Source organism: Quercus robur, chromosome 6 (genome assembly GCF_932294415.1).
Source record: "Quercus robur chromosome 6, dhQueRobu3.1, whole genome shotgun sequence".
Classification (NCBI taxonomy): Eukaryota; Viridiplantae; Streptophyta; class Magnoliopsida; order Fagales; family Fagaceae; genus Quercus; species Quercus robur.
In genome coordinates, this window is record NC_065539.1 from 27,849,297 (window position 1) to 27,921,385 (window position 72,089).

Sequence of the window (72,089 nt, forward strand, 5' to 3'; positions counted from 1 at the left end):
GTTCTAAGGCTAGGAAATCTTTGAAAAATTTACCTTGATTAAGTCATGGTTGCTAAAATCAGTGTCTTTGTTTTACATTGACATTCGCCTTTCAAGCTCTGTCAATGGGGGGCACTCTGTAGACACTCAATTTTGCACCCATAATTTAATCTTGGAAGACGACTAGAATGATCATTATGAATATCCAAAAATCATAAATTCATTTCATGCATTAAATCATTCATCACACGCCCGATTCCCAAATCAGACCGTCGGATTGAAAGGTATCACAAGATCAAGTTTTCACAGTCTGCATGCATTTTATGGTCTAATTGGTTGTTGTATTTGATCAAAAATAAGCTTGGTTGTATAGGAATAAAATGGATAATCAGATAATAAGGGAATTGTTGATAATTAACCTTTTAAAAAAGTAATTATCTTTCGGATGATTATTTTTTTTTAAGGACCTAATTATCAAATTAAGATGGATCTATTTTGGAATAAAAGTTTAAACGATGTATAAGTGCAATTCCCAACATAGAAAATCCCTAAAAAAGAGTCCAAATCGAACCAAAAGGGAAAACTGGGCCAAGCACCCAAGAGTGCCAATCGGCACTCTAGGAGTGCCGATCGGCATATGGCAAGTGCCAATTGGCACAACCTCGAGGTCGGCCCAAAAAATTTTAGATCAGGCTAAAACACATCAGATTCAATTTTTTGAGGATAAAATTCGACCAAACTCGACTGCTAATTTTCTAAGCAATCCTAGCTTTTTTTTTTTAGCACAACACCTCTATAAATATAGAATTAAAATTAGAATTCAGCACCCCTCTTCTCTTAATGTAAAAGAAATTCTGGAAGTTCAACTTTAGGACTTTCTTTTCTGTTAAGTACAATCTCTTTAGGACTTAGAGAGACCCACTCTCTCTCTAACTCTAAAGTGATTTTCCCATTCCCTTGTAAAATTCATTGATGCATTGATGCAAGTTTCCATATTTTTATTTACATGTCCATGTAACTAATTCAATTCTCCATGCCTTTCCTAACATGTTCTTTCTTTTGTTTGTTTTGATTTTTCTTTCTAGTAATTATATGATGAATGTCTATTTATGTGCATGTATTTTGTTCATGTAGTTATGTAATGCATATGATTAAATCCTAGATCTGTTTCTTTATGTAAAACAAAATTAGATTTGAATTTATTTTTCAAAACTCCATTCTTTTCCTAGAACAAAAATTAGATCTGAATTAATTTTCAAAAAACCTTATTGTTTTCCTAAAAAAAAAATCAAATTTGAATTTATTTTTCAAAACTCCATTCTTTTTCTAGAAAAAAAATTCAGATTTGAATTAATTTTCAAAAACCTTATTGTTTCCCTAAAACAAAAATCAGATCTGAGTTTATTTTTCAAAACAACATTCTTTTCCTAAAACAAAAATCAAATCTTAATTTATTTTTCAAAACTCCATTCTTTTCCTAAAACAAAAATCAAATCCTAATTTATTTTTCAAAACTCCGTTCTTTTCCTAAAACAAAAATCAAATCTAAATTTATTTTTCAAATCTCCATTCTTTTCCTAAACCAAAAATCAGATCTGAATTTATCATTAAAACCTCTTCTTTTTTCTAAACACAAAAATCAGATTTGAAATTTTATTTTAAAAATTCATTCTTCCTTATTTTGAAAAATTAGATCTGCAATTTCTTTTAAAACCCATTTTCTTTCTTAATTAAATAATCAGATTTGAATTTTCCTCTTGGAGGTTCATTCTGTTCTTAATTAAGAAATCATATTTGGGAACTCTTTTTTAAAAATCCATTCCTTGCTATTTTAAAAAATCAGATCTGAATTTTTTATTAAAAAAATTTATTTTGCTTGATTTGAAACTTCTCTTAAAAATCATTTTCCTTTGAATAAAATTCAAATGTAATTTCTCCTTGCATAAATGCAATATATCTAGTATTTTGCATATTAACCAACCATAGATCTAAGATTATTGACACAACAATTTGCATGTCATTTTTTTATGGGTATTTAAAAGTGTTAGGGACATATTTTATGTAATTGGCTAATCTTTTGACAAAATGCACTTTACTTGTAATTGGGTAAATCTAGGATGGATTTAAGACTTCAAGAAACATGTTGTTCAAGTCAAGTGTTAAAGCCATGAATATCCGACCAAGAAACAAGTGAAGAAGAGCTATTCATTAAAACTCGACAGCAATCTTGACAGAAAGACTTCTCTCGAGGTTTATAGTCGAAGCTCGACAAAAGCTTGACACAAGCTATTTCTGTCGAGACTTACAAAATCAGAACTTCTAGATCTAATTTTCGGCCCACGCTGAAATGTTTACATAGGGTTTCTTTTCTCACAACCCAAGACATATATAAGGCTTATTTTAAAGGCCATTATATTGAGAGAACACATGCAGAAAGTGACCTCGTGCCTTGTTCTCTCAAAAAGAAGTGACTGAGTCTTTGCGCCATTAGGTTTTGTAACTAAGGAGCTTCCTAATCTTCATTGTTGCTGAACTGAAGAACTTTGCAGCCAACATCTTCTTCAAATTGCTGGTGTTAGTCATGTTCTTGGATTCGCGCATCATTAGTTAGTCACGTACTGAGATTCGTGCATTGAACTAGAAGATTGACTCTGCAATACAAGTCTAATTGGGTATTGGGGTAAAGGTTCAACTATAGGTTGGTATTTCGGGATAGGCCAAAGGGTTTGGTAAGATTTCTTATACTTGTAACCGCTTGTGATTGATAATAGTAGATTTTTAGGAGTGGTGACCTAAAAATCACCCAGTGAGGTTTTTGCCTTGGAGGTTTTCCCCATTCATAAACAAATCACCGTGTCAATTTAATTTTTACTGCATTTAGTTTAATTGGTGATTTTTTTTGTGCTACCACACCATTACATGTAATTGAACCTAATTAATTAACTTGGGTAATTAATTAATTTGCAAGGGATCAATTCATTTTTGCCCTATCAAAAAGGTCATTCAAAAGTCTAGAAGGCCAGACTCTATCTGGACAAGATGGGTGCCTAACATCTTCCCTTCCTATAATCTAGCCCTCGGATTTGAGAATCTTAGGTTTGTAGAAGAGCGTCTTTTTTTCTTTTGGGTAGATTGTAACTAGGAAACAAGGCCTTGTATTTTTTTACTAGATTGTAACTTGGAAAAAAAGCCATGTATAGTTCTTTCTATCAAGTTGTACTTATTTAAATCAATGAGAGTGTGTATTATTCAAGACATTTTGTAATCTTTTGTATAGTTTTCTTATTTTACTTATAAAATAAGTGGCAACTCCATATGATCCTAAAAAGGAAAGGTGTCGATGCCTAAACTCTTTTCTGAGAACTAGTTTGGTCTTTCACACGTATGGAAGAAGGCAAAGCCTAATTCCTTTTCCTATTTAGAGTGTGATTCCTTCATCAAGGCTCCCTTCATGACTCACACGACCTAAAGAACTAATCAAGGCACAATCAAGCTCAGATTTTCAAGTATCAAGGACCAAGGGAAATAAAGTTGCATACAATTATCCCCATGAGTTGTAAATTAAGTACATGTCCCCAAATAAAAGAAAAAATAAAAGATGATGTTCTTAAATACAACCCAATGTCTCAAATAAAATCCAAAATGTAGAAATAAATGCTAAATAAAAAAGAAAGAGAAATGAGAAGGGAAATATGTGTGTGTGTTTGTATCTGTGTCTAAGCTGTAAGGTCATCACTAGTGGCACCTCTTCCTCGGCTAATAACTAGAAGTAGTCTCTGAGCCGCCAACACCACCATCACCATCACCATCGTCATCTCATCACCACCGCCCCGGTAAGCAAATCCTCCAAGACCATAAATTCACCTGGAATACTCAGTCACCTCCCACTTGAGGTTCCCAGTAAGCCAGAAAAACTCCTCGTTCTCCTGTACAGTGGGAGACTTTGAGAAGAAGACAGTGTTTGGAAAAGTGTTGAGAGATGCAAGAAAAGAAAAGAAAAAAGAAAAAGAGAACTCACAGCTCGTGTACCCTCAAAAAGGGTAGCCCATGATGTTTACGTTACATCCCATTGCACACTCTCGAGCGAAGCAATCCAGACCATAGGCATAGACTAAGTAGGGTAGATGGGGAGGGTCAACAAGACCACTAGCAGCAGGGTTAGCCTGAATTGATATCACGATGTGCAAAAATACAAGAAAAGAAGAATGAAGGGAAATGAAGAGAAAAAGATGCATACCTCCTGAATGAGGGCAGGCATGAGATGAGTCTCACTAAAATCTTCATACTCTATGTCATCCATGAGACACTCAACATAAGGGATACCGGCCCACCATAGCTGATACTCGGCATCTGTCATGCAAAAGCGGGGCAAGCATGAATTGTGGAGGATCCAGTAGGACTTGGGGTACGTCCTCACCCAACAATTGGTAGCATACCCTCTCTGCCAAGTAAATAACCCTCAGACCAGTACCCTTGAAAGGCTGGGTGATCTCGGAAGTGATGATGGTGGCAGCCTCTAATTTTTCATCTGCAACAACAGGAGCACCCACCCACGAACTTCAAATGACCTGTGACCATGCATAGGGTTAAAAGGAAGTCCTAGGAAAATGCAAGAGAAAGTAACAAAGGATAATGAATGTTTAACTCACCTCCTCAGTAGAAAGTCTATCAAAGTGAGTCCTGACTAAGGAGAAGCTCCTCAGATCCACTTCCACTCCACGAGTGCTAAAACCATACTTCACAACCCAATGCTGAAAAGAGAAAACACAGTTTGCAAGATAAATGATGACAATTTGCAAGATGAATGGGTACAGTTTGCAAGGTGTGGATATGAATGCAGTTTACAAGATGACAGTTTGCAAATGACAGTTTGCAAGATGAATGGATACAGTTTGCAATGTATGGATTAATGTAGTTTGCAAGATGGCATTTTGCAAGGTATAGATATAGTTATGTATATAGTTTGCAAAAGTATGGATTACATTTTTTGAGCCTAGATGACATATGGGTGAATGCAATTAGAAGGATAAGAAATGCATGCTTGAAAAGAGTTTCAAAAGAAGAGAAAACTAACCTTAATAAGCTTCCAAGGCCATACCACCTGACGCAGAGTCCCTTAGCTGAGCGTGTCCAAAGATGAGTATAGGTAGGCAAGACTTGCCTAGCCCCAGTTGGGTTCTTGAGCCTCCTCGAAATCCTAAAAGAGGGACAACCACCTCAGAGACACCATCTGCCCCCCCATTAGCAAAGAGATATGCCCCCAGGATATGCTACGAAAAGGCCTTAACCATCCAGGTATAACCATCATAAGTCACCTATGGGAAAGGCCTATAATCTGTCTCAATGTCATAGTAACGGATCGTATCTGTCAAGTACCTCCTCCCAAGCAAATCAATGCCCAAATGCACACCCGAAGCACCACCCAGGTTGATGGGCATCCCATCGCACCTAACGCCTGTCCTCCGGTGAAAGTCATTGGGAGTCACCGTTATCTCCCGGTCAACATTGTGGAAGGTGTGGGTAGTTTCCCACCACCTATCAGCCAAGCATTGCACCAAAATGGTGCTAGTAGAGGTCTCTGGTAGCAAGTGGATGATAGGCTCAAAGCCCGTAGCACGTATGTAGCCCTTGGTCTCCTTGTTCATAATCTAGTACCATGAATCAATACGATTGGTGCTGCCCCTACCTGAGAAAGTGGGCAAGGCCTAAAAAAGGATGAAAATAAAGCATTAAAATGATAATTGTATGAGAAATAAGTGGAAAAGTAGTTTTAAAAAAAAATCAAAATAGAATTTCTGAGTGCCAGCGTGCCCATGCGGTCCTGCATCTATGTACGTAGGGATGCCACACACGTACGTAGGTTGGATCATGCGTCCGTGTAAACTGAAGAACGCAGACACATAGCATGAAGGGAGCATGCATACGCATGAGTAATGTATGCATACGCATGGATACAAGCTGCGTACGCAAGCCGATACCTACATAGCATAAGCATAGACAGAAAGTTTTCTTCAACAGTTTCAACAACATTTTGATCAAAACTCATCCTAAACATGTTCTGCCCCTCCTAAAGTGTCAACTTTTCATCTAGACCCATCCCATAGCAAAACCCAAGAATTTACATGTCCAAAAACATATTAAAATGGAAGATTAAAGCAAAACTCGAAATTGAGGAAAACTTGAAAAACTTACCAATCCGGTTCTTACACTCTCTGATAGTTGATCATGTGGCTTGTGGGTCAAGGAAGGAGGCTCATTCAGCCTCATGGCCCTGTTCCAATGGGGGAGGTTGAACACATCGCCGGAAAGCACGTAGGAGCTTTTCTTAGACTCGGGTGCCATGAAGATGAGAGTGTGGGAGAAAAAGAGAGTTTCAAATTGTGATTGTGAGTGAGATGAAGAAATCAAAGAGAGGCAGAGAGTATTTGTAGAGAAAATATGAAAGTTGGAGAGTTAGAGAGAATGCGAAGAGATGAGAAAGAAGAAGAGAAATAAGAAGAAAAAGAAAAGAAATAGTTGGTAACCATTGTAAAGATTTGAAGAGGCGGGAATGCATTTGGTGGCTAAACTACATGTAGTTTAGGCCTACTTACTAAACTACGTGTAGTTTAGTTTTAAAAAAAAATCAAATATCCCTAGTGGGTTTCTAGAAGGAAGGAAGTGCAAAAGAAAATTGAAGAATACACTAAAAAATGACAAAATACCCTCAGTTGGGTAAAAGACACAAGGAGGCCCAAAACATCCCCCAGAGGATTGGAAGCATCAAGAGCATCCCTCAATGGATCAGAAATCATTAAAGGAACTCCCTCGTGAGTTAAGACCGTCAACCAAATTCTCAGTAAAGTACAGTATCATGGAAGGAATCCCCCGCAAGTCCAAGGCACAAAGGCAACCCCCTCGAGAGCTGTGAAGAAAATTGCCCCATGGAGTTGATAAAACCCCTTCATGAGTGGAATCAACACAAAGTTCCCTAGTAAGTCATGAAAGAAAAGAAGAAAATTTTTCCCAGTGGATTACATCCCATCAAAGACTCCCTTATAGGTCAAAGTCACCAACAAACTCCTCAGTGAATTATTTTATCCCTAGCAGACTATACACCATCAAAGACTTCCTCATAGGTCAAAAACATCAAAAGGGCTCCTCAATGGGTCTCCAACACACTCATTAGCAAAGTTATTTTCCCCAGTAGGTCACACACCAAGGACTTCCTCGTAGGTCAAAATTACCAAGAAGGCTCCCTCGAGGGTCACCAATACACTCCTCAGCAAATCATTCTCCCTAGTGGATCTTCCACCAAGGACTTCTCCGTAAGTTAGAACACCAAGAACTTGTGTACATATCCTCTAGGAATTGAATACCCAGGCACAGATCCCATACAAGACAAAAGAGAAAGTACAGAACTTATGCACATATCCTCCAGAATTGAATATGCAAGCACAGATCCCATACAAGTCAAAAAAGAAAGTACAGAACTTGTGCACATATCCTCTGGGAATTAAATATGCAGGCATAGATCCTATACAAACATGAACTTGTGCACATATCTCGAGGAAATTGAATATGCAGGCACAATAAAAGATGTGGAGATAGAGATAGATACCAAGGTCATCTCGAGGCAAGAGCCTCACCAAAACAAGTAGAGATGGAGATGGAAGGCAAGAGGCAAAAGCCACCTGGAGAAGTTTGAGGCAAAAGCCCCAAATGGACACCATAGATATGTATCCTTTTAAGCTCGTAAAAGCACCTTGGTTGTCTGGTTGATGGTTGCAACTGTTGGCCATGTTTGCTTTTCTTTTTAATGACTATAGGATAGTGAGTTACTCACCTTTTGCTTGCAATTGGCAAAACAGGTTCTGGGATAGTAAACCTGTCATTGCTCGTTTCTCAAGCAACAAAGGTGGGAATTCGGACATACGAATCCCATGCAACTCTGCAAAGTTGCACCCCGCCCCATGTATGTGTTGTGTGCCATGTGCGTGGGTAGGGCCCGAGCCGTACGTCGAAACAAAATGTTTTGTCTTTTTTTTTTTTATTCTATTAGCAAAGCTTACGAATCAAAAAGAGGGGCATCTGTAGACACCGTATTTTGTACCCCTTACAACTCGGGCCCCCATTCCCTAATGATGGTAAAACTCTAAAGCCAAAGGTTGGTTTAGAGCCTAATCAGACTTAATTTGACTTAAGGAAGGTTTTTATGGGAAGTATAACTCTTTTATGAACTAAATAAAACTATTTTTGGAAAAGAAGGCCTTGGAAACCTTAAGGCATGCGTACACAAACACGTGTATGCGTATGCATTCTCTAGATCTATGTACGCAAGCTTCATGCATGTGTACGCGTACATAGGCATGTGTACGCATGCTAGGGTTCCAGAAACTATGAAAGACAAGTTTTACTGCATTAAAATTGAGGTTTGGAACGAATCCCATATCGTCCGGGAGCCATTCCATACCCTCATTTTCTCAATATAAAAAGCCATATATAGTACCTTTTCAAAACACACAAAAAAACCTAAGGCAAAACCTAAGATTCATTAGAAATAGTGAATCAAAGAGGGAGTTTTTAGAAAACATCCTTAAGTCAATTTTCTTTTAATTGGGACTTTTTCTGGTCTTGATCTTCGAGTTTTGAAGTTTACTAATCAATTTTATTTGGTTGTGAATAGATTGACTGAGGAGAACTATCAAAATCAAGCTTGAGAAGCTTTGTGTTTGAGGTTTTAAGTTCTAACCTTTTCTTTTCATTTCTTTGTTTTGATTTCATTTTCTATTTATTTTCTTGCTTTATTTACATTTTAATATGCTTGTTTAGTTTAGGTTTTCATAGTTTTTCTGTTTAAAGCATGTTTAGGTTGTTTGATTTATTGTTTTAAGTCCTGCTCTGTTTTTTGCATTTCTGGTTTCTGGGTTAGGGTTCTTAGGACGTGTATGTGTATGCTTGCTTCCTGCATGCATACATAGACTTGAAGTATGCGTACGCATACAACTAGGCTGCGTATGCAGGCCTATGTATGCACATGCATACTCGTGCCCAAAAACCTTAATCTAAGTTTTTTGCTTCTATTTCTTTATTTCTTTTATATAACATATCCTATTTTAACCCTTTCTTATGCTTTTGAGTATCTATTTTTCTGTTTTTTTTTTTTTTTTCTTTTTTTTTTTTTTTTTGCCTTTAACATGCTAGGTTAGGGTTTCTTTCAATTTCTTGCTTTCATATGCTATGGACATGCATTGACATGATCATGCATTGTGAATGCTCGAAAATGTGTTAAAACACAAGAGCTGTTTAGACCCTCAAATAAAAAAAATTACGGCTCGATAGATTTTACTCTAACTTATACTAAGTGCGGAATAGAGTAAATGCGAGTGGATAAACAAACAAACTACTCTAAGCCATATTCAATATAACATAACAGTTATATGAAAGCTAAAAGAGTAGTGAAGAAGAATGCAAACACAAGATAACACGCCGATGTGTTATCGAAGAGGAAACCGAAGTACTCGACGTAAAACCTCTCTGCCACCCTCCAAGCGGTAATCGATCCACTAGACAATCAATTGGGATACATGGGCTAGCAAGATACCCTCCAAGCCTAATCTACCCGATGCACCTAAGCCCTCTAAGCTCCTACTCCAACAAGGCTTCTTAGTACCGTGTCTTGTCTAGCTCTCCAGATCCCACAATATGCCCGTTTGCATCTGCCAAAGCCTGGCTTCTTCCAATGCTTCCCAACAGCACCAAAACCTCACTGAACACTCTGAAAGGGTGTGGTAAGTGTTTGGGCTATCAACCTCTCAATGGTATGGAAATGGAGAGATAGGAGCTGAGGAAAATCCACAAGCAAATGTGTAGAGAATTATGGGTATAACAATCTCTAACTCTCAAGGTTTGTGGCTAAGGTTTTCTCTCAGAAGCACTCCTCAACATCTGTGGGTAATGTGGGTATAAATAATGTAGGCACAAAAAGTGTATATCAGAAATGATAGTCTAGCAAAACAGAACGTTTCGCAGGTGTCTCGTGGGAAGGCCTTACCTGCTAGATACTCACGAAAACCAGCTATCTCCATTTGGTCTTGACTTTTCGCATTCCAATCATGTGCAGGGCACATGCATCACTTCTCGGGATGCTTACTTGCGAGCTACCCGCAAAAACACTTCAGTCTTCAATGCCTTGAGTCTTCACACTCTTTCTCTCTCTCACACACAACCCTTACAAATAAATCCCACATGAAATACAAGGTACAAAAGATTGAACATAATTACAATCAAATTTGGCACAGAATAAAAGCCAACAAAGCACATTGTTGTAAATTACAATTTTACACATTGACGCATAGGTGTTGTGGTGCAACAAGGTAAGCCATGCATTCACATGAACATGCATCAGGAATACATGTTTGATGATGTGTATGAATATGTTTGCTTGGATGAGTTGTTCTTGATGTTTAGATGCAATCACATATTTATTTTGATCTTGCCATGTCTGGGTTTCTACTATGTTTTGTTTGCTACCTTGGATATGATGTGATAGGAGTATGCTAGGGTTTATGATGATATGATATACCATGATAGATGTATGCTAAGATTTGGGATGAAAATGTCATGTTGGATGCTTAGATGTATGTTAGTGTGTGTGTGAGTTTAGAATGCAATGTTGAACATGCTTTTAATAAGATTAAGACATAGGACACAATGAGTGGAAGCCGACCCACAGATCAAGCGGTCTTAGGTGCCTAATACCTTCCTAAGCCGTACCTAAACTCCGAACCTATACTCTAGTAGTAAGATCAGTCTTTCCACATAAGGGCACTAAACACATGGTTCCTAGGCCATAAAACTAGATGGTGACTCCAATATCTTTTCTTCACCCCGATCCACTTGGTCGAGGCATACTCCCCCTTGCGCCCACACCCGTTTTTCCCTCCTTTTTTGGGGCATCCACAAGTGGTACCCTTTTTTTTACTCACATTTTAAAGGTTCAATTGTTACATTACACAGTACCAACCAAGGATGGAGGGAGACTTGGACATTGGGGGCAACTACCCCCCCCCCCCCCCCTCTCATTTAAAAAAAATATTATTTATACATAGGCACCAATTTTAGCAATTTTGTTCCATAAAATTACGCTTTTGCCCCCCTTAACAATATTATTGACTCTTTTAAGAGTAATTCTATAACCACAAATTTTTCTACAATAATTTTATAAACTTCTAATGTAGTAAATTCTTATTGATTTGCATTTAACCCACTACTTACATCACTTTTTTACTGAGTAATAACCACTCACCACAATAGCAATTCATAAATAAATAAATTAATTAAAAATTAAAAAAAAAAACTTTGTAACTCTAGCATTTTCCTCCTTTTAAAAGCCATACAAAATTTTATAGATTTAAAATCTAAAACAAAATATACCATCCCTGAAAAAATTAGTCCAATAACAGAAATAAACAACCCAGCCCTTTAAAAATAATTTTTTAAAAATAATATTTTCCTTATCAAGAAGGAGACTCACACATAAAAAAACACAAATAAATAATAATAATAAATCCTTTAGCGGTTAAATAGTAAAGCTGGAGGGTGGAACTGCCGCACTCAATTTTATTTATTTATTAAATCAATGAAATCCTTAAACCCTTAAGTTCCCTTTAAGGACACAGTTCTCTCTCTCTCTCTCTCTCTCTCTCTCTCTCTCTCTCTCTCTCTCTCTCTCTCTCTCTCTCTCTCTCTGTTTTTGTATTTTATTATTTCGACCAATACGTCTTTGCATCAAGTCTCACTTCTTATTATTCCATTTCTAATTCTTTTGTTATTCCATTTGTTTTCCAAGAACATATTGGTAAGTCCAAATCAGTTGAATCAAGGTGTTGGGTGCAAGTTGGTGAATAAATCTACCAAATCTGTAAGCTTAAAGGAGAGTTGCAAATTAACCTACTATTATATATGTTGGTGCAAACACAATAATAATGGAAATAACACACAAAGAGAAACTGAATAATACTTTTGAATATTATTGATGTAAAGAAAGGAAATACACAATACTATTTGGACTGAGGCGCGACACTCGCTCTCTTTAAGGAGATTCAAGTCCTTGGTTGGCTAATTCTTGTAACCGGTGCAGACCTTCTCTGACTTGTCTCCCCCAAGATACAACAGCCCAACAAGTGTCGTATGGCTAGAACAACCTCTGCACAAAGTGTTCAAGCCCAAAACTCCACCAGAAAGAAGACCCTTCCTTACCAATAATCTCTCTATTTTTTTTTTAGTGTGTATTGTAAATTGCAGTAATATGGATTGGGTCTGAATGAGTCTATTTATAGGCTCAATGGGCCTTACGAAATTACTACCCAATTTATTCTGATTAATTAGGTCCAATTATTATGATGTAGTGGGTGTTACAAGATTAATTGTTGGATATTAATCTGATGGGCTGGAGTTACGCAATTAATGGTGAGATAAGGAGTTTCTGAAGAATGAATAGGCCCAAACGGATAGTCCATTAAGTGGGTTAATGGCTCTTTATTGTCCATAATAAAAATGGAGTATTAATTCAGGCCATTTACTCACCAACGGATATGGTAATTATTCTGAATGGGCTGTCAAGTAGGAGGATCCAAAGGGCTGATTCATTTCCATTTTTGATACCTCCACTCTTCACCTCCCCCTTGCGCACGTATCTAGCCCAATATCTGAGACAATTCATGTTAGCCCATTAATCACCACAATTAAAAAGAATAAAATAGTCTCTCTCCTTTTCAATGTGGGATTAAACATTTTCACAACTCTTCATCTTCCATATTCACTCCCACATCTTTACATTTATGTTATAACATTTACTCATTTTAATTATTTAATATTAAAATGTTCCAACAATCCCCCACTTATTTTAATATTAAATTTTAGTTAAAGAGAGATTACCAGGTAAAGATGGGTCACTATGCATCATGAAGGTGTGCTCTGCATTGAACCTTCACTTAGTAAAACAGCGATCTCAACTCCAAAGTCGTAGTGGTCTCTGACTTGAACTAGGACTGCTTTAGGGAAATAAAGCATCACTGCTTACACATAACAACCCAGGTGTTGACATGAGCTTTTATAGCTAGCACTTTACGGCCATGTGCTGATCCCAGTTTCATGAGTGTATTTGAGATTAAGTCCAAATCTCATAGAGAGCGGCCCCACCCCCACACTCACATAGGTGAAATTTGTCAAGGATGCTCCTGTAATTCTAACACCCCACTCATACGAGCTACAAATTTCATTAAGAGTTTTTTACTCAACCTTTCCACATTACAGGATAAATGCACTTACATCATAGGGATGAACAATTAAAAAATTATTTACAGAATAAATAATTTAAAATAAATAAATAGTGCATTTCTTACGACCATCATATGATTTGTTTTTCCCATTGAACCCAATTCTCAGGATCTATGGTCCTTGGGTTGGGTATTCTCATACATGGCTCATGATTCTATGGACTTTAGTCCCATCCCCCTCGATGTATTCTAGACTCTATCTTTTGCCAAGGCCTTGGTAAATGGATCTGCAAGATTATCATTAGATTTAATATAATCCACAGTTATGATGCCACTACTTAAATAAGATTGCACGGTATTGTGCTTTCTTCTTATAGGTCTGGATTTACCGTTGTAGTAACGGTTTTTAACTCTACCAATTGCGGCAGTGCTATCACAATGAATTAATATAGGTGGAATTGGCTTTTCCCAAAGTGGAATTTCATATAACAAATCTCTAAGCCAATTTGCCTCTTCACTAGCTGAAGCTAATGCTATTAATTCAGTTTCCATTGTTGAATTAGCAATTATCGTTTGCTTTTTAGATTTCCAACAAATAGCACCACTACCTAAAGTAAAAATATAACCAGTGGTAGAGAGAGAATCACCTGACAAAGTATTCCAATCGGCATCACTAAAAGCTTCAATCACAGCAGGGTACTTTTTATAAAATAAGCCATAGTTTTTGGTACCAATTAAATATCTTATAACTCACTCAATAGCTAGCCAATGATCTTTACTAGGCTTGCTAGTAAATCTGCTAAGCACTCCTACTGCATATGCAATGTCAGGTCTAGTACAATCAGTAGCATAACGCAAACTACCAATGATACTAGCATAATCCATTTGATTAAAAATCTCATTATCATTATTCACAGGAAATAAATGAACACTAGAATCAAAAGGAGTAGCTACACTTTTGTGATCATGAAAATTATATTTTCTCAATATTTTCTCTACGTAATGTGATTGATCAAGATATATTCCATCACATGTTTTTGTAATTTCATGCCCAAAATAAAATTAGCCTTACCAAGATCTTTCATATCAAAATGGCTTTTAAGCATATTTTTTGTTTCATTTATAACATGCATATTTGAGCCAAAAATCAACATATCATCCACATAGAGGCTAATAATAACATGTAAATTATTCCATGATTTAGAATAAATACATTTATCACATTCATTTGATTTATAACCATTCTCAATCATGCAGGAATCAAACTTTTCATGCCACTGCTTAGGTGCTTGTTTTAAGCCATATAGGGATTTAGTTAGCTTACATACCTTGCTTTCTTGTCCAGGCTCTACAAAGCCTTTGGGTTGGTCCATATAAATCTCTTCCTCCAGGTCCCCATTTAGAAAAGCAGTTTTTACATCCATTTGATGAATTTTCAAATCAAAAATTGCAGTAATGGCAATTAACAATCTAATAGGTGTAATTCTTATTACTGGAGAAAATGTATCAAAGAAATCAAGATCAACTTTTTGTTTAAAGCCTTTTGCAACAAGTCTAGCTTTAAACTTATCTATTGACCCATCCGGTTTCAACTTTTTTCTAAGGACCCATTTACAACCTATGGTCTTACAACCCGGTAGAAGATCTACTAATTTCCAAGTTCTATTAGAAATTAGAGATTCCATCTCATCATTTACAGCCTCTTTCCAAAATATAGCATCAGGTGATGTTAAAGCCTCTTTTAAATTTTGGGGATTTTCCTCAATGTTAAAAACATAATAATCAGGACCAAAATCCTTTTCAACTCTAGCACTTTTACTCCTTCTATGTTCCATTTCAAAATTTTCTTGATTTTGTAAATGTGAAGTAGAAGAACTAGGTTGTGACAAAATATTTTCTTCACCCCCACTATTTTTCAATTTAAAAGGAAATTTTTCTTCACGAAAAATTGCATCACTAGATTCAAAAATTATTTTGTTTTCAAGATCAAAAAATCTATAGGCTGCACTATTAATCGCATAACCAAGAAAAGCACAGGTAGTAGCTCTTATACCTAATTTAGGCATTTTAGGGTCAGTAAGCCTTACATAAGCAAGACAACCCCATACTCTCAAATATCCCAAATTTGGCTTATGTCCTTTCCACATCTCAAAAGGTGTGGTGTGTGACTTTTTATGTGGCACCCTATTCAAAACATGACATGCAGTTAAAATAGCTTCACCCCAAAAATGTAAAGGTGCACCAAATTCAATTAACATGGCATTTGTTAACTCAATTAAAGTTCTATTTTTTCTTTCAGCCACACCATTAGAAGCAGGTGAATATGGTGCAATAGTTTCATGGATAATTCCCAAAGACTGAGCAAATGAGTTGAATGCACTTGATTCATACTCACAGCCTCTATCACTTCTTATTCTTTTTATTTTTCTACCGAATTGATTTTCAACTTCTTTTAAGAAATCTTGAAATTTTTCAAAAGCATCACTTTTATTTTTCAACAAATAAATAGTTGTATATTTTGAGAAATCATCAATAAAAGTGATAATATATCTATTTCCTCCATGAGTTAAAATTCCCTCAAATTCACATAAATCGGAATGAATTAACTCAAGCAATTCGGTATTTCTTACAACATTTTTATGAGGCCTTTTTGTAATCTTAGCTTGACTACAAGTTTCACATTTTTCAAAATCTTTTGGCAGTCTTGGAATTAATCCTAAACTACTCATGATTCCCACATATCTACTATTTATATGACACAAACGAGCATGCCAAAAATTAATAGAAGAAAGCATATAAACTGAACTGGTAGATGCTTTATTATTCTCAACATTCAATTTAAACATTCCATCACAAGCATAACCCTTGCCCACAAATAATCCCTTTTTTGTGATTACATAATTATCAGATTTCATAGTTTGCTTGAAGCCAGCCTTGTTAAGCAAAAAACTTGACATCAAATTCTTCCTCATGGATAGAGTGTAAAGTACATCTTTCAATGTTAGCAAACATCTAGAAGTGAATTTCAATTCAACTTCACCACTCCCAAGAACCTTGGTTTTACTAGAGTCACCAAGCATAACAGTTTTTTCTTCTTCAAAAGGAGTATACAATTTGAACCAATTCTTGTCATAGCAGATGTGCCTATTCGCACCGGAATCTGCCCACCACCCTTAACATATTGCACCATATTGATGTCTATAATCATAGCCACTAAAGGCTCTTCGGTTACGTTAGCCTGCGGGATAGATTCATGTTTCCGAAATTTGCAAAATCAAGCAATATGCCCACTCTTGCCACAGACAAAACAGGATCTATTAAATTGATCTTGTGAAGGGGGTCCTTGATTCTTATTGTAATTTTTATTTGGGTTTCCCCTTCCTTGAGGTCTATTATTATTTTTAAAGGCTCTTTTTTTAGGCTTCAATTGAACATTTCTAGGAAAATGATTTTTGGGCATATTATTATTGGATGAAATAAGGTTTACCTTTGTGATGGAATTACCATTGCTCTCTTGTGTCATGAGTGCATCTTGTCCTCTAGCCTCCTCCTCCACACGGATGCGTGTGATCAAAGTCTCCAAGGATGTCTCCTTTTGTTTGTGCCGCAAAGTCTTTTGGAACTCCCTCCAAGATTGTGGTAGTTTATCAATTATGCCAGCTACCACCAAATTGTCTCCAATCTTTATGCCTTTGGATCTCAATTCTGCCACAATCATTTGGAAGTCTTGTGCTTGATCCACCACCGATTTTCCATCCACCATTTGGTAACGGAAAAATCTACTAGCAGCATACTTCTTTGCACCTACCTCCTCGGTATCATACTTGCTTTGTAAAGCTTTCCAAATTTTCTTAGCAGAATTGTAAGTTGTATCATAATAATCGGGAATTCTAGCCTTTTGCCCTTAATTTTTTAAAAATTTAGCAATATGCCCCTATTTCGAAACTATATAGGAATATGCCCCTGTTTCGATACTCGATTACCTTAAAATCGAGTTTCAATGAAATACTCGATTAGTAGAAAATCAAGTTATGACCAATAAAACTAAAAAAAAAAAAAAAAAAAAATGCAAGGAACTCGATTTTAGGGAAGTCGAGTTCAAAAACGCTGCTATAGGGCTTTAAAACGTCACTAGAAGGATTAAAAACGCCACTATAGGGCTCCCTGAACTTGGTATGGTGACACTTACAAAAAAATTTTGCAGGAAAATGCCGCTAAAGGGATTTAAAACGTCACTATATGGCTTAAAAACGCCACTATAGGGCTCCCTTATTATGGGAGCAATGACACTCATAAAAAAATTTGCATGAAAACGCCGCTATAGGGCTTTAAAACGTAACTATAAGGTTTAAAAACGCTGCTATAGAGCTCCCTGAATATGGGGCGATCACACTTATAAAAATTTTTTTGCATGGAACTCGATTTCCTGAAAGTCGAGTTTCATGCAATTTTTTTTTTTTTTTTTTTAAAGTTTGATTGGGCATAACTTGATTTTCTATGAATCGAGTATTTAATTAAACTCGATTTTAGAGTAATCGAGTATCGAAACAGGGGGCACACCCCTATATAGTTTGTAAACAAGGGCATATTGCCAATTTTTTTAAAAAAATAAGGGTAAAGTGCCAGAATCTCCCATAATAATCATAGAAATGATCGGCAAGACAATTCAATAGATAAGAGCGACAATTATATTCATCTTTTGTATACTTATCTATTTTTTCTTGATGGAGAATATATTCTTCATTTCCATTTTTGATACCTCCACTCTTCACCTCCCCTTTGCGCACGTATCTAGCCCAATATCTGAGATAATTCATGTTAGCCCATTAATTACCACAATTAAAAAGAATAAAATAGTCTCTCTCCTTTTCAATGTGGGATTAAACATTTTCACAACTCTTCATCTTCCATATTCACTTCCACATCTTTACATTTATGTTATAACATTTACTCATTTTAATTATTTAATATTAAAATGTTCCAACAATATACATACAATACCACTACAAAAACCTTTTCAACCATTTATTTTGTTTCTACAAGCTTCTCATTCTCAAGCCTTAAGGTTTCCTTGAACATATTGGAAAGTCCATTTATAACATAAATGGCTATTAAAAGGTCAATTTGCATCTCTCTCTACTTTGTTCATTCACATGGGCGGCTGACAGTAGCCCACCCTAATTCCTTAAAGCAAGACCTATTTACTAGGAGTTGAAACTAAGCCATCTAATTCTTGATAGTTTTTCACAATCAACAATTTAGGAATGTTGGTTATTCCTTTGAAAGCATTAGCTCTACTGCTAACTTGTATCGAAAATGTGCCAACATGCGTTCCTACCAAAAAAAAAAGGAGAATCATTAGAAATATTCAAGTACCTGATAATCTCTAATGAACCACACTAAAGGTGTTGCCTTGGTTGTCTATTGCCAGATTGATTCAACCAAATCTTTCTTTGACTTATTAATGGAGCTTTTAAGACATGCATCCAAACTATGTTGTTTCAAAAGATAGATGTTACAAAACTTATAAGCAACATGTTCACAATTGTGATGATTATAGAGATAGAACATTATTTGCTGTCTAGAAACAGAGTATGATAGAACACAAGTTAAAACTCTGAAACTAGTTGATAGCATGTTATAATACTAAGAAATTGTGTGAAAATGAGACAAAATACAAATCCACATTTTTATCAAGCCCAGCAGAACAATGACAAAAGGAAACCAAGAAAGAGCTTAGGCTTATACGAAAAACAGTTTCAAAAAAATTTCTTCCATCAAGCTCTCTTCGATTCCATTCAGTTCACTTTCAATTCTTTGTTGTAGCTTTTTTCATGAAAAGAAACTTATAAAATTCACTATTTGTCTAACTAATGGGTATTTTATATTGCAATCATATCATACTCAAGGGGAATAACATCTAGTGAATACTTATATATGATAACATCTAGTGGTAATGGGATTAGTGCCCAGGTATTAACAACAGTAGTGATGGCTCATAATGGTCGTGGTCCATAACCAACACTAGCAGAATGTATTTGGAAAGCTTTAGGCCTTTCTTCTCCAGATTAATTGATAGGGCATCTCTTTGAAACTTTACAAAGTCTAAACCATCAAACCTCACGATTGAAACAAGCAAACCATCAGCCTCTAAGTCACAAAGGCCAACCTAAAAGCAAAATAAACCCCTGAACAATAACAGGGGAGAGACAATACAAACTCAAAGCATAAACTACTGACAACAAAAACAATAGATCACTAATTCCTCAAGCTAGCTAAGAATCAACTAGCACCATAGAGGGATTGATTCCCCAATTACAGCATATTCGAACATATAAAATAGAGAGAGTAGTGATGTGCAATTAACAATATTCGTTTGAATTAAAAAGTAGTAATTGCATGAAAGTAGATTAATATTGTTCCACATGATCTAGTGCATAAGACGTACTTTATTATTATTATTATTATTTTTTGATAATTCAATCATTATATTGAAGAGCAAATACATCAAGGGTCCGTTTGGGATCTGCTTATTTTGATAAAACTGAAAACTTTTTTTCTGAAAGTACTGTAAATTAATTGATAGGGCATCTCTTTGAAACTTTACAAAGTCTAAACCATCAAACCTCACGATTGAAACAAGCAAACCATCAGCCTCTAAGTCACAAAGGCCAACCTATAAGCAAAATAAACCCCTGAACAATAACAGGGGAGACCCAACACAAACTCAAAGCATAAACTACTCACAACAAAAACAACAGATTACTAACTCCTTAAGCTAGCTAAGAATCAACAAGCACCGCAGAGGGATTGATTCCCCAATTACAGCATATTCGAACATATAAAATAGAGAGAGTAGTGATGTGCAATTAACAATAATCGTTTGAATTAAAAAGTAGTAATTGCATGAAAGTAGATTAATTTTGTTCCACATGATCTAGTGCATAAGATGTACTTTATTTATTTATTTATTTTTATAATTCAATCATCATATTGAAGAGCAAACATATTAAGGGTCCGTTTGAGATCTGCTTATTTTGCTGAAACTGAAACTTTTTGCTGAAATTACTGTAGATTAATTGATAGGGCATCTCTTTGAAACTTTACAAAGTCTAAACCATCAAACCTCATAACTGAAACAAGCAAACCATCAGCCTCCTAAGTCACAAAGGCCAACCTAAAAGCAAAATAAAACCCTAAACAATAACAGGGGAGGCCCAACATAAACTCAAAGCATAACTACTGACAACAAAAACAACAAATTACTATCTCCTCAAGCTAGCTAAGAATCAGAGGGATCGATTCCCCAATTACAGCATATTCAAACATATAACATAGAGAGAGTCGTGATGTGCAATTAACAATAATCGTTTGAATTAAAAAGTAGTAATTGCATGAAAGTAGATTAATATTGTTCCACATGATCTAGTGCAAAAGACGTAGTTTATTATTATTATTCTTATTCTTATTATTATTTTGATAATTCAGTCATTATATAGAAGAGCAAACACATTAAAAACAGAGCAAAAGCTCACAGCCAGCCCAACACAGCAACTTTGATACACACACAGTCCTTCAATGACCACCTAACTAAGATTGATAACTTAAAAATGTACGAGACTAACACAATACAACTCTAAAATATTAGATCCAAACTATAAATAAAGATAGCATAGTTTATAGGTCCTACTTCTTATTCGAATGTTCCAAGATTTAACACTCTTTAATCTTGACATCTCTTCTTATCTAACTGGTCAAGCAAAACAACATCTGGGTACATCTTTCAAAAACTCCTTACAGCTGCACAGCATTCTTTCTCCAATTCTCCAAAATTAAGGAATAGATCTTCGCTATAAAGGCTAAGATTCCTTTTTCCCCACCCACCCGGTACCCAATACTCAAATAAGTTGAAATAAAGAAAAAAGTTGCAATCGAAAAACTAACAAACAATTTGGGGGAAACAAAATAAATTTCACAGTTTGCATGAGTTAGGGTTTTGTCGTTTTGATACTTCCGTTTAGATATCATTTATTTTACTGAAAATTAAAAACTGAAAATAATTTTAAAAAATTACTATTCACGTACGAGTTACCGTATACACTGTTTATGTCCCATGAATAGTAGAGATGCTGGTTCAAAAAAAAAAAAAAAAAAAAAAAACGTAAACGCAGGAGAATAATCTAAATCCAAAGGCTCACTTACCTTCCACCATGTCAAAGAGATTCACCCAGCACACACAACACAAGTGAGAGAAAAAAACGCGAGATAATTAAGCAGATGAAGAACGGAAGAACGAGAGCATTGACGAAAGAACATGAGAGAAGCAGAGACGTCTATTTTTCCTGTATTTTTACTTTTATATATAACCTGTTTCACCGGTAACAAGTTTTCATTCAAATCAAATAAATAAATGAAATCAATGGTTGAAATTTAAGTGGATACAGTAAAATACGACCCTCTTTTAAATATGGCGAAACTACAATGTTGGTCCCTGAAGTTTACCCTATGTGCGCAATTGGTCCCTCAAATTTGAAGCGAGCATAATTAGTCCCTTAAGTTTTAAAACTGAGTTGTGTTGGTCCTTTTACTAACTGTTGTTAACGGTGTTACTTACGTGGTTAAGGGAACAATGACTTGACATTTTTTATTATTGATGTGGCATGTTTTTAATTAAAAAATTAAAAAAAAAATAGTTTCCGATGAAATTGAAAAATCATATTGACGGCAACCCCCACCTCCACCCCAACCACCACAATGGCAACCCACACCTCTACCACCATGAACCCACAAAAAAATCCAATCCAAAATCAGCATCTACCTTGCATTTGATCCAAAAAAAAAAAAAAAAAAAACCCAATCAACAAGTGCAATTTACATGACCAAAGACCAAAAAAAAAAAAACCCAAATGAAATCACAAAGAGAAGACCCAAATGAAAACCCAGATGAAGACAAAGATGAAACCCAGCGATTGCCCCATCGGAACCCACCCTTCACTAGAGAGGGCCATTAGACAGAGAGGGAGGAGGGAGGGAGGCTGATTTTTGTCTTCGCCGGTGTAATACCTGAGATGGGAGGACGAACGCAGCTCAGTGATTGTGCGAAAGGAGGAGGGAGGCTGGTCAGTGGCTGTCGCCGGCGGCTGCTAGGGCAATGGCTGTCGTCGGCGACTGCTAGGGCTTGTGCTGTCGCCGGCGGCAGCTACGGCTTGGGCTATTGCCGGCGGTGGCTAGGGCATGGAATTTCAGGCGGCGGCTGGGGTTTGATTTCTTCCCTCTCTCCCTTTCTCTTTCATTGTGGTTTTTACAACAGGTAGAAAATAAAATTTTTAATTTGGTACCGGTGATTTTTGTTTCTAATGTGTAAATTTAGTTTCTAATTTTTTAATTAAAAACATGTCACGTCATTAAAAAAAAAGTCAAGTCATTGTTCTGTTAACCACATAAGTAACACCGTTAATAATAATTAGTAAAAGGACCAAATCAACTCAGTTTTAAAACTTAAGGGACTAATTGTGCTCGCTTCAAACTTGAGGAACCAATTGCGCACTCAGGATAAACTTCAGGGACCAATAGTGTAGTTTCGCCTTTAAATATTGTCTAACCGTAAAGTTGACTAGTAATTAAAATAGTAATGCAGTTCTATGCGGATTTTGGAAACATGTGGTCATAGGGTAGGGATATTTAATAGTTGTCAAACTCAGTTAAAATGTTTGACTGTACAGCATGGTAACCAAATCTCTCTCTCTCTCTCTCTCTCTCTCTATATATATATATATATATATATATATATGTTGGGTTTAAGTTACACCTGGTGTGACTCTAAACGATATTACACCATTTAATAACTTACTATTATATGCGAATTTTGACAAATCTACCGTTAGATTACATTCTATTCATATTCTCTCCATGCTTGCAAAATTTCATGGTAATCAAAAATTAATAGTCATGTTATCAATTAATTGTTTAAATTCAAGTTTTTGTAGTTTAAACTAATTCATAAAAGATGAGTTTATGGATTACATGGTAAATAACATCATGAAATTTGGCATGCATGTTAAGCACATATAGAACATGTAATTCAACTGTGGGATTCTTAAAATGTGAATTTAATAACAAGTTATTAGGTGGTGTAACATTGTATAGAATTATACCAAGTGTAACTTGAACCTAACTCTCTCTCTCTCTCTCTCTCTCTCTCTCTCTCTCTCTCTATATATATATATATATATATCATATTATATATAATTAAAGTTGGGCTTAGACGCCATGCTTGCGCCACGTGACTCCACCAAATTGCAGAAATTTTCTTAGATTTTTTTTATAAAAGAAATGGATATGATTTTTTTGTTCTTATCTTCTTCTCCTATAATTTCTAAGTTGATAACAATCATAATTTAATTACAATCCAAATTCTTCATCTTTATTATTATAATTTAGAAGTTGATAAAAAATCTTAATTGATAAAAAATTGCTACACGTAATTCTTCTTCTTCTTATCTTTTTTGTTTTTTTTTTTTTAATAAAAATTCTTCTTATCAATTAATACACTTCTTTTTCTAGCCTTAGGTTTCTCTTCACTTCCAAATTCTTTGTTTACATACATTCTATTTATCTTATTATTTTTAATTAATTAAAAATCTTAATCTCAATATAATTTAAAGTTCTACCTTAGTTAAACATCTTTTTAAGTTGATATATTATCCATTTTTTTGGAGAAGAGAAACTCACATGAATATATAAAAATCCCCTAACCCTTGGCTTCTCAAAGTCACGCTTAACCCTATGATTCCTCAGAGTTTTTACTTTCAACATGGTGAGCAAAGCAAAGAGCAAAGCGAGAAGAGCAAGAGCTTTGGTTTGGTACCAGGTTTTAGGTATATGAAAGCTAGGGTTTTTACTTTAGTTAGAGAATGCTATCATATTTCCCTGTAGATTACAGCCATCAATCACGTTTTCTTTTCTTTTCTTTTTTTCTTTTTTTTTTTTTAATAATTTTGATTAGAAATTATAATTTCAATAGGATTTAAACTCTATAATTATATCGTAGGATTTAAACAACAAAGGTTAGTTATTCTAAAAAAAAAAAAAATCGAAGAGAAATTGAAAGCAAATTCTTAGTAATTTGGAAATAATGTTGTTTTCATTATGGAATCGGATTTCTCAAAGGATCTATGAAATACATGTTTCAGTTCCTTTCTTTTATATAGTTTTAGATCTATTATTTATTTTAATTTTAGTTTTTTAAAAGCAATTTGTGATATTAAGATGAATAGGTTCAATTTATCACCATATCACAACTCATTCCAACAATAAACAACAAAGGTTAGTGATTGTTTTTCCTTTTTTCTTTTTCTTTTTTATGAGAAATTGAAAGCCAATTCTTAGTAATTTGGAAATAATTTTTTTTTTCATCATGGAATCAGATCTCTCAATGGATCAATGAAAATACATGTTTCATTTGCTTTTATTTTTATTTTTTATTCTATATAGTTTTAGATTTATTATTTATTTTAGTTTTAGTTGTTTAAATGCAATTTGTGATATTAAGATGGGAAGGTAAGGAAATTTATGTGTATTAAGATGAATAGGTTTGATTTATCACCATATCACAATTTCAGTCCAACAAAAAACAATGAAGGTTAGTGATTCTCTTTTTTTTTTTCTAAGAGAAATTGAAAGCTAATTCTTAGTAATTTGGAAATAATGTTTTTTTTTTTTTTTTTTTTTTCATTATGGAATCAGATCTCTCAAAGGATCGATGGAATACATGTTTCATTTGCTTTCTTTTATATAGTTTTAGATCTATTATTTATTTTAATTTCAGTTTTTTCATAGGAAACTCTTAAATTGACATTAAATTTAAAGGTTGTATAATATACAATTCTATTTTTAATTTAATTTTAATCTTCTTTCTTGATTTATATTTTCAATTTTAGCTATTGGTATATGACCATATGTTCATTCCATTTGTTATATGTAATAATAGTTTTTTTAAATTTTATTTTTGATTTTTTCATAGGCGATTCCAAGCAAGCATCCTATAAAATTGTTAAAAACTCCTAAATTGACATACAATTCAAAGGTTGCAATCTATGTAATTCTATTTTTTAACTAAGATTTAAATTTCTTTCTGATTTGTATTTTCAATTTTTGTTATTGCTATATGTTATTTTCTTTTCTTTTTCAGTGTTGTTGTAGGGGATTCCTGTTGAACTGTTGACATTCAATTCCAAGGTTGTGTAGACTTTCAATGTGAAGGTCATTCAATTCTCTTATCTTTAATTAATATATATATTAAAAAAATGAAAACAAAATTATTTTTTTATGCTTATACATTTGGATAGCTTATAATTTGTGAATTTTATGTTGATACTAATTTAATGCTTAGATATTAATTTACATGGACATATTATTTTGCTAAATGCTGATATTAATTTGTGATGTTTAGTTTTATTAGACAATTGGTACGTTGAAGAGAATTAAGAAGTTATATAATAATATTCTTTTCTATTAAGAAATAATATTTCATTAACTTATTATTTCTCAAATGTATTATATATTGTTTTTAATAAGTTTTTGACCTAAACCGTGCAATGCATGGGCATTTAACTAGTATATAATAAAAGTTGAGCTTAGAAGCCATGGTTGTGCCATGTGGCATCACTAAATTGCAGAAATTTTTTTAGATTTTTAAAAATATATATAATTTTTTTTTCTTATCTTCTTCTCCTATAATTTCTAAATTGATAAAAATTTCAATTTGAATAAAATCCAAATTCTTCATCTAATCCTTTTATTATTAATTTATCTACAATTTCTAAGTGATTTATTTAATTAGTAATAGGAGATCTACTTCATTTATGATTTATGAGTTCTAGCATTCTCGGGGATTAGAATTTTGGTTTCACACTAATTATTCATATCAAAGTTAATTTTTCTTAAAAAAAAAAAAAAAAAAAAAACAATCAAAGTAAACGTCTACAAATATCAACCTTTAATTTTATTTTTTTTAAAACACCTCATGGATAGACACAGAATTATAATTGTTTTTATTGATTTTTCTATACATCTCTATCAATTTTTTAGATAAATACAAAAACTTGGTTGTTGTTATCTTTTGTTTAAAAGTTGCATATGAATAGATATAATTTTTTTTTTTTCTTATCTTCTTCTCCTATAATTTTTAAGTGGATAAAAATCTTAATTTAATTACAATACAAATTCTTTTCTTCATCTATTTCTTCTTAATTTGATTAAAATCCAAAATCTTCATCTTTATCTAATCTTTTTTTTTTTTTACACGTAAAAAAATATAGATATAATTTTTTTTCCTTATCTTCTTCTCCTATAATTTCTAAATTGATAAAATCTTAATTTAACTATATAAAGTTGTAATTTACAACTATATGTTTTGTTGGTTTTAATTCCGTGCCAAATTTTATTGTAATTTTATTTAATCTTTTGTACACTGTATTTATTGTGGGATTTAATTGTAAGGGTTGTGTGATAAAGAGAGAGAGTGTGAAAACTTAAGCAATTGAAGGCAGAAGAGTTTTCACGGGTAGCTCGCAACTAAGCATCCAGCGAAATGATGCATGTGCCCTGCACATGACTGGAATGCAAAGAGCCAGGACAAATGGAGACAGCTGTGTTTCGCGAGTAGCTCGTGGGTAACGCCTTCCTGCGAGACACTCACGAAACATTCTATTTTGCTAGACTGTGTTATCTGATACACACTTTCTGTACCCACACTATATATACCCACATTACCCACAAAAGTTAAGGAGTGCTTCAGAGAGAAAACCCTAACCACAAACCTTGAGAGTTAGAGATTGCTTGTGGATTTCCTCAACTCCTACCTCTCCATTTCCATACCATTGAGAGGTTGATAGCTCAAACACTTACCATACCCTTTCAGAGTGTTCAATGAGATTTTGGTGCTACTGGGAAACATTGGAAGAAGCCAAGGATGGCAGATGCAACATGGAGCTTGTTGCGGGATCCGAAGAGCTAGACAAGACACGGTTCCGAGAAGCCTTGTTGGAGTAGGAGCTTGGAGGGCTTAGGTACATCAAGTAGATTAGGCTTGGAGGGTCTCTTGCTAACCCATGTATCCCAACTAATTGTCTAGTGGATCGATTACTGCTTGGAGGGCAGCGGAGAGGTTTTTTGTCGAGTTCTTCGGTTTCCTCTTCGATAACAAATCGGAATGTTATCTTGTATTTGCATTCTTCTTCCCTACTCTTTTACCTTTCATTTTACTGTTGTGTTACAATGTTTATGGGTTAGAGTAGCTTGTTTATTTATCCGCTCGCATTTACTATATTCCGCACTTAGTATTAAGTTAGAGTAAAATCAATCGAGCCGTAACTTTAATTTGGGGGTCTAAATAGCTCTTGTGTTTTCACACATTTTCGAGCATTCAAATTACAATCCAAATTCTTTTCTTCATCTATTTCTTCTTAATTTGATTACAATCCAAAATCTTCATCTTCATCTATACTTTTTTTTTTTCATTTAAATTATATTACTACTACACTTATTAGCTACAATTTTTTTTTGGATTAAAAAAAAAAACAGCAACGTGATTATAGTTCACACCTCCACAAATTAAGTTTGAATCCAAGAAAAATTAAGTTGAACTAAAACTATTTAAGAATGCTAAAATCAATCAATAAAAAAACCAACTTACGACACGTAAAAAAAAATAAAAATAAAAATTGATATATGATTCAGTTAAAGTGATTATTTTCCACACCTCCACAAATTAAGTTTGATTCCAAGAGAAATTGAGTTGAACTAAACCTCTACTAAGTCTACTCTATTCTACTATTTAAGAATGCTAAAATCAATCAATAAAAAACCAAAAAATTAAGTGAAGAACTTCAGAAGGAAGGATTTGGCTTATTTTGGTGAGAATAGCTATCTTCTTTTTATTTATTTATTTATTTATTTATTTATTATTATTATTATTATTATTATTATTATTATTATTATTCTTATTATTATTATTATTATTATTTTGCGTTTCTCTTATTCTATTAACGTAGTTCAATTATTACTTAAATTCTATGATTTTTGTTAAATATTTTACATAATGCAATTCATCTCAATTATTAATGTATTTTTTGATTTGGTATTCTTTATTGATTGTATAGATTATTTTCTCACTTATGGCAATATGGCTAGACAAGTAATTCATATGTAAACTTTTACATTTACATTGCAATACAATTTTTGTTTATCTTTATGGACTTTTTTATTTATCTATTTTTGAAATTATTTTGATTGTGGTACCCTAGAAGGTTTAGATACTTACATATATATATATGTGTGTGTGTGTGTGTGTGTGTGTGTGTGAGTTTTTAGACCCCTTAAAACACAATTGGATTAACCTAGTTAATTAGCCAAGTGATTACTTAGTCCAAATTTCAGATCTAGGTTAACACACAATCAGATAATCATATCAAAGTAAAGTGCGGAATATAAAGAACACAAAGATATGATGACCTAGGAAACCACACCGGTAAAAACCTGGGGAGGATTTAACCTAGTTATCCTCAAGGTAAACTTGAATCCACTATGAAAGAATCGAACTTTTACAATAGCGACTTAGACCACTAACATCCTATTGCTACCTACTAGTAGAAAAATTATTGACACGACCACGTGACAGCTTCGAGACCACGAACTCCTTCTTTCTTGGATTCTTCAACAAGTACAAGCACTCTTGCTTGTGTATCTTTAAGCTTTTATTGCAAGAACTAAATGATCATCAAGCTCTCAATGAAATCTCTTTCTTGATAATCCTAAGCATGTGTGAAGGCAACCACCTCTCCAATCTCACAAAAGATTCACACACAGAGAAAATAGAGCAACCTAAAATGTGGCTAGGGTTTTCCCTTTTATACTTAGGGAAAAACATAAAACCCTACATGTCATATGGGCTTAGGGCTGAGTTGGAAATTCTGCAGAAAAAACATTCTGCCCGATTTTCGATCGGTTGAGTCTAATTCTCGATCGATCGAGCCAAGCAAAATCATACTATAACTTCTGCAGCAACTCGATTTCAACTTTACATAAAACGCATACACTTTGAGCAAGTCTAAACAAGACTATAAAACCTGTTTTGATCATGGTTTGCCAACAATACAAATTAGAGTTCTAATACATTAGGTCCTAAGTACTTTAGAACCTAACAAAATATATATATATATATATATATATATATATATATATATATATATATATATTGTGGAGGCACGAGGATCCAAAGCAGTAATAAAGTAGGCAAGGGTATTTCCGAGGAGGGGACCTATTTTACTAATATGGAGTTCAGGATGTTGCCGTTGATGAAGATACTGAGGACTCCTTATTAACCTCGGAAGGCCGAGAATCAGGCATATAGGGTGGATGGTGCAATCTCGGGGGGACAAAGGTAACTTGGTGTAAAAGAAGGAAGAGAAGAAAAAGGAAGGACAAGACAACAATCCCCTCCACATTAAATGCACTATAATCACTTAGCTAGCTGCATTAATGGGGAAATGACCATGAACAGTGTTCTTCATAGCTCATATTCTGGTGTAAACACCTTCTAGCAAGGTCTTGATGGGACAAGTGTCAGGAGAGTTTGATCATAACCCTCCAAATGTAAGATCTAGATGCATTCTTGCTGAGTTATATAAAGCCAAGAAGTATCTGGATCAATAGGGTAGAAAGAATAGAGGAAGAGAAACAAAAGAGAGAAAAGAACCATCCCATTGTACCTTCCTCCTCGGATTGAACCCGAGGACAAACACTTAGTCAATTTTTAAGCTATTTCCTATTGAAACATTATTATTTTGCATATAGTTCTTGGGTATGACTGTCATCTTTTGCTACAGAACGGGTATTCAAAGTTGACCTCGCATCCCATCTCTAACAAATTAATTGTGTGAGTGAACAGTAATTCGTATTTTTCCATTTTTACCTTTCGCTTGCCATAATTGGTGTTGTCTGTGGGAAAGTCTCCTAAAGTACCCATATAAATCTCGTAGTAATGGCTAGTCCTAGGTGTAATGGATCACTGGAGTCTGTTGGCTCTTAGCGCAGAGATCATTTCATTAATCTCGAATGTAGGAGGGATCGAGATATGGCTCATACTCACAGCCAATGAGCACCTTCCTTTCATTCTAAACAAACTAGACAACATGAGGCTAGTAATCATTCACATGATGAAGAGGTCCATAACTTGGAGAAGAAGGTGGAGCGGTTACATCGACATCTTCGTCATCGAACTCGAATAAGGGAAAATAGGACCCCTTCTCTAGACCAATATTGAAGTACTGGAAGTGATGGAAGTTACCGGCCTAGGAGCAAGACTCCACCTAGTGAATCGTTCATGTCATCATCTCGTCACTCTTCGAGACAAAACCATTATCGTAAGAAATCTAGAACACCACCAAGGAAGGGCCAGGGGCATGATGCTATGGGAAAAGCTCTCCTTCAAATTTCTCACTCCCCATTTTCTCGATGTATTGAGCAGGCTGAGCTCCCTAGTCACTTTAACCAACCTACGTTCACCATTTATAATGGTAAAACCAACCCAGTCGAACACGTGAGCCATTTTAACCAGAGGATGGCCATTCACTCAAAGAATAAAGCCTAAATGTGCAAGGTCTTCCCTTCGAGGCTTGGGCCGATGGCTATGAGGTGGTTTGATAGCCGTGAAGAAGGATCAATACATTCCTATAAGGAGCAAACTAGGGCCTTCGGGGCAAGATTTGTAACCTGTAGTCGAGTCCCTAATCCCTTAGACTCTTTACTCTTGATGTTTGTGATAAAAGGGGAGACCCTGAAGAATTATTTTGATAGATACTTGGAGACCTACAATGAAATTGATGGAGATTTTGAGGACGTTGCTGTACAAACCTTCAAAATGGGTCTTCCTACACATTCCGACCTGTGGAAGTCGCTTACCATGAAACTGCCTCAGGACATGCATCGAGCAAAGGTAAAGCTAAGGCTTTCGTACCTTACCGAAGGGATAGCTCGATAGGCTAGTTTGCGTCTTCCTAACCAAGGAGGGAGTTTTATAATCAAACACCCCATACTCTTGTCGATCCTCAAGCGGTGAACTTGGTGTTCAAAGAGCCGATATATCAAGTGCTAGAGAAGATTAAGCACGAGCCCTATTTCAAATGGCCAAATAAGATGGGTGGAGACCCAACTAAAAGAAATCAGAAATTGTATTGTTATTACCATCAGGACTGAGGTCATACGACCGAGGAATGTAGAACTTTGCAAACTTTTCTTGATCAGTTGATTAAAGCTGGTAAGTTGAAGCAATTTTTGCAACAATCAGATAGTGAAGGAAATCAACTCGCGACAAGACCACAGAGAAGTGGAGCACCTCGGTCATCTCTAGGAACAATAAATGTCATTTTTGCAACCCCGAGAAGAGAATCTCACCCAGTTAGCAAGGTAATGTTAGTGTCGCCACAAATGGCAAAATCCAAAGAAGAGGCACCATGTAGGAAGGCCAGAAGAGCAACCAATCATAGGATTTTCTGAGGAAGACAAGTTGAGAACAATTCAACCTCACAATGATGCCCTGGTGGTAACCTTTCGGATAGCAGGGTTTGATGTTAAGAGGGTAATGGTTGATCAAGGCAGTGGGACAGAGATAATGTACCCCGACTTGTTTAAAGGTCTAGGACTCAAACTTGAGGATTTGGACCGGTTTGATGCTCCATTGATCGGTTTCGATGGAAACACTACTGTTCTGAAGTGGATGATCCGATTGCCAATACAGATTAGGGATACGGTGGTGAGCGTGAATTTCATAGTGGTAGATGCTTTTTTGCCATAAACCGCCATCCTAGCCAGACCGTGGCATTCCATTGGGGCGGTCTCATCTACGTTGCATGCTAAGGTAAAATATCCTACTAATAAGGGGGTGGCCGAGCCGGTGGGATGCCAATCTATGGCCAGGCAATGTATGGTGGTGGAAGTTGATCATCGTGTTGCTTAAATTGGCTCTTTGGAAGTGGCACCGACATTATAGCAACCACAGCCCGAGCCACCTACCTCCTCGAATAGTCCAGTATCATATAAGGAGTTGGAAAAGGTTGTCATTGGCAAGGATATAGATAAATACTTTCAAGTTGGGATTCAACTCCCAGTAAGGATAAAAAGCAAGTGGTAGACTTTCAGAAGAGTAATTTGGATGTTTTTGGTGGAGTGCATATGAAGCACCCAAGGTTGATCCCGAGTTTATCTGCCACCACTTGAATGTTAACCCTAAAGCTACCCCAAAGAAACAGTTACCTCAGCATTCATCTAAAGAACATGCCGAGGCTGTAAAAGACGAGGCCTGTAAGCTTAAATAGGCTGGGGCAATCAAAGAGGTTTTCTATCTTGAATGGTTGGCTAATATTGTGGTGGTAAAGAAAAAATCGGGGAAATGTGTGTGGATTTTACAGATCTTAATAAAGCTTGTCCAAAGGATCTGTTTCCTATCCCGAGAATAGATCAATTAGTTGATGCAACATATGGACATCCTAGGATGAGTTTCCTAGATGTTTTTCAAGGCTACCATCAAATTGTGTTGGCGCTACCTGATCAAGAGAAAACAGCCTTCCTTACCTCGACAAGAAATTATCACTATAGAGTAATGCCATTTGGACTAAAGAATGTAGGGTCTACATATCAAAGAATGGAAACTAGAATGTTTGAGAGCCAGTTGGGAAAGAACGTGGAGGCATACATTGATGATATGGTAGTTAAGAGTAAAGAAAAGTCCAAGCATCTGTCTGATCTTGGTGAAGTTTTTACAATCTTAAGAAAGCACAAGTTATGCTTAAATACTTCTAAGTGTTCTTTTGGTGTAGGGTCTGGAAAGTTTTTAGACTACATGATCACCCATCAAGGGATTAAAGTTAATCCTAACCAAATTAGGGCTATTCACGAGTTGCACCCTCCTTGGAATCCGAAGGAAGTTCAGCATCTTACTGGAATGACAACAGCTTTGAATCAGTTCATATTAAGGTCTACAAAGCGGTGTAGACCGGTTCTTTCAACTATAAGGATTTTTCTTGGTTCAAGGAATGTAATAAGGCTTTTGGGGAGTTGAAGGCGTATTTAGCTCATCCACCAATCTTGTCTAGGCCAGAGAAAGATGAGGTTTTGTATACATATGTGGTTGTTGCCCAACATGCAGTGAGTTTGGTCTTGATATGGGTGGATGAAGGAATTCAGAAACTGGTGTACTATTTTAGCAAATCCCTCTAGGAGGTCGAGGTCAGGTATCTCCACTTGGAGAAGGCAATTCTTGCTATAATCCATGCCACCAAGAAGCTGCCCCACTACTTCCAAGCCCACACCGTGATCGCCCTGACCCAATTGCCCTTACAAGCATTGCTTTGAAGGTTAGATTATACAGGAAGAGTGGCAAAATGGGGAACTATGCTCAGTGCATTTGACTTTAAGTATCTACCCTAAACGGCTATGAAAGGCCAAATTTTGGTAGATTTGGTAGCAGAATTTACTGAGAAGTTAGGTGATTCTTAGGAGGGGGTAAAGCCCGAGGAAGCACTGAGATTAAGTTCAGTGGAAGTTCAAAAAGTTTGGCAGCTATTTATGGATGGCGCGGCCAACCAGAAAGCATCAAGGATAGGAATTGTGATGATCTCACCAGATGGAATTACTTTAGAAAAGTCTTAGAGGCTTGGCTTTTTAGCAACAAATAACGAGGCAGAATACAAGGCTCTACTGGCAGGGTTAACTGCTATGTAGAAACTTGGAGGTAAGGCTATCAGGGCATATTATGATTCAAGACTCATAGTAGGACAAATTCGGGGTGATTTTGAGGCTAAAGACCCAAGGATGCTTTAGTACTTGAATCAAGTTAAGCGTTTGTCAGGGGGCTTTCATTCTTTTACGCTTGAACAGGTTCCTCGAAGTAAAAATTCTCACGCTGATTTGGTGGCAACTCTGGCTACCGCAAGCAAGGAGAATCGTCCTAGGATTATACTTGTGGAAAATTATGCATTACCTGCTTATGACGTATCGGTTCCCGTTGGAGTTCACTTTACGCAAGTGGGCCCTAGTTTGATGGATCCATTATTTACGTTCCTCAGGAATGGAATATTACTCGGGGACAAGACCAGGGTAGAGAAAATTCATATGAAGACGCCAAGGTTTTGGTTATCCGAGGATCAAAAACTATACAAACGCTCATACTCAGGACCATACCTACTATGTATTCATCCTGAAGCAGTGGAAATATTGCTAGAAGAGTTGCACAAGGGAATTTGTGGTAGTCATACGGGGGGTAGGTCACTTGCTCATAGAGCTTTAACACAAGGTTATTAGTGGCCGAGCAAGTAGAATTCCTCCCAAAAGTATGTTAAGAAATGCAATTAGTGTCAGAGATATGCTCCAAACATCCATCAACCAGGGGGAGTGTTAAACCCATTAAGCAGCCCTTGGCCTTTTGCACAGTGGGGGTTGGATAACGTGGGGTCTTTTCCTAAGGCAACAAGGAATCAAAGATTCCTCCTTATTGCTACTAATTATTTCACCAAGTGGGTCGAGGCTGAACCATTCGCAAACATCCGAGATAAAGATGTCAAAAGATTCTTGTGGTGAAATATTGTGACGAGGTTTGGGGTTTCGAACACTCTTATCTCCAATAATGGGCTTCAATTCGATAGTAAGGCATTTCGGAGGTACTGTTGTGACTTAGGGATAAAGAACAGGTATTCCACCCCATTGTACCCACAAAGTAATGGACAAGCTCCCAAAAACAAAGTCATTGTGGATGGTTTAAAGAAATGATTGGAAGATGCCAAGGGAAAGTGGGTGGACGAACTGCCCCATGTTTTGTGGACATATCACACAACTCCTAGAAAATCTACTGGTGAGACCTCGTTTTCCATGACTTATGGATCTGAAGCAGTTATCCCTACAGAAACAGGTTTCCCAACATTAAGGTCTGGCCAACTCCACGGTGGCAGCAATGAATGACTACTATCCCTTAACCTTGACTTAGCCGAGGAACAAAGGGAAATTGTTGCAATCAGATTAGCGCAGTATCAGCAGAAGCTTAGGCAAGGATTTGATAAAGGGATAAAAGTTAGGGTATTCATTCTAGGAGATCTCATTTTGTGAAAGGTGGTCAGAAGTATGAAGAATCCCTCCTAGGGAAAGCTAGGTCCTAATTGGAAAGGGCCTTATCGAGTGACTTCTATAGCTGGAACAGGGGCTTATCGGCTGGAAGATTTAGATAAGGTTGTAGTTCCCCAACCGTGGAATGTGAATATTTTACGAATGTATTATTTCTAATGTGAAATTGTGTAAATAATTATCTGCTTATATGCAATTGGATGTATTGATCAGCTCTATTGTTGTCGTTTTGATTAAAAGTGTACTTAACTTATTATTTTGGGTTAAACAGAATCTCGGCTAGGTTCGACTCATCGGATCATCTGCCTTGGGTAAATTAACACCTAACTTATCATTATGGGTTAAACAGAACCTCGGCCAAGTTCAACTCCTTGGATCACTTGCCTTGGGTAAATTAACACCTAACTTATTATCATGGGTTATATAGAACCTTAGCCAGGTTCAACTCCTCAGATCACCTGCCTTGAGTAAATTAATGTCTAACTTGTCATCATGGATTAAGCAGAACCTCGGCCAAGATAGACTCCTCAGATCATTTGCCTTGGGTAAATTAATGTTTAACTTGTTATGTAGGACCTCGGTGGATGAAATTCCTAGGTTTCTTCTAAGTCAGTTTCATTGAAATCTAGATTGGACCTAGCACTTTAGTCAACCAATTGTGGAGATACTCATCCTTTGGTAAACATTAAGCATAGGATAACTCGGTGCTGAGGGCTATGGAATGGTAGGCTATCTAGGTAAATTAAATGTGATGAAAATAAAAAAAGTGTATTTAATAAAGGGTCATGTAGTTCGGAATGTGTATTCAGGCAAGGGTAAAAGAATTGTTATTACAGAATAAGGAAAACTATACATGGCAAAAGATAAGTAGAAACCTTTTCATTCATAAGTTCAGAAACTAGAAAAAGTACATAACAAAATAGGGGGTAAAGCTTTAACCAGTTAGCAACAACAACAACAATGGCAAAAGATAAGTAGAAACCCTTTCATTCATTAGTTCAGAAACTAGAAAAAGTACATAACAAAACAGGGGGTAAAGCTTTAACCAGTTAGCAACAACAACAACAACAACAATGGAAAAAGATAAGTAGAAACCTTTTCATTTATAAGTTCAAAAACTAGAAAAAGTACATAACAAAATAGGGGGTAAAGCTTTATCCAGTTAGCAGCAATAGCAGCAGCAGCAACAGCAACAACAACAACAACAACAACAAAAGGGGTGTGGTTTCTATTTCGTCCTCAACCTAACATCTATTTCGTCCCTTGGCCCTCAGGAGCATTCTCTTTTTCTATCCCCTCTGTTGTTTGATCCTCAACAACAGGTTAAGATACAAGGGGAGTAGTTTCAGTTGTTGAAGAGACTCTGCCTTAAGAGTGAGCCTCGTCTACCACCATGGAGGCCATTAGGGCAGACTTGCTAGATTCTGGAGGTTGATCTTGGACTTGGGAAGGCTACGCAAGAGTGGTAGAGCTGGTCAGAGATGGAGCAAATGTTTGTACCCTTATGGCTGGGGGGTAAAAAAACTTCTATGGGTTTCTTAATTCAGAGGAGGGGTCTACACTGACGGCATTCAAAGCCTCAATCCAAGTGCGGAGGCAGAAACTTCGGCATACTGTTGGGATCTGAGACTTGAGATGAGCTTTAGTTTCTTTTTGTCCCAAATCGTACACGGTCTGCTCCACTTTGCCCATTTCTTCAAATTTTTGGGCTAACTCCTTGGTTAGTTCAGTGATTCGAGCCCGAGCAAAGGAGAGCTAACCCTCTACCTCTTTTAGTTGTTGGAGTTGTTCCCGGGCTTGCCTCTCAAAGCTTTCAATTGCAGCTTCAGCACTTTTCCTAGCTTTGTCACACTCGAACAGCTTAAGGAGAGTTTCCTTCAGTTTTTTGTCAGCCAGGGTGTAGGCCTTTAGGGTGGCATAGCACTTCAATTCCTCCTCTTTTTTCTCATAAAGTGCTTGATCAACCCACTCCTCGGCCACATGTGCTGCTTGGGTGGCCTATGCGTTTGTAAGTAAGAAAAATAGTAGAAGTTAAATGCTGTACAGAAGAACAAAACAAAAACAAGAATTGACTACAAGGAGAAAGAAAATGTACTAGAGCCAAATCCCTTTTTAGGGACAAGAACATCTCGTGCTTCCTCAAGTTTTAGAGCTCGGCCATATCTCGGGGAAGTAGAAGTGCTTGCTCAACCAAATTGGCTACATAGCCTGGCTTTTCGTTGTCGAAGTTACGGATTGAAGAATCCATATGAAGGGGGGCTCATGTCCAGCACAAGAGGAGGATTCCAATTAGGAGCACGGGAACGACATTCGAGGATCATGTCCGAAGTCTCACCCCTTTCCTTTGTTGAGTTCAGCTTACTTTGTTCAGAAGGAGTCTCTTTATGGATTTCTCCTTCCTCGGAGGATCCCTTGCCTCCATTTTTATCCCACTTCCATTTTTTGTCGGCCATTTCGGTTTGAGAAGGAGGAGGAAGGGTAGGAGTAGGGGGTCTGGGCACTATGGGAACCTTAGGAGTGGCACCCCTAACGTGTGATTCCAACAAGGACAAAAGGTCTGACATTCTTTTTTCCAAAACCATCGCTTCGAGAATCACAGTGGCCTCTTGGTCTGCACTAACTGAAGCAGCAACTAGTCTCGAGCTGGATGCTATGTCTTCAATCTCATCCTGATGGTAGAAGACTTTGAAATCCTTGTCATGGATGAGGCTCTCAGTACTTTCCTCCTGTGTCTCTTCCTCAATCCCTTCAGACTGTGATTCAAGCTAATCGTTCGAGGATATAACTTCCTCGGTTAAGGGTTGAGGATCTGTAAAGACTAGTGCCAAGCGCGAATCTCTCGCTTTGATTACGTGCTTTGAAACTTGGAAGTGAGTAGAAATGGGTTTGAAACCCAAGATGATATGCACTGCCCGGAGTTAGCCATCTCAGTTCAAAAAGATCTTGGATCTAAGAACCTAGATCAACAAATCGAAGTTCACCAAGCTACGTCTTTTGGCAGTAGCCTTCTAAAAAATAAAAAAAAATAAAAAAACAAAAACAAAAGAAAGAGGTTAGTATAGAAAGGTGGAGATAAAATGTGTGTGTTTTCATTTCCTAATAGTACAAGATCTCAAAAGTATCCCTATGCCACCCCACTTGGAACGCCATCTTTGGTCGGGCAGTGAAGTCCATCACGCCATTCCTCTAAAAAGATGAGAAAATCCTCGTCCATGCCTTTGTTCATCTCAAGGAGGCAAGAAATTAATCTAACTGTTGAGACCCTAGATTTTAGGTAATACCCTGCTTCGTTATTCCTCTAACAACTATAAACCCAATTTATATGATGGGTAAGATTTATACCCATCCTTTCGTTCATGGTGTCTACACTACCCAAAATCCTAAACATATTTGGGGCACATTGGGTGGGGCAGAGTCTATAAAGAATCAAAAAATCCCTAATTACCCGACCCATAGGAATCCTCATCCCACTTTCTATAAACGCTATCATGGGAATTGCTACGGCCTCTGTGGGTCTTTTTTCTTGCCATTCTCCTAGATTGCAATGTTCTGTGGATACATTGCTAGGAATCCAATATCGTTTCTTAAACTCCTCTTTGTGTTCGGGGGTATCGACTAAACTAAAGAATCTACCCATTTGTGAGGGAAAGTAACAAAAAGAAAAGGAAGACTTAAAAACAAAATCTGTCGTAGGAAGAAAGAGTCAAAAGCAAAAAACACTTACAAAAATTTAAGAAGGGAGGATCCTCGGGCAAGTTATCTGGAGTAACGAGCATTGTTATTAATACCGTTTTGTTCCGACCGGAATAGCCGAAATTTTTCGTACCAGTATGCAAACCGGTACCGGAAACCCCCCCGTTCCACCTCGGGTCAGATTTCAGGCAGTTTCGGTCCATTCTGGTCGTTCCGGTAAATTTCGGCCGGTACGCAAATTTCGGCCGGAACAGGATTTAGCCTATTATTAAAAAAAAAAAAAAACTGTAAAGGTCCAAACGACACCGTTGGACTTTACTAAAAGACCTAATCTTAGACCCTTTTTCTTTCATTCTTTCACTTTCACTTTCACTCTCAAATCCCTCACTCACTGTCGTCGTGCTCGTGCTCATTGTCGTTGCTCAGTGTGCTCACTGCTAGTGCTAATCCTTCACCGCTGTGCTCTCTCAATCTCTCGACTCTCTCATACTCATCTGTCTCTGACTCTCTCACAGTCTCACTCTCTCGGATTGAACAGCCAAATCAGGTATTCTTTCTCTACTCTCACTCTCTCGGATTCAAGCTTCAGCCAAATCATAATTTTTTTTTTCTTATGATTTGTTTTGTGGTTAAGATTTAAGAACTTACTAAGATATTAGATATGTGATTTGTTTGTTAAGATATGTGATTGAACAAATCGGGTAAACTTCATAAATTTTACTCTCACTCTCTCGGATTCAAGCTTCAGCCAAACCGTGTTTAGTTTTTTTCTTAACTTGATTTGTTTGTTCATTAACTGTATATGGCTGTTCATGCATTTGATTGAATTTCATTTCATTTCATTGAACAGTAAATTATGGCTCATCATAGTTCAGGGGATCCCGCATGGGCTCATGCCCATGCAGGTACTTCCTCTGCTTCTATGGCCTCTGCCCCTGCAAGATCAGATGATCCCGCATGGGCTCATGCCCGTGCAATGCCTAACGCAAAAAATAACACTATATGTTTGCATTGTAATAAGTTGATTAAAGGGGGTGGTATTACTAGACTTAAGTATCATCTTGCTGGGATTAAGGGTCAAGTTGAACCATGTAAAAAGGTTTCATCTGATATTAGGTTTCAAATGAAACAAATGATTGAAGACTTGAAAAAATCTAAACAAACTAAAAAGAGGATTCAATTAGAAATTAGGAACCCATATGATGTTGATGAGGAGGAGGATGAGGTTAGGGTTGTTGAAAAGAGTCCCCCTCAAACATTAGGTAAACGAAAATCTAGGGGAAAGGATGTTGACACTGATATGGGTCAAATAAGAGGAAAGAAGAAAATTAAGAGTTATTTTGCTCCTAGAACAACCCCCGGTGCTCAACCCTCTATAAGAAGTGCTTTGGCTACAAAAGCAATGATTGATAATGCAAAAATGAATGTGGCAAGATAGTGGTATCATTCTAATGTACCCTTTTATGCATCTCAGTCACCCTATTATCAACCTATGATAGATTCCATTGCTGCTATTTGGCCGGGATTTAAGGGGCCTTCTTTTTATGAGTTGAGGGGACCCCTTTTGAAAAATGTTGTCCATGAAGTTAATGATTTTTTGTTAGATATAAAAAATGATTGGAAAGTATATGGCTGTTCAGTGATGTCTGATGGGTGGACAAATCAAAAGCAACAACCAATAATGAATTTTTTGGTGTATTGTCCAAGGGGAGCCATGCTCTTGAAATCTATTGACACTTCAAGCCTTACAAAGGATGCTGAAACTTTGTTCAATATATTTGATTTTGTTGTTCAAGAACTTGGTGTGGAATATATTGTGCAATTGATTACAAATAATGCTTTTGCCTATAAAAAAGCTGGAAAAAAATTACAACAGAAGTATGGTACTTTATTTTGGTCTCCTTGTGCAGCTCATTGCATAGAATTGATGTTGGAGAATATTGCTAATCCTAGGTGGTTCCCTCTTGTTGATGAAGCAATTAAGAAGGCAAAAAAGATAACAAAGTTCATTTACAACCATGGAGTTGTTTTAGACTTGATAAGGCAAGATTTTACAAATGGAAGAGAGTTATGTCGTCCTGCAATTACAAGGTTTGCCACTAACTTCTTAAGTCTACAGAGCATGCTAAGGTTCAAAAAAGAGCTTAGACAAATGTTCACTTGTGATAAATGTCTTTCATGCCCCCATGCTAAGACTGCCGTTGGGAAGGAGATAAGTAAAATTGTTTTGGAAGATTATTCGTTGTGGTCTCAATGCAAGTACATAGTGAAAGTTAGTGAGCCTTTAGTTAGAGTACTTCGTCTTGTTGATGGGGATTAGAAACCTACTATGGGGTACTTGTATGAAGCAATGGACAAAGCAAAAGAGGAAATAAAAAGAAGGTTGAAGAACAAAGGTTCTTTGTATGGACATTATATTAGAGTCATTGATGCTAGATGGGACAAACAACTTCATAGTCCTCTGCATGCAGCAGGTTGCTTTCTTAACCTTGCAATATACTTTAGGTCTTCATTTAAAAGGCAAAATGATGTTCAAAGAGGGTTGCTAAGCACTCTAATGAGGTTGGTTCCCGATCCTAACATTCAAGACAAAATAAGTTCACAACTTGATGAGTACAAAAAATCAATTGGTGACTTTGGCACATCACTAGCAATCCGCCAACGAGAGAGACTAAATCCAAGTAAACATTAATAATTTAATAGTATTTCCTTTCAATATGTCTATTTATCATTTATAGTTGTTATTGTAAGATTACATGAGCAATGCTTATTTTACATTTTTATTTGTTATTGTAGTTTCATGGTGGGAGCAATTTGGACTTGGAGCTCCAGACTTACAATCATTTGCCATTCGTGTGCTAAGTCAATGTTGTAGTGCAACTGGTTGTGAGAGAAATTGGAGCACATTTGAATATGTTCACTCAAAGAAGAGAAATAGATTGGAACATAAACGAGTAAATGATTTGGTCTTTGTCCATTATAATTTGAGGCTTCGAGAAAGGTAAATTTATAATCGTTACTCATATGTAAATGAAATGTACTTTCAAATAATTATAGTTTATAAAATGTTACTAATATTTAATATTCTCATTGGTAGGAACATTCAAAGGAATAAGTATGCATTGGATCCTATAAGCTTGGATAACATTGACTTGATGGGAGATTGGGTGGCTGAAGAACCTGCACTTCTTAATCCAGATGACATAAATTAGGATTGTCTTAATGAACCAGCATCCCTAGTGAATGTGGAAGAGGATCCTGAACTTGAAACTATTGATGTTGATGACGATGATGATGATGACAACAACAATGAGCATGTCTTGACAAATCTTCCAATGGGTGCTAGTAGTTCTTGTGGGAGTTCTTTTGATGATGAATTTGATCCTTTTCTCATGGATGATGATGAGGAGGAGGAGTAATATTATGTTAAATTAATGTTAAATGTTCTTATTGTGTGACGTTAAATTGATGTTATATTCATGTTTAAGACTTAAGAGTTAAGACTAAGTGATGTTATATTGATGTTTAAGACTTAAGAGTTAAGACTAAATGATTTGTATTATTTGATATTTAGTTATTTATTTATTAGAATTGAAAATTTTATGTTCTACAAGAATATATATAAATTATTTTTTAGGAACCCCGAAACACCCTGAAACGGTATGCCGAAATCGGCCGGTACCGAAATATTCCGTTCCACTGGACAAACTAAAACGGGCTCCGAAACGGTATTAATAACATTGGGAAGGAGTATTAATTGCTCTAAAAGGAGTAAAATGAGGCAAGAGTCCCCAACTTCCCCTTATATAAGACACACACACACACACACAAAAAAAAAAAGAAGCTAAAGTTTTCCCACCTCTTTAATTGAAGAAATGAGGACCGTAGGATGAGAATTTGACCGCAGAACATGGGGGACAGCAAGCCACCCGTAGCATTTATGGCGAAGTTGAGGATTTCGTAGCGTCAAGAGCATGTCTCAATCAGTTGAAGAGACGCTATCACATAGGAACTTGTAGGAAGCGTGTTGTGGTAACCAGTTCTTCTTAAACAAAACCTCCCTCTCCTAGGGCAGGAACAGAAAGCGAGGTTTTAGGGGGCTATTGTGGAGGCACGAGGATCCAAAGCAGTAATAAAGTAGGCAAGGGTATTTCCGAGGAGGGGAATTTCGCGAGAAATCCTCGGAGAGGACCTATTTTACTAAAAAGGAGTTTGGGATGTTGCCATTGATGAAGATACTGAGGACTCCTCATTAACCTCAGAAGGCCAAGAATCAAGTGTGTAGGGAGGACGGTGCAATCCTCGGGGGGACAAAGGTAACTTGGTGTAAAACAAGGAAGAGAAGAAAAAGGAAGGACAAGGCAGCCATCCCCTTCGCATTAAATGCATTGCAACCACTTAGCTGGCCACATTAATGGGGAAATGACCATGAACAGTGTTCTTCACAACTCATATTCTAGTGTAAACACCTTCTAGCAAGGTCTTGATGGGACAAGTATCAAAGGAGTTTAATCATAACCCTCCAAATGTAAGATCCAGATGCATCCTTGCTAAGTTATATAAAACCAAGAAGCATCTGGATCAACGGGTAGAAAGCATAGTGCAAGAGAAACAAAAGAGAGAAAACAACCATCCCATTGTACCTTCCTCCTCAGATTGAACCCGAGGACAAACACTTAGTCAATTTTCAAGCTATTTCCTGTTGAAACGTTACTATTTTGCGTATAGTTCTTGGGAATGACTGTCATCTTTTATTACAGAACGGGTATTTAAAGTTGACCTTACATCCCATCTCTAACAAATTAATTGTGAGTGAACAGTAATTTGTATTTATCCATTTTTACCTTTCGCCCGCCACACACACACACACACATATATATATATATATATATATATATATATATATATATATATTTTTTTTTTTTTTTTAATTTATGGATTTTTTATTTCAGTCAAAATTTTATCACTGAATCTATTTGGGATGGAACTCATCTACCATATGAAATTAGGAGATTTACATCAAAAGAGCTATCTTCATTTTTTTATGAGTATCTATTTTTTCTATTGACATAGTTCAATTATTGCTTAAATTATATGATTTTAAAAAAAAAATAGATAATGCAATTCATCTTGATTATTGATATTATTTTTTGATTTGGTGTTCTTAATTGATTATGCAAATTATTTCCTCACTTATGGCAACATTAAAATGGCTATGATTGGTAATTTATAGGTAAATATTTACATTGCAGTCTAAATACTTACATTTTTGTAATTTATGGAATTTGTTTTTGTTCATATATACAAGAAATTTATATATGATTAGCACTTCTACTACTATACATGTTAACAAGTATAATGGAAAGATTTTTAAGTGCAATACACACACACACACACACACACACATATAATTAAATTACAATTTTACTACTAAGAGCTTTTAGAAATTTAAAACTTGCCATAATTTTAAAAAATATTTTATAATATCTTTTTTTGGAAAAAAAAAGAGGAAGAAAAACTTACATAATATACATTTTCCATGTAATTTAATTTTTAAAAAGATTTTTATTTGTTTGGTAGATTTGATTATATTATCAAAAAATATATTTTTTAAAATTTATATATAATTTTTTTATTAAACCGTGCATCACACAAGCATAACACTAGTATATATATAAAACCGAAATCTTTGACTTTTAATTGACCTTTCCAGAGTTTGCCACATCATTATCATTTTTTTAAAATAAAATTATTTTTGTTTAGTCCAAACTTAACAAGGAATGAAAGTCTACCTCTCTAAGAAATCCAACTTAAACTCAAACCCATCATTATCATTTTTTTTTAAAAAATTATTTTTGTTAAGTCCAAACTTTACAATGAGTAAAACTCTATCTCTCTAACAAGTCCAATTTAAACTCAAACTTAAACGTTGATAATTTATCTTCAAATTTGTGAGGTTAATTATGAACACTATAAAAGTAATGCATACCCTTTTTTTTTTAAAGTCGAGTAGAAGTACAAGCTCTTTTTCTGTTATTTTCTTCTCCTCTACTTTGTTATAAAAAAAATAAATAAATAAATAAAATTTAATTTATGGTTTTTCATGTATTTTTTAAAAAGTAATTTTCGTACATAAACCACTAAACACTCTTTAACTATTTTTTACAAGATAAAAGAGTTTGCAATAATTGAAAATTAAGGTTACTGCTACTGCATATGTTTTTGTTTCACCTCACGATATGAAAGTATGTTAATTTATTGGGCAGAAAACTTATATATGGTATATTAAGAGGAGGTATGGCTTTCATTATTTCAACGTGGGCTCTTACTCAACACTTTTTTAGCGTGGGCCACATGCTAATAAGGTTTCGTTTAAAGTTTAGACCCGTTAAAATTTAAAACTTATTACTTTATGGATTCATGTACTTTTTTCTTTTTCTTATATTTCTCTTTTGAATAGTCATATATTTCTTGAATTGTTTCAATAACGTATTCTTTAATTATATATTTGTGTAGTTACACACACACACACACACACACACACACACATATATATATATATTATCTATTGTTATAGCCATAGATTATTCTTTTAAATGTAACTCATCTTTCTCTCATCTTTCTCTATTGCTTAGTCATATATCTTTCGTTTTATTTCAATATTTCTAAGCAATGATTCATTTGATTCTTTAATTTTTTTTGTCTTTTAAAAGTTTTAATATCTAAATTTTTGAGTTTTTTTTTTTTGCAGTATCTGAAACTGTCTAACAAATTTTTTGTAAGCCATTACATGTTCAAGCAATGAGTTCATCAAGTTGTAAAACAAATTGAAGTCATACAAGAGCAAATCATGCAATGGTTTTCTTAATCAATTTAAGATTTTATAATATTTTTTTATTCTACCTCACAAATAGGTAAGTTCCCGTGCATAACACAAATTAGCAACTAGTTAATTTATAACATGCATGTTCATCTTTACCCGTAAACACGACCCTTTCAATAATTTCCACCTATATCTGATGTAGAAACCTTCATCTAGGGGTGTGCATGGGTCGGGTTGAGGGAATTTTTTGACCCTATCCACCATTAGCCAGGAATAATTACTTGGGGGGGCCAGGTTGTAATAGAGATATACTAAATATAATTCATAATTTCTTTTGATGTTTGTTTCTCAACTAGCTTGTCAATATGTCCTGAATAATTCATTAGATCCTCACAACATTTCACAGCAATTTTATGTGGTGTATTTGGATCTTTCCCCTCATGACCAATTAAAGAAAAATTTATTCCATCCTTCACTTTTTTCCAATTATTAAAACCTTTTTCAGTGAATGCATTTGATCCAAGATGACTTGTTGGTTTCTTACCAAAAAGGTAGCAAGGTAGACAATAGATTACATTCCTTGAAGGTGAGTATTCCAACCAATTTGAATGTGATTCAAACCACAAAGATTGAAAACTATGACGATGATTTTTCGGTCCTTTGTATGGATATTCTATGTTTTTAGGTTGATATGGACTGGCTATGAGATAAGCACGTCAAATTTCATCTTGTTCATTGACAAGGAATTCATATATTTGTTTACATGTTCTTGGATCATGGTCTAACTCCTTAGATTGAATTCTTGAACATTTGGAGGGATGCACATTAGGCATTGAAGTATCAACATTTGTTTCTACAAATGTCCTAAGTTCTGAATGAGAATGACTAATATCTTTGTTCTTAAAGAATGCATCAATTGTTTGACATTTGCTCATTATTTGGTACCTAATTTCAATCCAAAAAAAAAAAAATCATTTTAAAAAATGATAAACTAACTTGGGAGAGAGATATAATAAATTATCATATAAAATTTATTCTTAGATGAATTATAATATAAATACACCTTTAGTTAAGTAATGACCTTTTAGGATAAAAAAATTAAATAAACAAATCACTCAAAAGTATAAAAAAAGTAACAAACAACATAAACAAAATACACAAACTCACTTCCCTCACCCCAATTGCCTTCCATAGATTTTTTTTTTATTATTTATATTTTACTTAATTTACTACCCAACTACACAATGCAAGCCCCACCCTGCCCCCAATGAAGAGACAAACAACACAAAAGCCAAAAGTCATAGAGCCATCCAATGGAGTCAGTGGGTCAAGAATAAAGAATACAATAAAAATAAACACAAAAAGACAAAGTCAAATAAGCATAAATTGCTTTGCTGGCAAAGAGATATCACATATTCACATACACATATTTGATATTTCTATTCTGCTATTCAGACTTCAGTATTCAGTTCAATTGTAGAGAAAAAAAGAGAGAAGTGAGATGAGAATGAGATACCTTGAGGAATTGAGATTGAGACAAGGGCTTGAGGTTGAGGTGATGAACAAGTCAAAAGGCTAGTGGAGTTTACGGCATCAAGGCAAGCAGGCAAGGACTGAGGAGATTGTTTCTAAGGAGAGGCGTGACACTATGGAGGCGTGAATTGAGAACAGAAGGGAAAAAAACAAGACAGCATGACAATCAGATTGTTTTCTCCTTTTTCTAACGATGAGGATTGAATTTTAAGGTGCCTTTGTTTTGTTTGATTAGGCATTTTAGATTTGGGGTTGGGCTGGATTGGAAGTGTGTTTAGTTTAAAGGAGAACTTTTTTGTTTTATTAGGGATTTGGGGCTGGATGTGGGCCAAGTTTTTTCTTTTATTTTAAGTTGTATTGGACTAGAACTCTAGAAGAATGGTTGAAATAATTTGGGGGGGCCGGATATTTATTTTTGGAGGGGCCCATGTCAATTTTTTACATACTCTAATGGAAATTTGAAAATTTTTGGGGGGGCCAAGGAGCCAAGTGGCTCCGCCCCTGTCCACCATGGTGGGTTAAAAAAAATCCAACCCAAGCCATCACATCCAAACCAACCCAACCCAACCCACATGGATCAAGTTAGGTCGGGTTAAACCCATGGATTGAACAATTTTTTTTATTATTACTATTATTATTAAATTGTGCAAAAAAATGTCTCACTTGCCACCTGAGTTGATTAACAAAATATACATGAACTAATATCCCAACTTAGTTACAAAAAAAATAAGAGTGGAGTGAGAGAGTGGGAGTGGGAGGCAATAGAGAGAGAAATAAAATTGTTAGGGTTTGCGAGGTAATTGGGTTTTATATAGAAAGAGCTTAATAGGGGAAAATTATTAATTATATAATATAGTTTTAAATGTATATTAAATATATATATATATATATATATATAATTTAAATTTTAAATATATAGGTGGGTCAGGTTGGGTTAGGCGGGTTGTGATTGTTATGACCCACACCCAACCCAACCCACTATTAGAAAAAATTTCATAACCCAACCCAACCCACTAAACACGACCCTTTCAATAATTTCCACTTGTATCTGATGTAGAAACCTCCATCTAGGGGTGTGCATGGGTTAAGTTGGGTCGGGTTGAGGGGATTTTCCGACCGTATCCACCATGGTGGGTTAAAAAAAAATCCAACCCAACCTATCATGTCCAAACCAACCCAACCCAACCCACATGGATCAGGTTGGGTAAGGTTAAACCCATGGATTGGACAATCTTTTTATTATTACTGTTATTATTAAATTGAGCAAAAAAAAAAAAAATTATATATATATATATATATATATATATCACTTGCTACCTAAGTTGATTAACAAAATATACATGAACTAGTATTCTAACTCAGTTATAAACAAAATATATCCAACTGAGTTGATAAACAAAATATACATGAATTAATATCTTAACTCAATTACAAAAAAATAAGAGTGGAGTGAGAGAGTGAGAGTAAGAGGCGGCAGAGAGAGAAATAAGATTGTTAGGGTTTGCAAGGTAATTGGGTTTTATATAGAAAGAGCTGAATAGAGGAAAAAATTATTAATTATATAATATAGTTTTAAATATATATAATTTAAATTTTAAATATATAGGTGGGTCAGGTTGGGTTAGACAGATTATGATTGTTATGACCCAAACCCAACTCCAACCCAACCCACTATTAAAAAAAATTTCATAACCCAACCCAACATATTAAGTTAGGTCGATTTTAGTAGATTGGTGGGTTGGTTGTACATTCCTACCACCGCCTTTTGTTCTTCTGGGCACTTTTTAATTATAATCTTTTTTTTTTTTCGGGATATTCTTTTTCTTACTTGGATAAAGTTATTATTACTTGCATTTTAATTAACAAACACCAATAATGGAATAACTTTTCCCTTCCTTTGGAGTCATTTTGACTGACTAGTGCAAATAATGAAATAAGTGTTGCAGAGAGAGATCCCTGAGCAAAACAAATTACGATGACCAAACAAAGAACAAAAAGGCCAAGGATTTCCGCACCCAAAAAAATAAATAAATAAAAGGATGATAAACAAATAAAAAGGCATGGAAGGTTGTTGGAATCATCCTCGTTGTTGCTCAATAGTAACAAATTTCTTTTTTTTTTAATATGAATCCAAGGGCTGACTGAGATCTACACCCTTTGTAGCAGACCCCTCGCACCCACAATATTAATTATTACACCACAAGTACACCCTGACCGACCCTCCCCCAAATTCAAACAGATCTACAATTGTTCTTATTTCTCTTTACCTCTTTCATCTCCTATCCTATGGCTGCTGGCCGGGCTATATATATATTACATCCAGAAGAACAACAGCGCATATGCGACAATTAATTTGATACAAAATACATTTGAGAAAAAGAAATGAAAAGGCAGAATAAAATTAAACAAAAACAATATAAATATATATATATATAGAAAAGAAAAGTCACCCACCCACCCACCCCGGCCCATGTGATGTGGAAGCAGAACATCAAGCGGATTCTCCGGGAATGATGCTATTTTCCTTTTTCACCCTTGATTGAATCCCATAATAACTGACATACCACTTGACGAACTTCCTCAACCCAGTGGCTAAGTCCGTGGTGGGTTTGTACCCAAAATCTGTGAATGCCAAGCTGACATTTGCGTGAGTGAAAGGCACGTCCCCATTTCTAGGCATCTTGATCACATGCTTCTTGGCTTTTGTGTTTAACAAACCTTCCAATATTGACACTAACTTCCCAACTGGCACTGGTGAAGTGTTCCCCAGATTGTAGATTCTCAGCTGAGCTGGGCCTCTCTTCTTGCCTCCACTCCCGGTGCTCTTCTCCGCCGTGTCCAGCGCTCCTATACACCCTTTTACCACGTCGTCTATGTAAGTGAAGTCACGCGCCACCTCCTTCTCGTCCTGAGTTCGGTACACGTCAATGGTCTTCCCATGTAGGATATCCTTTGTGAAGAAGAAGTAAGCCATGTCTGGTCTCCCCCAAGGTCCGTACACTGTGAAAAACCTTAGGCCTGTGAGGGAGAGTCCGTAGATGTGGTTGTATGTGTGAGCTATTGCTTCGCCTGCTTTTTTGGTCGCAGCGTAGAGGCTTGCAGGTTGGTCGGTCCGGTGTAATTCTGAGAATGGGTTTTCGGTGTTGAGGCCATAGACAGAGCTAGACGAAGCCCAAACGATTGCAGGTTGAGGATCCACAGACTTAGCCACTTCCAAGAGATTGATGAATCCAGCAATGTTGGACCTCACGTAGGACTGTGGGTTCTTCATGGCGTAGCGAACCCCAGCTTGTGCAGCTAAATGAAGAACGTGAGTGAATGGAACCACGTCGAATAGTTTTGTAAGCAACGACGCATCGTTCAGATCTCCTTCAACGATGAAGATTTGGTGTTTGAGCAAGAGGGCTTGTCTGGCACGCTTCAACGACGGGTCGTAGTAGTCGTTGAAGTTGTCGAGGCCGAGAACACCGTCGCCACGTTTCTTGAGAGCGAGGGAGCAGTGAGAGCCGATGAAGCCAGCGGAGCCAGTGACAAGGACCGACATGCCATTGGAGCGGCGTGGAGTGGAAGAGTGGCGGACTTGTTTCTCCCAAGCGGCGCCTCCGTTAGTTCGGTGGCCGTAGAAGGCGGAGGAGAGGAAGTTGTGCTGGTGGATATGGTGGTTGGGATTATCGGAGAGTGGAGGGTAGTTGAGGGTGAAGTAGAAGATGAGAGCAAGAGCGATGAGAAGAGTAGCTCGGAAAAGCAACTTGGAGGAAGCGTTTAGGAGCTTTGTGCTGTTAACTCTTCGGAGGTAGCTGTTGTACCGCTCTAGCTTTATGGTTTTGCTTGTGTCTGGTGGAGAAGCCATGGTTTTTTGCTATTGCTGGATAAGCTAAAAACTAAAAAGCTGATTAAGCTCAAATTTTCAAAATTTTTTTTTTTTCTTTGTTTTGTTTTGTTACAACTTGGAATGAATATGTGCATCTGTGTGTGTTTGTGTTTTTTAAGTGGTGAAGGGTGTGGAAAGATTAATATAAAGAAAGGACAATGAGTTTCAAGAGAGAGAGAGAGAGAGGGAGAGAGAATTGATGGGTTGGTGTTGGTTGGAGACCACTTTCCTTTTTCTCCTTTAACTCCTCTCAAATCTCAATGCTATCTAAATTTTACAGATGGAAAGTGGCCTACAATTGCCTTACATAATATGTCCTTCATTCGTACTCATATTTACGTTGATACCCGTTCATAATTCATTGTTAATCATGCCAGCTATCCTAAAGCCAAAAACTCACACCCATACGATCCACGTTCTCACATCACATCATGATTATATCACATGTCAACTCACTTCTAATCTAAGTCTCTAACTCTCGTTCCAAACCAATAAAATACAAAATAAAAAATAAATGCAAACATTTTAGTTTTACTACAAGATAAAATACAAAATACTATAACGATAATAAATAATAATAAAAAAGAAAAAATACAAGTAATTATTAAATACAGTAGTATAATATTTCTTTATCTCATATTAATAATGAATCATATTAATTAAATTTATGAGGATTAACATGAATATAAGAAAACAGGGCAGGAGGAGCACCTAATAAGAACATTAGTATTGATGTAGGCAATTTGCTAAAATACTAAATTTATCATTAAAATATAGCAAAAGTGGGCTCCATTAATGGAACAAAGCCCCTTACTTTTGTTTTGTTTTATTTTATATTTTTTGGCTGCTAAGTTACAGTGAACAGTTATTACGGTCAAAGATGGTTGTGCACTGTAGCTAAAATGGTAAAAAATATATATATTTTATTAAAAGATATATTATTGTATTGTATTGGTGATGGTGGTTATTGTTTATTGTAATAAATATACTATTTTTTTATTTTATTTATATTATTTTATTTTATTGAATAATAAAATAAAACCACTTATGTTGAATATTTTGTAAAGTAAGGTGATAAAATAAATAAAATAGCTTTTTGTAGTGTCAAATTACTAAATTTTTTACACTACCAATGCTTATGCTCAGCATGCCCTATACCTAATTATCCATAAAGACATAAATGGTTCCTTAAAAAAATTATTGAATAGTCAAGTTTTTTTTCCCTCTAACTATAACTTGTATATAGGCAAACAACAGAAATGGGTAGTGATTAACATTATAGCATACATGAAGTTTTTCTCTTTTTTTGGGAGAATATTGAATACATTAACAAACCACGTGTGCAAGTACCATATATGATACCGAAATTGTATGAGGCAACCTAAACTTATTCAATATGATAAATGAGGATAGGTGGATGTATATATTTTTATATTTTCTAGTTATATAGAATAATAAAAACACTCAAGAATTAAAATGACAGATAAGCTCACCACTAAAGCAAACCCAAAGGGATATAGATATCACCACCCAAAGAAATTTAACTAAGGATACAGAATTGGATTGGGTCACCACTCAATGGGATACAAAACATCATCACCCAAAGAGATACAAAAACTGAAACTTGCCACCCAAAAGAATCCACCCAATGGATAAGAGTTAATTTAGAAAAAATCATTCTTCTTGAAAAGCACAAAGGCTAGGTCTGAAAACATTCTATAATCTGATTTTATTCAATTCAACCAAATGTCTTATATAATACTTAGAACAACCCTCTAAGCATTGGAGAACAAAATTAGCAATTAAAAACATTACATTTTCAAGACCTTAACTCATAGGAGCTATAAACAAAATAAATGATTTGTCTGCCTAGGAGAACTAAAACATAAAAGCTAATATATTCCCTAAGAAAACCTCAATTAAATGTTATTTGACTTCTTGGACAAAATAACCTATTAATCTTCAAATTATCTTCTAAAATTGTGGAAAAATTCATTCAAAATAATAGACTTATTAGCTGCCACTTTATTCCGGTGTCAATATATATTGACGATTATCTATTATTTTGCAACCGTTTGTTATCAATAGTGTATTTGTAAGGTATGGATCATTTTTAATGTGGCGGGCAAAAATAAGTCAAACTTGTTTTTTTCCTCACACAATTAATTTATAGAGGTGAGATGCTAATCAACCTTTGATACCCCTATTGAGTTGTATTAGATTAATTAGAAATGAAAGGATCAACATTAAGCATAAATCTATAAGATGAGAGTTGGTCAAAAGGAGCCTCGGGAGGCTTATGTTATGTTTCTCGGGTTTGGTCCAAGATACAAGTTACACTTGTTCTTGGATTATAATCACACTCTTATATTGCTCTTTTTTTTCTCTAATGTTTTCATCCCCTTTTTACAGAGGTCTTTTCACCTTATGTAGCCTCCCAGGTTCTATCTTAGCCTTCCACTTTGAGGGTTTGAGTTTGTTTCTCTTAATACTTGTCCCATCAGGACTTCACTAGAAAGCTTCTACACTAGGCTATGAGCTGTGATGACACTGTTCAGGAGTCATTTCCTCATTAATGCGGCCAGCTAAGTGGGTACAGAGTATTGAATGCGGAGGTGATGGATGCTTTATCTACATTCTTCCCTTCTTTGCTTGTCGACAAATCTTCCTTCTCTTCTTAGGTTATGCCCGATGGTTTTCAAAATTGGTCCTCGGCCCTCTCGAGAACATAAGAGTATCCTTGCCCTTATGTATTTAAAATAGCTATTCATTTTCAAATGTATTTAAAATATTGTTATATTTCAGCATTCTTGCCCTTTATTCTTTATAAAAAAAAATATTGGTATGTAGTTTTCTAGGTTTTAATTTGTCCATTAATCACTCAAAAAATTACCTGAAAACTACGTTTTGTTGAAGGAGGAAATCTATATTTATGGTTGATATGCAACAATTTTTGGAGATGAATCATGCTTTTCATTGTATATAGTTAGGAAATTAAATATGATATAAGATTATGAAATTTCTAGTACTTTTGGTTTAAGTGTTAGTTTAATAGCTAGGCTATATTGATTATGAAAGTCTAGTTTTCTCATCCAAATTAATTTAAAGGCTATATTGGATACCGCTTATTGCTGAAAACTGAAAACACTGCAGCAAAATAATTTTTAAATGCATAAATAGTGCCGTGAGACTCAGTTTTAAAATTGATTTTGTCAAATTCCATACTTGCAGATCTCATAAATAGTATACGGATCCACGGAAAACGCAAACGCAGACTATTTCAACTGTATCCAAATCCAAATGTTCTCTAAGTAAGATAACAATTAAGAAAAGACTTCGAATATTAATTTGTTTCTTTATTTCAATATATATATATATATATATATCTTTATTCATAAATAAATAATAATAATTCTTTTTTATGTGAGTTTCTCCATCATTATTATTGCCACGTGTTACCCCGAAGATTGGACTGCACACCGACACGACATCCGTAAAAAATGAAAGAAATACAAAGGTATTTTTGTAATTGGAAGCAAATGCTGAGGCATATTGATTTTTGTTAATGCCATGGGAATGGATGTGGGACCAAATAAGTCAGTTTATATTTTGATTCGAATATTGGATCCATCTATCTCCTTCTCCTGTCCAGCTAAAAAATAAAAAAATACCCGGAGATCTACCTTCAATCCATAAGTAAAAAGTTTTTACATTTTTTTTTTTTACAAATGTTTTGGGATAAAAATTGACATTAATACACGTAATATCATACGATGGGGTCAACCTGTGACTGTGAGACGGACCTACATATATATATATATATATGTCCTTTTTCCAGTTGTTAGGGAAAGTAAGTATATATACATACAGGAACAGGAAGGTTCGTTCGTAGCACACTGCTGTCTGCGCACACCTTTCTTGAGGATAGTCTTCCCCCAATCATTCTGCATTCCGTGTGAAGTCGGTCTCTTTATCACATGGGGTATGAAAGTGAAATGAATTTATATTCATTCACATTTTTTGTTTTGTGTGATGGATATTTTCATATGATTTGTAGTCACTGAAAAGCATGAATTAAATGAAATGGTACTTACTTTCATAAAATTAAATAAAATAGATTCATCAAATAAAATAAAATGGTTCTTTGGTACAACTATAACAAATTGAAGAATTGAAAATCTGTATTTTCATTAATGAATTGAATTGATTACACAAACTATATATATACTGATCTGTACAGGTGTGAACACACAAACTAACCAACTAACAGAATTAACAAACTAACACACGTGCAAGCTACAAGACTAACTAACACTCTCACGTACTAACACTTAAGTAAATACCCATACACATTAAGCTACAAGTCGTATGTGCATTATTCTTCTCTTACATTGACCTGCCGTTTATGCTCTGCTACAGAATCAGCATCTCTATGTTCAGTGTTTTCATCCTCTGTATTCTTGACTTCTCTTCTGCTCTTGCTACTGATCTTGGCAGATTCACTTGAACTCTGATACTCCCCCTCAAGAGCAGCAGGGGTATGTATATTAAGCATTCCCATTTTACAAGTGAGAGTTGAAAATTGATTGTAATTCAAAGCTTTAGTAAGCAGGTCAGCTAACTGACAGTTTGATCTAACATGATTCAACTTAATCACCTTTTCTAACACCTTATCCCTAACCACATGACAGTCTATTTCTATATGTTTTGTCCTCTCATGGAAGACTAGATTGGAGCCAATATGCAACGCAGCTTGACTGTCACAAAACAGCAGAGCCTCCTTTTCATGATTCACTCCAATGTCCTTGAGAAAGTATAAAATCCACACTATCTCACATGTTGCTACTGCCATGGATCTGTACTCAGCTTCAGCTGATGATCTTGATACTGTGGATTGCTTCTTGGACTTCCAAGACACTAGAGAATCACCAATGAAGATGCTATAGCTAGTCACTGACCTTCTAGTGTCAGGACATGCAGCCCAATCTGCATCAGCAAATCCTTTCAGGTGCAGGTCTGTGCTAAAAGAGAACATGAGTCCTTTGCCTGGTTCACCTTTCAAATACTGCAACACTCTTTGTGCTGCACTCAGATGTGGTCTTCTTGGCTTGGACATGAACTGACTGAGTTTATGGACAGCAAAAGTGATGTCAGGTCTTGTGATTGTTAAGTACAAGAGCCTGCCCACAAGCCTTCTATAATGACTAGGGTCCTTAAGTTCTTCTCCTTCAAACTTGCTCAGCTTTAAGTTGTGCTCCATGGGAGTCTTAGCACACTTACAGCCAAGCAATCCAGTATCACTGATTAGTTCAAGGGTGTACTTCCTTTGACAAAGAGCAATTCCTTTGTCTGATCTTGCAACCTCCAAACCAAGGAAATATTTCAAATCACCCAAATCCTTAAGCTTGAACTTATCATCCAGCATGACTTTAAATTTGTCCACTTCAACCTTGTCATTGCAAGCTATTAAAACATCATCTACATAGACCAAAAGAATCATGAAAATGTCATCATGTCTTCTGGTAAACAAGGAATAATTAGCTTTGGATTGGATGAAACCAAGCTGAATCAAGGTGCTTGAGAATTTGGCAAACCATTGCCTAGAAGCTTGCTTGAGGCCATAGATGGACTTATTGAGCTTACAAACAACCTCCCCCTGGCTGTGAAACCCCTGTGGAAGAGCCATATACACTTCTTCATCCAAGTCACCATGAAGAAAAGCATTATTTACATCCAATTGGCTAAGAAACCAACCCTTAATGGCAGCAACAGCAAGAACAACCTTGACAGAGACCATTTTAGCCACGGGAGAAAAGGTTTCAAAGTAATCAATGCCCTCCTTTTGTGTGAAACCCTTAGCCACTAATCTAGTTTTATATCTCTCAATAGAGCCATCAGCTTTATACTTGATTTTGTAAACCCATTTGCAGCCAATGGAGCTCTTACCAGCAGGCAAGGGTGCCAATGTCCAGGTATTATTAGCTTCAAGAGCTGCTATTTCAGCAGCCATGGCAGTTTGCCTAATGGGGAATCAGCTCAAGTCACTCATATAGGCACTGTTGTCCTTTCCCCTTCACTCACCCTCACTGCAAAACGATTCTTCAAGTCATTCCAGATTTCTAAGGCAGTATCTTCATAAATGATGCTTGCTTGGAGCTTTGGTGAGACTGAATTGGTTAACCATGTCCCAACCATGTTGTCACATCTTATCCAGGCCTGCACATTCGAAGGAGTTGATACCAATGGTGATGAGAGAGTCAAAGTTCCATCAATGAACCCTAGCTTATTCTTGGTGAGTAAGGCTTTTCTTACTGCACGAGCCCAGGCTGAGTAATTTTCACCACCTATCAATGGCTGTGTGACAAGAACTAAGCTTGGATTCTCTGCGTGATGCAAGAACAGAGGGTCATCCATTGGAGATTCTTGTGAAGATGAAGAAGATGGATTCACAGATGTGGAAGCATCTGTTGAACCATTTGCATTCGTAGCAGAAGCCATAGATGGCGAGAATGAAGAATAAGATTTCCTAAGAACTAAAATTTCTCAAGAACAGAGAGATTTTCTCGGGAAAATTTGAGAAAGAAAGAAAATGCAAAACCCTACAGGAATTTGGGAATTTGCTCTGATACCATATAACAAATTGAAGAATTGAAAATCTGTATTTTCATTAATGAATTGAATTGATTACATAAACTATATATATACTGATCTGTACAGGTGTGAACACACAAACTAACCAACTAACAGAATTAACAAACTAACACACGTGCAAGCTACAAGACTAACTAACACTCTCACGTACTAACACTTAAGTAAATACCCATACACATTAAGCTACAAGTCGTATGTGCATTATTCTTCTCTTACATTGACCTGCCGTTTATGCTCTGCTACAAAATCAGCATCTCTATGTTCAGTGTTTTGATCCTCTGTATTCTTGACTTCTCTTCTGCTCTTGCTACTGATCTTGGCAGATTCACTTGAACTCTGATAACAACCCCTACTACCACCTAAATAGCTACTTCGTTTCTAATAACCACGGGCGCTTTACATGCAAGTCAATGTATTTATATATACACACTGACTTGTAAAAAAAAAAAATTCTAATATATAATTATTTTAAAACTTATCTTTTTTGTCAAACACTAAAAAAAATATTAAACATCCTAATTTGATAATTCCAAAATTTTGAGTTCAACAAAAATAATCTTAATCCCCTATCATAGTTCTTAACCCCTTAAACCAAAAAAATAAAAAATAAAATCTCAAATAACAACAATATAAATTAGATCAAATAATAGCAAAACCAGCTCAAATAACAACAATATTGGACCAAACAACAATAAATAAACAAAGTATTCAACAAAAAACTCATTCAAAACAAAAAAATAAAAACCTCTAATCATTTAGATTCCTAACTGTAGACATCTCATTTTTCACCTCCCATTTAACCTCACTTGAATTGTATGGCATATCATCATTGTCTCATGTCTTAAAGGCAAGACTATAGTTTTGACCATTTGATCTCCAAATACATTTCGTAAAATAAATCTTAAGGTCATAACAATCAAAATGACAGTTCATAAGTATTAATCAAACCATCGGATTAAAAGATATATAAAATAAATAAATAAAACAAGTTTTAACGGTAGGGTGCACATGCATGAATCTGATCTCGACCATAGGTGATTATGATCTTTGCCTCTCTTTCTCTTTTACTTTTTCTATTTTTTTCTTCTTCTTTATCATCATTTCAGACTCTTTCTCACTTTATTACTCTCATCTCAACATTTTTAGTTCTCACTTTATCTCTCATTTGTCCCTTATTACTTTTTCATTGTGTTAGTAGAAAGAAACTATAAAACTTCATGTATTTGTGGTTTTTTGTGTGATGTTAATATCTTTAAGTTCTCTTTTTATTAAATTTTTTTATAATTAAAGTTTCTTAATAATTACCCTAGAAAAAATTCTCAAAGTCATCATTGCTAATAAGGATTCACATCGATTTGAAAAACTATAAATTAGGAACATAAAATATCACCCTGGTAGAACCATAGAAGTACTTCATTTTCTATACGAATTCATTTTTTTCTTCAATTTTTTAAGTTTTCATCTTCCCACTTGGACGGGCTACAAATTCAAGGTGTATGCAATTTCACTTCTCACAATCTTTAAAGGGTGGGGGGCAATTAGTAGCATTTGAGGTGGATTTATACCTCCCCTTAGTGCTTAGGGGTTGAGAGAGGGAAGTGAGCAGTGGTAGAGCTAGGATTTCAATTCAAGAGAGGCAATATTAGAAGTAAAAATAATTGTGGCAAATTGTGCCCCCTAGGACAATTGTGGCAAAGTGTGTGTATTTGTGTGATATTAGCAATATTATTTTCTCTACTACTCATAATAGATCACTTCAACAACAATATGTCCAAAATTACAATTTTGTTTTTACTAAATTTTTCACAATCACTAAATTGGTAAGTTGTAAATGGTAAATAATAAAGTAGTGTCAATGGTAGGCCTAAACAACTTAGAAACTCAACATTAGTAAAATTAGTAGTGAGAAATATTGTGTATGTAGCATTTCTTCTTTAACAATTATGAAATTTATTGTGGAAAAAAGTTGTGTAGATAGCATTATTTATCATTGAATTGCGGTGAGAAAGGTCAAAATGTTAATATGGCATGAAAACTTGTCAAATGTACAAAACTTTTAACTTATATAGTGGTTTTTGGGGAAGTCGGGGCGTGGGGGGGGAGGGGGGGGAGGGTGGGTGGGTGGGTGGGAATTACCCCTTCTTTGCCCCTTGGCCTAGTAGGAGTGGAGTGACATATCTAGTATTTATAACCAAATTCAGGAGTAAGGCTGATACTTCTTTGTGGATCCATTAAGTTGTCAAGAATTGGAATGAGAAATTACATTTTTTTTTTTAAATCTCTTTGATCTTGTCAATAAACACCGCTCTCCCGATCATTTTTTAGCTGACAAAAAGAGACACAATTTCAACTACCCTAAACGACAAAGCGTAAGTATGTGCATTAGGATAGGAATAGGCAAACAAGGGCCTACCTTCCCTCCTTCCTTCGCATGAAGAAAAGGGAATTACACCAGTACCAGTGTGTGGATCCTAAGTGTGCACTATGTGTTTTAATTATGGTTCGAGAGTCGCCACCAATCATTGGTTTTTCTAGGTGTGATTGGTCACCTATGTCTAATTGATTTTATTACAAACCATAGGTTAAGAAAAAATCATTTTTCCCGATCTAAAGGATGATGTGAGAGACCGCACCCTTGACCCAAACCTTTTTTATGGTTTGGAATAACTCACTCAGATGGTTGGAGTTGTGTTAGTGCTTCTCAAGATTGGAAGTTCTATTGATGTTATCTACCCTCTTAGATCGAGGGTTTGACAATGGAGTTGTCACTTACTTTATTGGAAAATAAGAAAACCACAAATGAAAAGTGCATTTTTATATAAGCTTAAAGCATGGAAATTAGACATCTAGACCATTCCAAGGACACAAGTTTTGAATAAATCCAAGCTCCTAAAGACCTCCAAACAATAGCCCAAAAACATGGTTGAAAAGAAGAAAAAGCCGAAAATCAAAAATGAGTATGCAAGGGGGCAAGATTGGGGTGATGTTTCAAAAACATCTCACCCCAGGGATAGGGGAAACTAGAGGGAGATGTTGTTGAAACAATTCCCAATCCCTATAAATAGACCCCCACTCCCTCTTAGACAAATCACGAACAAGAATGCGCAAAAATTCCCTAAAATTTCCTTTTTTCTCTTTTTCTTTAGGCTTTTCTCTAGATCTACTTTCTCTTTGCTTTTAGTGAGTTTAATGTAGTAGTTCAGTTTTAGTATTTAGACAACAAATTTTTTTCAGATTTGAAATCAAAATTTTAATTTAAGTGAAAGAAAAAAAGTGAATTTTTTTGTTATTTTTAATTTAGAAAAAAAAAATTAGCTCATGTGGTAGCCCATATGGCATATAGGTGGTATAAAAATTAATATTTCAATACTACTATTACCCACATCAATATTTTTCATCTATCACTTAACATTAGAGATTATTTTGACTCAAATATCAAAAGTTTTGGAATTATATTGACACATTTGAAGCATTACAATCCAAATTGAAATATAATATAAATATTAAGGTCCAAAAAATGTAGTTTACCTTTTTTTTCTTTTTTAATAATAAGTGGGGATGAGGAGTTTTTAATTGTATATAATTCAAAAATTGGAGGGGGAATTGAATCATAGACACCTCCATTAGAAATAGTAGAATGTGATAGTTAAGTTATAAAAGTACTCTAAGCTAAGATGAAGAAAATAATTTATTTAGTTTTTTTTTTAAATGTGCTAAAATATATTTGTATTTTTGAAAAAAAAAAAAAAAAGTAAGAGTTTAAAAAGTTATATATATCCTATCAAAAAAAAAAAATTGTATAAAAAAATTAAAAGTTATAAAGTTGGTCGGCCAAACTTGTGACGTCTTGTAAGCATTTAGTTTTCTTTGTTTTGTTCATTACGATATTGAAATTAAGGTTTTAGGAGTTGGATTAATTATATTGGAGTGTTTTTTTTTTTTTTTTTTTGGAGAAGGAATTATATGGGAATTTAATGGAGGCAAAGCCCCAATCATGCTAAAAGAGAAAGTAGATGTCATTATCTTTCTTTTCAAAGTAGGCGGCATAATAATAGCATCACAGTAATGTATTATTATAAGTGATGAGGTTGACGTGCGTTCAGTTTGTGGTTATTTTGGCCACTAGAAAATTGTACGTTATGCAAGGGTAGGGTTACGGAATAGCTTCTATGAAATTAAAAAAAAAAAAAAAAAAAACAAAAAAAGAGTTTTTGAAAAGCAATATATAAGATGCCGGGTGATGATGCTTAGATCGTCAGTTGATTAGGTTCGTCCAAATAGGTCAGCATGAGTTTCTTCTTTGTACTTTCAATGTTAAGAACAGAGTCCTCTCTAAGTGGTTACCGATGTGGTGCCGGCTACAGAATCTCCAATGATAAAGTCAATGAATGAAATGGGCAAAGAGGACTTGTGAGAGCTAGAATGAATAGTGAAAGTATCAGTATTTTCGTGTGTATGTACCATGATGCCTAGATCGTTAGTTGATTAGGTTTGTCCAAATAGGTCAGCATGAGTTTCGTCTCTGTACTTGCAAGGTTAAGAACAGAGTCCTCTCTGAGTGGTTACCAGTGTGGTGCTGGCCATGGAGTCTCCGATGATAAAGTCAGTGAATGAAATGGGCAGAGAGGGCTTGTGAGAGCTAAAATGAATAGTGAATGTTAGGACATATGTGTTTAACTTATTAGGAATATATGTCACTACTTTATGTAATTGGCCTATCCTTTGACAAAACGCACTTTACTTGTATTTTGGTAGATTTAGGATGTGTTTAAATATTTCAAGAAACCATGTTTCAAGATCAAATGTTGAAGCCTTCAAGTCTGTCCAAGAAAAACAAGCTGATAGTGCAAATTCATTAAAGCTCAACAACTGGCTCGAAACCTACATCTATCGAGCTTAAGAAAGCTATTCAAAGCTCCGTGTGCTCGACACCTGCTCGACAGCTGCTTGACACCTCCTATCTGTCGATATTTAAGAACTTCAGAATTCTAATATGATTTTCTTGGGATCCGTGAATATGTCTTTGAGCTTTCTTTTCTCCTAACCTTAGATATATAAAAGAATTATTTTAAGGGCCGTCAAACAGTTCACAAGTTGCACAAGCATTGAGCAAACTCTGTTCAAGCAAATTGTGACCGGAGACGAAGTTCTTACCCTAGTTCATCTCTTTCTCTTGAAGAAGTTGCTGTGTATGTGCACCGTAGGGTTTTGTGATCAAGCATCTTCTTGATCTTTATCGTGTGGATGAACTGAAGAACTTTGCAACCAACAATCTTCTTAGTTGGTGATTGAAGTCGCGTACTGGGATCCGCACAATTGGTTAGTCACGTATTTGGGAGTCATGCATCAGAAAAGGGAACTGTCACTACAGAACAAGTCCAATTGGGTATTGGGATAAGGATTCAACTATAGGTTGGTAAGGTACTTGGGATTCCTTTACTTGTAACCGCTTGTTGTGATAATAGTGGAGTTTTGGGAGTGGTGACCTAAAAATCACCCGGTGGGGTTTTTGCCATTAGGTTTTTCCCATTCGTAAACAAATCACTATGTTATTTATTTTCCGCCACATAATTAGTTTATTGGTGATTTGTTTGTGCTACCACGCGTTTGCATGATAAATTGATTAATTAATAACTTGACTAATTAATTAATTAATTAATTTCTATCACAATGGGGTCATTCAGTTTGCGCTTATCAGTGAAAGTATTACTATTTTCGTGTGTATGTACCTTAGTTAGTTCTGAAATGCATATATATATATATATATATCCCTTTTTCTTCTAGCCGTTCTACCCTATTTATGGTGGCATAAGTGCCTCTTTTGTAACGCCTCTAGCCTCATTCAATGGGGGCTTTGATGGGCCTCCCAACGGTCTTCTAACTGATTCATAACCATCAGAGATATTGAATGCTCTTCTTTATGGATTCTCTTCCATCGTCCATGCTGGATCTGAGTGGATGATGGTACTTGATGGGTTTGTCTAAACAATGGCATTTATTGGGACTATCAGTTGCCCCACCCCCCCCCCCCCCCCAAAATTTTGTGGTCGTTCTTATGTGTAATGATGACCACAAGAAGATGTAAGGTTTTTTGGGACAAAATGGGCTTCTGCCCTTTTTGGGAAAAGTAATTAGCATTTTGTCCTTCTTCCCAAACTAAATAGGGAAATGCCCCTCTTTTGAAACTCCACTTTCTCAAAATCGAGTTAAAAAAAAAAAAATTCTGGAGCCCTATAGTGACGTTTTTAAGGACCTATAGTAACGTTTTAAGAACCTATAGTGACGTTTTATAACTTGATATCCATGAAATCGAGTTATAGGCAAGTTATAGGCAATAAAATTGCCTATAACTCGATTTTATGGATATCAAGTTACAAAACGCCACTATAGGTCCTTAAAAACGTCACTATAGATCCTTGAAAACGTCACTATAGGGCTTAACTCGATTTTGAAAAAGTCGATTTTCAAAAGAGGGGCATTTCCCTATTTAGTTTGGGAAGAAGGGCAAAAGACTAATTAATTTTCCCAAAAAGGGCAGAAGCCCATTTTGTCCAGGTTTTTTGTTCAAACGTGACCCTTGGGATTCCGTTCCACTTGCATTTAATGCGTAGTGGCGACGCTGTATGTGTTGTGGCCATGTGGCACGTTCTAACTAATGGATTCCTTTGTTTGGTTCGAGGGGCTTTTGGTTTTCAGTTTCCTAAGCTCGATTTTTTAAAAAACTCTTTGCTTTCTTCTCTACCTTCTCACTTCTTGTCATTTTCACATCTTTTTTTGAGCTCCCCAATCTTTGGTGTTTCCTTTTTTCTGAGCCTAAATTTCTGAGCTTCGAAGTTTTTAAGGTACGATTTTCTTTCCCTTTCCTTTTTCTTTTCTATAGCGACATTCTTTTAGTTTCCATGCTTGGGAGTTCTAAAATTAGGCAACTCTGTCCCTCTGTTTCATTTCTCTTTGCGTGATTAGGGGCATCTTTAGGTTCTTTCCATGCCCATTGCCCTCCAATCGAAGGGTTTGTATTTGGGGGCCACGGTTTGGATTTGCTACTGACCAATCTATTTCTTTTATTGCGTCAGTCTGTAAATTGGTTTGAGGAGTTAGTGGGTAACCGAGGAGTCATGTTTGAGGTGAGGTCTAGTGAATTGGAGACTAGGTTGTCGTCTAGCGACGACCCTGTTGAGGCGAAGGTGGACGCTATTGCTTCTGACTGAAGAGAGGTTAGGGCTTTCCATGCCCTTGAGGAGGTGTATGCTCTGGACTTTGACACCCTCTCCAGGTTTAGAGACAGGTTCCAATTCCTTGAAAGGGTTAGAATTCGTCTTCCCCACGAAGAGAAAAGGGCTTGTCATTTCTTGCCTGGGGAAGTGTGCTTTTATGAAGTTGCTTTCCAGTGCAGTCTTAGGTTTTCCGTCCACCCCTTCATTACAGAGCTCCTGAACCATTTCAACATCGCTTCTAGGTAACTTATGCCGAACTCGTGGAGAATTGTGATTAGTTGTATGGAGATATGGATGGTCGTCACTAAAGGCGACATGATTAGGGTGGACGAATTCAAACACTGGTATCGTTTAAAGGAGTCAAAGGAGTACGGGTACTACGAACTTGTGCCCCGAATCAGGAAGACGAGGATCATTACTGATCTACCATCGTCCTTCCAATACTGGAAAATCAAGGTTCTTTTTCGTGTTTGGGGATGGATGGGAGACTCTTTCTGATGAATTTTGGGGTGAAATTCCTAGGCTGCTTTGTTGTCGGAGAGCCCCGAGTCTAGGTACGCCATCTTTTCACAAATCCTTTTTCCTTCTTCTTTTCCCTTGTTTTGTTGCTAACCTCTTTATTTGTTGCGTTTGTGCAGTTAGGAAGCGTCCAAAGCTCAAGAGTAGGTACAAGGAGCGTGTCAATGCTGCCACTAAGTACGCTAAGACAATTGACGACTTCGATGATTTGGTCGATCCTAGAACTTTGGCTCCTCACTAACTTGGTCCAAAGCCTTCCTCCTTCATTCTGCGTGTTATTGAGATTGAGGAAAAAATTAAGTGTCCATTTGGTTCGTCCAAATTCCTTCTTTTTAAAAAAAAAAAAAAAAAATTTAACAACAAATGTTTCTTTTTTGCAGAGATGATGACGAAGTTCAACCAAGAGATGTACGCCAAGATGAGGGCCAAGAAGAATAAGCCTCTCTTGAACCTCGAGAAGAGAGTGGTCTAGGTGGTTGAGAAGGGGACTCCCGTCACCCCCGTTGCTTTCGTCCTTGAGCCCACGAAGGTCATGTCTCTTGCTACCTCTGTGGAGGAAATCACCCCTCGTCCAAAGAGGCAGTGTGTGGTGGACAAGGGCAAGGAGAAGGCTAATTCGCAATCGTCGAGTGTCTAGGATGATGCCGGCCTAGCTTTGACAAGGGCGCAAGATGCTTTCACTACCAAGGATCTTAAAGTGCTCTCGGCTATATCCTCCAGCAGGATCGTGGGTCACATCCACAAACTCGTCTAGGTGATATACTTGTATCACTCATTTTTCCTTTTTTTGATTTTGCACATAGATCTGAAGGTTTGGTGTTTTATATAATCTCCTTTTTAGGTGCTAGGGGAGACGATCCACATTACGTCGGAGTACTTGAGCCACGAGGCGAAGGCAACGTCAGTGGGGTCCAAAGTGGAGGCTCTGGAGGCGAAGAATGTTGAGCGGAGGAGGGAGCTTATTTCTACCATGGACGAAGCTAACACCGCCAAGGAGAAGGCTAAGGCTTTGGCCGACAACCTGAGGGTTGAGAAGTAGCTGACCGTGAAGAAGGACAAGCAACTCCAAGCTGCAAATCAGAAGGTCAAGACCATTGCTGCTAAGGCCGTTGAAGCCTTTTAACAAACTAAAGAGTACAACACTATTCTCTTCAGTTGGTATTATAAGGGTTTTGAGCTTCTTTAGTGGTATCTCGTCAAGCATCTACTAGCGTGGACTTAGGGGGTCTAGACCTTGAGGAGGTGGACAAAGAGATGGAGGCGGACAAAGCTTCTCAGTCCGTGGCTGCTGCTCCTGAAGGGAATGCTCCAGAGAACACTCCTGCTAGCGGTGACGAGGCTGCTCCTTAAAAAAGAATTCATCCTGTATATATATATATATATATATATATATATATATATATATATTGTTTTCGTTTTTGGGTGCCCAATGTGTTTTTTGGGCTTTACATTCTACTTTCAAGACAATACTTTTTGCCCACTGTTTTTTGGGCCTTAATTGCTGATCATGGACAAAATATGTTTATGTTATGGTTTTATTTTCATACCTTCGATGGTTCTTCTTCTATTCTTTTTATGGTCGTCATATTGATATTTTGCGTGTGACATGCGTTTTTGAGAGAATCCTTATTTGCTTATGCAGTTTGTTCCTGACTTGTATCCATCCAAGTAATTCTAGCACTCATTCCATTTTAGGTGATTTACATCCATTCGAGGAATCTTATCACTTAGGCTTCGTCAATGATTTACATCTGTCTAAGGGAATTTTATCACTTAGCCATTTTTATGTGATTTTCATCCAGTTAAAGAATCTTATCACTTAGGTTTCGTTAGTGATTTACATCCGTCTAAGGGAATTTTATCATGTAAGGTTGAATTTAATCAACCATTTTGTTGGCTTTATTCCTTACCAATTTTCTTGTAATTCAGCACTTAGAAACCCTGTATTTAGGTGGTAATCATGTAAGGGTAGTGTGTGAGAGAGTGTGAAGAAATGCTCAAGACTGTGCACTGAAACAGGGACTTGCGGGTGGCTCGCGACTGGCAAGCCGCCAGAGGATGCACATGAGTGAAGCATGCAGAGAAGCTGAACCATCATGCCAACTGTAGCACTACAAGACAAAAAGTCCAGATTAGCCATTCAGTTAGCTCGCAGCTTGAACTTGCGACTCAGTCAAGTCACAAGGCCAAGTCGCCAACCAGCTTTGTTTTGAAAAACTGACTCTTTGCATTCCATTCTCACACAAGTATAAATACCCCTTATACCCACGAAATGTAGAGAGCTTTCAGAGAGAATTTTGAGAGATAAACCCTAGAGAAAAACAAGATTGACTCATCCATAATCTTTACATAGTGACTCTTCAAATTCCTCAACTCTCACCCTCTCCATTGTTACATCCTTGAGGGGTACATTAGCCAAAAACAATTTTCACCATACCCATATCTATGAGAAGGCTATTTGGTGCTTGGGAAGCAATTAGGAAGGAACCAATTGATATTGGTTGATGCTATGGGTTATAGCGAAATCTAGTAAGCTAAAGAAGACAAAGTTTCGGCGTAACCTCGTTGGAGCAAGAAGCTTGGAGGGCTTAGGTACACTAGGTAGATTAGGCTTTGAGGGTCTTCTGTTATTCATGTATCCCAACTTCATTCTTTAGTAGATTATTGACCGCTTGGAGAGCGGCGGAGAGGTTTTACGCTGAGGACTTCGGTTTCCTCTTCAATAACACATCACTATGTTGTCTTTATGTTTGCATCTCTCTTCCCTTAATCTTCTGCTGTGGTTGTGATTTTATTTGGTTTAGATTATTTTATCAATTCTGTTTTAGTTTATGTTCATATTCCGCATATACATTGTTTGATAATAAGCTTGAATTGGTAATTTATAATTTGGGGGTCTAAACGTTCAAGGTGTTTTACACACTATTTGAACATTCATATCACTTAGCCATTTTTATGTAATTTACATCCAGATAACTCTTCCGGCCATATGCCCTTTGCCTCTTCTAGCCAAACTTTGATGATCTTCAACAGCGTACGATTCGTCAATTTCGTCTGTCCTTGGGTTGGGGATGTCCTGGAAATGAAAACTGGTTCTTGATCCCCAATCCTGAGCAAAAGTTCTTGAAGTTTTGGCTGTCGAACTGTCGTCCTTTGTCTGATATAATCGTCTGTGGTATCCCGAATCTGTAAACTATATTTTTCCACACGAAATTCTGGATCTTTGCCTCCATGATAGTTGGTAGTATTTCTGCTTCAACCCATTTCGTAAAGTAGTTAATTGCAACCGATAGGAATTTTACCTATCTCTTACCTTGGGGTAGTGGGCCCACGATGTCAGTCCCCCACTGGGCGAATGGCCATGGGGAGGCTATGGGCGTCAACTTCTCTCCTGGGTTGTGCTGAACATTCTCGAACATCTGACACTTGTCACATCTTTCAATGAACTCCTTCGCGTCTCTCTGCATAGTATACCAAAAATAAACTATTTTGACGATCTTACTTACCAGGGATCTTAGGCCTGTTTGGTCCCTGCATACTCCTTCATGAATCTCCTCCAGGATGTACTTAGCCTCACTTTCTTTGACACACTTTAAGTAGGGCATGGAGAACCCCCTTTTGTACAAGGCGTCGTTCAAGATGGTGAACCTAGCTACTTTCTTCCTAACTTTCCTAACTTCCTTGACGTCTGCTGAAAGTTGTCCATCTCGGAGGAAAGATAGGATTAGGGTCATCCAGCTGTTGTTTTTTCTTTGAATTGCGAAAGTGTGAAATTCTTCAATGCTAGGACGCTTCTGGACTTCCATCTTTAAGTCTATGATTGTCCACCCCACTTCTAACGATGCCTGCTTTGCTATCTCATCTGCTCCATCAAAAGAAAGAGAAAACCTATATTTGTATTAGTGGTATCAGCTACAACCATGTTTCCCCCTTCTTCACAAACTTCAGCAACTTCCCCTTCCGAATAAGCTCTTCTATCAGCTCCTTCAGGTCTCTGCAATCTTCAGTGTAATGGCCATGGTCTTTATGGAAACAGTAGTATTTCTTCTTGTCACACACATTAGGTGATGAGTGCAGTGGCCTTGGCCACTTAAGGTAATGTTCGTCCTTAATCTGTGTTAAAATTTTGTCAACAAGCATAATCAAAAGGGTAAATTTTACCGTTCGAGGAGTTTTATCGTCCCTTTGCTTACTTCCGTCAGTACCTTGACGGTCTCCCCTTTCTCTTTTATGTCCCCTCTGATCTTCTCCCTTTTCTTCCCTTTCTCTAGGCTTCTCCTCATCCCCTATATTGCTAGAGTGTCTTCGACATTCATGTACTTCTGAGTTTTCAACAGCATTTCCACCATCATCTGAGAAGGGCTTTTTGCGAGCGCGACCACGAATTCTTTGGACTTCAATCCAGTTTTGAAGGTCGTTAGCTGCACTTTGTCGTCTGCTTCGTCTACCTCCAAAGTTTCTCTGGTGAAACGCTTCACATATGACCTTAAGCTTTCCTTCTCCCCTTGCCTAATGGTGAGCAGATGGTATGCTGGCCTTTTTGGGCGTTGTCCACAGACGAAATGGCATACAAAAGAATTGCCCAATTGGTCGAAGCTGTCAATGGACGATGTCGGTAGCTTACTTAACCTTACCCGCGCTGCTCCCTTGAGAGTGGTGGGGATGGAACGACACAGTATCTCGTCAAGGGGCTGTTAAAGACCCAAAATTGTCTTCAAGGTGTTGAGGTGGTTTAGCGGATCTTTCAAATCATCAAATGATTCGAGCTGCAAGAGATGAAACTTTGAAGGCATTGGGCATTCTAGGACCCTTGTTGAAAAAGGCGAGTCCGTCCTCCTGACCATCCTGTCTAATTGTCAATGGTCGTTCTTTATGTGGCTATCTTCATCATCGTTCCGATTGGTCCTGGAGCAATTATCTTCTTGCTGAAGCTGCAATCTCATCTCCTGGTTCTGTCTTGTGAGTTCCTCTACGCTGGTTGTGAGTGTCTAAATTTGCAGGGCTAGTGCTACAGAATCTTGGGGCGTGTCGGACTCCATTTGGACCTTAGAGTTGAACGGAACTACACTTTCGAATCTAAGTACGAAATTGTCATCCCCATAGACGACGCCAAACTGATGATGCCGAGATTGTCAGTTGATTATGTTCGTCAAGATAGGTCAGCACGGGCTTCATCTTTGTACCTGCAAGGTTAAGAACAGAGTCCTCTCTAAGTGGTTACCAGTGTAGTGCCGGCCACAGAGTCTCTGATGATAAAGTTAGTGAATGAAATGGGTAGAGAGGGCTTGTGAGAGCTAGAATGAATAGTGAAAGTATCAGTATTTTTGTGTGTATGTACCTTGTTTAGTTCTAAAATGCATATATATATATATATATATATATATATATATATATATATATCCCTTTTTCTTCTAGCCATTGTACCCTATTTATGGTGGCATAAGTGCCTCTTTTGTAACACCTCTGGGCTCATTCAATGGGGGCTTTGATGGGCCTCCCAATGGTCTTCTGGCTGATTCGTCACCGTCCGAAATATTGAATGCTCTTCTTTATGGCTTCTCTTCCATCGTCCATGTTGGATTTGGACGGACGATGGTACTTGATGGGTTCGTCTAGACAATAGTGTTTATTGGGCCTATCGCCTAGTGAGCCTCAATTTTGATTTTTTCCTTTTTCCATCAAGGCATGGTGTTTAATTGCTGGGATTTTTTTTTTTTTTTTTTTTTTTGAGAAAGAGGACTGAAATTATATTAAGAAGAAGGCAAATCTACCTGATAAGTAGCAAATATGTGCAATGAGACATCTTCCATCCACACGGAAAAACCAGTGACATAACGTGCATGTCTAGCTAGGTTGTGAGCAACATTATTTCCTTCTCTACGGATATGTAAAAAACTAATACATTGAAACAAGTTTGCATAATTCTTAATGTCTTGAATCAATAAGCTAAAGGGTGCCAACAAGGGTGAGTTATCATTCAAGGAATTGATAACAGTCTCGGAATCACCTTCTAGAATAACTTTTCCCAAACTCAAGTCAGAAGCAAACTCTGAAGCCTTCGTTGCTGCTAGTGTTTCGAGCTCCACGACAGTTAGATGTAGAGGAATGACTTGAGACATTGATGCCAACACCAAACCTTGACTATCTCTGATGATCACGCCAATCCCTGCCCTGTCTTCCTCTTTGAACATTGCCCCATCAAAGTTTATTTTGTAAAACTCAGTTGGAGGAACTCTCCACTTCACTATCGGTCTGTCAACCACTGTGTGCACCCGATTGGTTACTGTCCGAAACTCCATCAGAGCTGCAGTAGCTCGCTGCATAACCTGGTCTATTGGGAAGCCTAGTGGTGAAAATCTGACCTTGTTTCACTTTAA

At 36.3% G+C, this 72,089-nt stretch overlaps 2 protein-coding genes across 2 annotated transcripts; one reads left to right on the plus strand and one right to left on the minus strand.

Moving 5' to 3' along the window:
* Positions 1 to 41,430: 41,430 nt before the first annotated feature.
* On the plus strand, positions 41,431 to 42,520 carry LOC126690071 (uncharacterized). The gene is made up of 4 exons (XM_050385205.1): positions 41,431 to 41,782; positions 41,898 to 42,102; positions 42,199 to 42,268; positions 42,314 to 42,520. Exons 1-4 carry the CDS (start codon positions 41,431 to 41,433, stop codon positions 42,518 to 42,520), a joined length of 834 nt encoding a protein of 277 aa, XP_050241162.1.
* Positions 42,521 to 49,525: 7,005 nt separating this feature from the next.
* Positions 49,526 to 51,570, minus strand: LOC126688403 (UDP-glucuronate 4-epimerase 6). The gene has a single exon (XM_050383079.1). It carries the CDS (start codon positions 51,305 to 51,307, stop codon positions 49,949 to 49,951), a length of 1,359 nt encoding a protein of 452 aa, XP_050239036.1. The 5' UTR covers positions 51,308 to 51,570; the 3' UTR covers positions 49,526 to 49,948.
* Between the last annotated feature and the right edge of the window lie 20,519 nt (positions 51,571 to 72,089).

What these genes read in the sequence shown, in the direction of transcription:
- LOC126690071 (XM_050385205.1), top strand. Translation starts at nt 41,431, where the DNA reads ATGGGGTACTTGTATGAAGCAATGGACAAAGCAAAAGAGGAAATAAAA. An exon ending in AATTTGAGGCTTCGAGAAAG is followed by an intron (nt 42,103 to 42,198) that starts GTAAATTTATAA and finishes TCTCATTGGTAG; the next exon opens with GAACATTCAAAGGAATAAGT. An exon ending in TTGACTTGATGGGAGATTGG is followed by an intron (nt 42,269 to 42,313) that starts GTGGCTGAAGAA and finishes GACATAAATTAG; the next exon opens with GATTGTCTTAATGAACCAGC.
- LOC126688403 (XM_050383079.1), bottom strand. Translation starts at nt 51,307, where the DNA reads ATGGCTTCTCCACCAGACACAAGCAAAACCATAAAGCTAGAGCGGTAC.